This window comes from Phodopus roborovskii, unplaced genomic scaffold (assembly GCF_943737965.1).
Source record: "Phodopus roborovskii unplaced genomic scaffold, PHOROB, whole genome shotgun sequence".
NCBI lineage: Eukaryota > Metazoa > Chordata > Mammalia > Rodentia > Cricetidae > Phodopus > Phodopus roborovskii.
The window spans coordinates 52,350,577-52,422,665 of NW_026126418.1; the positions used below are offsets into that span (position 1 = coordinate 52,350,577).

General features: G+C 39.2%; 1 protein-coding gene across 1 annotated transcript; it reads left to right on the forward strand.

Annotated features, from left to right (window-relative positions):
• Positions 1-27,431: 27,431 nt before the first annotated feature.
• On the forward strand, positions 27,432-45,829 carry Rnd3 (Rho family GTPase 3). The gene is made up of 5 exons (XM_051184710.1): positions 27,432-27,874; positions 28,281-28,368; positions 39,297-39,406; positions 42,338-42,472; positions 43,707-45,829. Exons 1-5 carry the CDS (start codon positions 27,725-27,727, stop codon positions 43,956-43,958), a joined length of 735 nt encoding a protein of 244 aa, XP_051040667.1. The 5' UTR covers positions 27,432-27,724; the 3' UTR covers positions 43,959-45,829.
• The last annotated feature ends 26,260 nt before the right edge of the window (positions 45,830-72,089 follow it).

The window sequence follows — 72,089 nt, forward strand, 5'->3', positions numbered from 1 at the left end:
GCGCTCTGGTTCAGATCCAGTTAAATCTAACCAGACTCACACACCTGTGTCATTTTGACAAGATTAAGATGCAAAGAAAAGCAAAGATTTTCCAACTCAGCCAGGCCAGCATTATAGCTATGCCTGTCTGCCAAGTAGAGAAGATCAGGGAGTTTGACCTCAAGTCCATGAAATGACTCATCTCAGTTTTCTGTATTGAGTTTAGCCTTAAGTCATCCACATAAGCATCTCAATTCTGTGTTTATTTCAAAAAATCATGTAGATAACATCTCTCTCTCTCACTCTCACTCTCTCTCATACACAGACAACACACACACACATACACGAGTTGGTAATTTCATATTCAGTATTATAATAAGTCACTCTGGTCTTATTTTCAAGAGGAATACTATTACAGAAAGATGCTAACACAGCATAAAGAGAAAAACAAAATCAATTCTTAAGCCATATATCAAGTATGCACAATTGAAATTATGTGTTTTAAAAAATAATGATTTCTACCTAATCAAAAACTATGGCATTAGCAAATTATAAGCTATTGACCACATTCCCTCTGTCCATGCCTCTGAAGAGGAGAAGAGTCACCTGTTGTCAATATCCTAGGAATGCTTTTATCCAGAGACCTCTGTGTCTTTTCAAAAGCCATTTTCGGTAGCCACACTAGCTCCATGCAGGGTCCCAGCTTTTAAGTTCTGACTCTTCTTTCAAAACTGGCACATACCTGGGAGACTTTTTTAAATTATCATTTGTACATGAGCTCTACCTCATAACTTGAGCTTCTAAGTTTGCTTTTGTTTGTTGGATTCGTTGTCATGAGCTCACTAATCTCCATAATGTGTGCAACAGTTCAGGTGTTGTTGCTAAGTTAAGAATCTGAATGAAGATTTATGCAGAGCAAAACCAAGATATGTAAGACATTTGCTTTCTCTAGGCTCCATCAAGCTACACTGTCATTTCTTTTTAAATCCCAAGGAATTTTTTGCAACTAGGACCTTTTTTTCACAATTCTTCCAGCATAATTCACAAAGAAGTAAGGGCTAAAAAAGAGTTAGCAAATGTCAGGATCTGGGTGTGAAGGGTTCATATTTTCCTCTTTTTTTTTTTGAAGAATTAGACATAATTCTTTTTCCTATTTTGAAAACTTTAATTAATAATTTGTTTCTAATTGCAGAAGATGTCTTTAATGTCAGGATAAGCCTTTCCTAGGAAAGGATCAAGTTTAACAATTTGTAGTTACACTGTAATTTCTGAACCATCTTTTTTCCACCATGATAAAGTGTTCTACATTTGTTTTCAAGACATGAGAGAAATGAAGATCTGAAAAAAACCAAGGCAAACTACTCCCACATGCTAAGTGTGCTGTGATAGTTGTGAACTAAAATAAGTGGCAATTTATTTTTTCAGAACTATTTGATGAAATGGGAAGTGCCAGAACAAAAACATATACAATGGGTTTGAACATGGAATTTGGACACAGATGGGTTTTCTTCTAGCTAGTCCCACACTAGCCTCTTCCTGTTGAGAAACTAAACACAGAAGCTGTGGTTTCCACAGCCTTTCACCTCATTGAGATGGAAGCTAAAGGGACAAAGATAACAGTCCAATTAGAATTGAGATGGCGAGGGCACCTCTAAGACTTTGATCACTAGGTCACTGCCACAACCACAAATACAAGTCTAGAGTGTCCTCAGTCACAATAAATGTCAAATGCTTTGGACCCATCTGATGAAATGATTGATGGTGAAGTCACTACTTATAAAATGTACCCTATGTTTGGGTGGTTCTTGTAATATGTTAATGTATTAATTGTGGAACAATATGCTAGGATGTACAAAAGAATATTTTTTCATGCTGAAAACTAAGTCAATGAAAAAAGTAAGACAGAAATCAATGAATGAAAAAACAGGTATCTCATTAGCTGTAAATAAACTGGCTGAATCGATGAAGGTAAAAGAGAGAAGAATTTCATTTACAAAACCTGCTTAGAACTGTAACAATACTGAGAAGGAATGATTTGAGGGAAACACAGATAAGCTTTGAAACCTCCTGTGGCCTGTCCACAACCCATTTCACAGTTATTAAGAATTCACTTCATTTAAAAAAAATCCAAGAGTTTATAGTAATATATGCAATAGGAATCTGCTGAGCCAAAGCTAATTTTAGATATGTGTGTCTGCTGTGTGCTACGTGTATGCAGGTGACAATCAGGCCATAGAGTGCACCAGATCCCTGGAACTAGAGTTATAGGCTGTGATGAGCTACCAAATGTGAGTACCAACAACCATACTCCAGTCTTATACAAGAGTAGCAAGTGCTCTTAAAGGATGAGCCATCTCTCCAACTCCTTGTCATCTAATTGTATGATGCTACTACTGTTTACAGACTTGAAGTTCCTGTAACCATGGTAAGGAACATATTTGAGAGAGATTATCCTATTGTACTAACCCTATTGATAATAATAATGGATAAACATTAACATTAATTCTATAATATAATATTGATAAGAACCTTCAAAATATTGATAAAATCAACCCATTTCAACCTTGGTGTCAGGTAACCTGTGTCCTTCCTCACATTGTCTTACTTATGCAATAACTTAGTGTAAAGTATGCCTAAAAACATGCTTTCTAAATTCCAAGAAAGCCTGTACAGTCTGTAGAACAAATTGCTCAATCATATTGCCATTAACAGCCAGTCACAGCCCTAGAAGCCCAATTTTTTCATCTGTAAAATTGAAAGACCGGATTGATTGATCTTGGAAATCCTTTCCAGGCTCACAGTTCTGGTTCTAACAGCAAAAGAAACACAGAAACAGCTTCAGAGTGAGGTTGGGCAGGAAGCTGGTGTTTGTAATGTCACACAGAGAGATTAGCCTAACAATTTCATTAATGGGAGTCATATGGTGAAATCCCCCAGAGCTATCCAGAAACAAATCTCTGATTGCTTAGACCTGCAGGTAGAGCCAATTTTCTTGAGCTTTTTTTTTTTTTTTTTTTTTTTTTCCCTACTAGAAAATTCAAGGTATTCTGAGACTATGGATCATCTTTGCTGGAATGTAAAGTACAGACAAAATATTTGGAGGAGAAATCCATGTCTTCCTGGTGAATGACAAAGCCTGAGCTGAGTAGGTGGCTGGGTAAAGGTCATATTAGCAGAACCTACCTTTGCATTGGCACTGACAGGCATTTTAAGCCCCAAGGTTTCTCAGGAGCTGCAGAAGAGCTTGTCCATTGTACTTAGCACCCTAGAAATGAGAGGGGTGTCAGGAGACTATAAGCCTTCATGCTCATCTTTGTCTTTCAAGCTGGTTGACCATTGACTAATGCAAAATTCAAAGGCCAGTCAGTGTCGAGGATGAGTCAGAGGAGTTTGACAAGACGTGCTCAGCTACCTGTTTTCTTCCTTTTAGGGTTAAAAGTAGTTTTGGATGGAGTTTCTGGGTAAAATGTTGAAAGGAAATGTTGTTTTTCATAATCTCGTGAATGCATAAAATGTATAAATTGTCCCAGAGAAGCCAAGTATAATATTTTCTAGAAAGTTACTGGGTGAATCACATTTCTGTGAAGAGAAGAGTTTTAGTCTATATAAAGGAGAAATAAAAACATTGGGCAGAATGATTAAAGACAAAGGAAATTGACTTCTCCAGTTTCCAAGTCAGTTCTTAACTGTTCTTCCAAACAAATGATTAATAAGATGAATAGACTGGGAAGAACTTAAATATTGTATATGACATCTACTAAGTATGCTTCATTGAAACAGTATTAATGTCTAATAAGAATTCAACTCAAGTCAAATCCATGTATCTAAATAAGTTAAGAATCCAAATAGCAAAATTTGCTCCAGTTTTGTAAGATCTTTTCCCATAGAACATATATTCCCCCAGGATGCATTTTGTTATAATCTCTTTCTTTAGAGGTCTATCTGCCTGCTCCTTGTAGCAGGTCCCTTTGCAGTCAAAGACAGTTTTCCCCGCTGGATTGCTCTGATTGGGCAATGTGTATCCAATAAGATTTGCTTAGTAGTTTACTATTCCTCTAACTTATTCTTAATGAAGGTAAAGAAAGATAGGATAAAAGGTCTACATGCTCATATTTTGATATTTACAAATTTAAAAAAAACTCAAAGAAGCAGCAAAATGTGGGGAATTCGTTCATCAGATGTAATAAAAGATACATTCCTAAGAAGCAAAAGATGACATAATTAGGAAAAAGACTAATAGCCAAATGATAAAAGAATAATAATTGAAATATATGAATAAAAGTACAGACAGCTAGAAAGCATATGAAGAGATATTTGTCAGAAATGGCTAAATTTAAAACCAAAACCACAAATTGAAACAATCCTGGTTGCTTAGCTGACCTTCCAAGATGACTTTCGACTCTTTTTTTTTTTTTTTTGTTTTTTTTGTTTTAATTTATTTTCTTATCTTACATGTGGATCCCAGTTCCCTCTCCTGCCTTTCCTCCCTCCATCTTTCCTTCTCTGCCCTCTCACATGCACCCTGACCGCCCTCCCTTCCCATCCCCCCCACCCCAATTCCACATGTAGGGCAATGCCATCCAGGTGGGGTCATGTAGATTTGTCAAATTTGTATAGTAAATTTGTCAGGACTTCTCTCCTGTCTCTAGGTTAAGGCAGTATCCCTCCATGGGGGATGTGTCCACAAGGTTCTTTGTGCACCAGGAATATATCCTGGTTCCACTGTCTGAGGTCCCTTACAGAAAGCCAAGAAAAAATAATTAAACAGGTGAAGGAAATGGATCAAGACTTGATAACTGAAATAGAGAAAATAAAGACAACACAAGCAGAAGGAATGCTGGAAATAGAAAAACTGGGCAAATGATAGGGAACTACAGACGCAAGCATAACCAACAGAATTCAAGAGATGGAAGAGAGAATCTCAGGCGCAGAAGATAAACTAGAGGAAATAGATTCATCGACCAAAGAAAATCATAAATCCAACAAATCCTTAACACAAAACATCCAGGAAATGTGGGACACCATGAAAAGACTCTTTTTTTTTTTTTTTTTTTTTTTTTTTTTTTCTTGGCTCGAAGACATCGTTTACCAGAGCACTCACTTATTTCTCTCTCTTAGTTTCCTCAATTTGCCAAGAAATAGCCTCTCAAACTTCTTTAAAACAATTTTATTCCAAAACCCCATGTAATTTTGTGGTTACTGAATGTCCCTCAAAGATTCTAGTGCTAAAAGGAAGGAACTAATTTAATTAATTTTTGATGTTGCTAGGAGGGGGTGAGACTTTTAATACGGAGTTCTCAACCTATGGGTCGTCACCCTTCCATATTAGTCATCTATGACCATCAGAAAACACAGATATAGGCATTACCATTAATAATAGTAGCAACATTACAGTTATGAATTAGCAACGAATGTAATTTTATGGCTTGGGATCACCACAACATAAGGAACTGTGTTAAAGGGTCACAGCATTAGGAGGGTTGAGAACCACTGATGTAAAAAGTGTAGGCTAAGTGGAAGTCCTAAGAGAGCATCTTTCAAGGGAGTAATGGGCTCCTAGCCCCTTTCTGTCTTTGTGTGGGGAAGAGGTGGGGTGGGTATGGGGTGGATGTCTCCTTCCTTTCCACAGGCTGTAAGGAACAGAGCCAGCTGACCATGGACTAAAGCTTTCAAAACAGTGACCCAAAATAAACCCCAATGAAGATGTTTACCTCGGATATTTCTGGTGCTGTGGTGGAAAGCTGGATGTAACACAATGGCACTGATGGTCTGGCTTGGTTGTACATCATGTCCTGGTTTTGAAGGTGTTGGATTATGGGGGGTTTTTTTGGAGGGGGAGATTGTTTGCTTGCTTGCTTGCTTTTTTGTATTGTGCTTGTGTGTACTTGTGTGTGTTAGGTTTTCATTTCTTCTAGGATCCTGACTGATGTCTCCACGTCTTCTCTGTAAGTTTTACATGCTTTGCTTCTATTAAATATCCTCACATTTCCAACAGACAGCACTCAGACATGTGTTACTAAGCCCTCCATTTGAGGGCTCATGTTATCCCTGCAAAATCTTTGCTGGATTTTTTTTTGTTTGTTTGTTTGTTTGTTTCTTAAGATATTATCCTGCCTGGCCTTGATTCTTTCTTGCTAAATTTCATTACACAGATTTTGCACATGCTCAGTTGATTATTTTTTTTATTCTTCACAGATTTTCTTTACTGTACACATACTGTTTTGACACTATTTTCTAAACAATGTTATCGACTGTCTCTTAGACCTATTTTATTTTATTTTTTTTAACAATGTCTTTTCAATTTCAGTAGCTCTTGCTTCGTCTTTGTCCAGTTCCTCAAGTGTGACTACCATGAGTTTAAGATCCCTTAGGCTTTGAGAAGGCTTCTACAGATTTGTGGCCTTGTTCTCATCTGCTTCTCCAATCCCCTTGTTTTTCTTGGGGCTTATGTGTTTTATCTACTTCTTTCTCTGTCACACGTAAGTTTCCCACAACTGTTTTTTGATTTTATTTGTTTTATCATACTTATGAGAAAGGCAGTATAATGTCTGTGATAGTTCTAATACAGAGAAAGGAATTTCCTGCCAAAAATCTTTCTGCAGAGAACTGACAGGGAAGGGGTGGGGGACACTGTTTTGGTGCCCCAGGAGGCAAGGTCCAGTGACTTTCTATGTAGAATGATGACTCCCACTGCCTCTGAGCTGACTTCCCCTGAGTAGTGGCTTCAGTTTCTTTAGGAGTTCTACTCAGCTGCTGTGGTTGTGGTGGTCATGCTTGGGTATTGGGTAGAAGCGTGGTGCTGGGCATCTTGTTAGTGGAGATCAACTGAACTGTGCTCTGAACTTTTGCTGTCATCATCCCACATGTTTCCTTTCTTTCCATCATTGCATGGTATGTCTTCATTTTCATCTCATTCAGGAACAAATAAATGCTCCAACCATGGCTATAAATGAACTTATAGCAGTGTTTTTTAATGACCAACTTTATCATCTACCAACCCACCATCTGTCCGTGTATGTCTTCCAAATGAGTATGTAAGTCATCAGTATGTTGAAGCCCATCCCTTTTCCTAGTAGAATTCTGTCTTCTTCCTTCTCTACTATTTCTAGTGGTATTTCTTGTAAAATGGGATAGTGGGAATAGGAAAAGAAACTGGTATATAATCCAACCCCTGGAATCAAAAGTCACAAATAAGGTTCTAAAAACAATTTTTCATCACTAGGTTAGCAGCAACACATCTTTAGACTTATTTACTACTCACAAAGCACCATGCCATGCAGTACTTTAATAAATCTTAATCTCTTTAACTTGACTTCACGACATATAAAAAATTATGACTAATTTATTAATGTCAAAAAATCAAATGCATTAAAATAGACTTCAAAAAGACTATTATATTTATCTGGGAGTCTGCACTCATGTGCCTTGGCACACATGTTGTGACTAGTGGACAAGAATATTGGTCCTGTAAATTGTATTCCACTCATCAGGCCCACTCATGAGTCCATGTCGTTGGTCCACAATTACTTCCTCAAGGGTAAAACCCCAGTCACAACTCATAGCACTGTGATTTCATGATTAGTGTATACAACCAACAGCACAAGCAAGCTAAGAGGTCATTGTGTTAAAGATGTGCTTCAATCATAGATCATATCTAGGAGGTTTGATGGTATCATGTAAAGAGCTCTTGGCTGGAAGATGAGCGAGGCTTGAAACCTAGTGTTATTTCTCCTAATTAGCCATACCTCCTTCATCTGTAAAGTAAAAGTGTTGGCTTTGATGGATATGTTGCCAAATGCTATTGTTGGAGACCTAATGAATTTTATTGTAGAAGTGTGTTCTGAGCATCCTGCTTGGGTTTAAGTACACAAATCTCCACCCTTAATGGGATGGACTTCATCAACAATTTTCTCGGGGCATCAAATTAAATCTAATGACATTTAATGGTGAGGACTCTTGCCTAATTGGAAGAGTCATGCCCACTTAGTTGAGGTGCCTCTAGGTATCTGCGTGGTATGCCTCTAGAACATGAGGTAACCAGAGACAATGGATGTTTTGCACATCTCCAGATAATTTTTCTGGTGCTAGTTCAGCAAAGAAAACAGAACAAGTAAACTCTTCTTTAGGAAAATTATCTCTTCTAGGTAAAAGGATTCAATCTTCCTGGGAAAATTACTCTGTGCCTCTTTATTAAAGAACAATTAGTAAGTGGTGACCTTCCACAAAGGTCATTCTTTGATAAGCTGTTCCAATGTGTGGTACCCTCAACATAACAGATACAGTTCTTTGGTATATGCTTTAGAAAATCTACAATGTAAACCACATAAAGGAAAATGAAAAGTGCTGATTTTATAAAACCACACACACACACACACACACACACACACACACACACACACACATCTTGATTAGCCAGCTCAAAGCAAAACACAGGTTTGTTTTTTTCTTTTTTGTTTTTGCTTTTTAGCTCAATGGAAGATGATGAATTTAACACCTGTCTGTTCTCATCTTTCAATGTTCACTCTTAGATTGAATTTGCTAAACTATGAAAAATCTAGACTTTTCAGTATACTTTATTCAATCTCTCTCATTTGTTCTAGATGAAACATTCCCCTTGTTAGTTGCATTTAGTAAAATTTTACAATGCACAACTCTATTAAAAACTAAATGAAAATATTCATATTTCTCCCATATTTAAAAAATATTCTCACTATGAAATGATAATTGGATCATTTCTGGAGGAGATTTTGACTTTATCTGATATGTATTCACAGCTTATAAGACGGAAGCTGTCCTGGAAACAGCCTGTCTCCAGAGTTCATCTACCTCTCTACACATACAGTTTGTTCTTAAACTAACTAATCCTGAACTGCATTTCCCACACAATCACTGCAGCTGCTAACTGAAGACTCATAGCACTTGACTTATTTTTCTAGAAGGGATGGAGCATTATAGATAATTCATTTAACAAAGTTAAAGGTATGAGTTTAATTATTGCTTTTTGTAGTTAACATGACATTGGTTCTCAGTAACACCACTGGCAGCTCTTCCACCCAAAGCAGGAATGTTCCATGCCCTTAATTTAACCCCTTTTGAGCCAGGCACTCAACTACACCATTATTAATCCAAGCATTTACAGCACAGTGTCAATGTAGAGTTACATTTCTGAGTTCTCATTGAGGAGCTTGAGCTAGTTCAGGAGACTGGGGAGGTTAAACAAGCTAACACATGGCTGTCAGGTGTCTCCAAAGACACATTAGCTTGAACAAGCTGTTATTTAGGGGTGCAGTCATTTCCCTTTGGCTTTCTCTCAATCTCTGTGTCCAACCTTCACTGACTAGGATGCTGTCCCTGCCACTTTAGACAGTAAAATAATCACTAGTATATATGCTTCAAACTATCTGTGATTTTGATTTTCAAATTTTAGTGGCTGAGTTTGTCTTACATTTAGCATAAACTGCTTTGAGAGCCTCTAAAATGTTGTCTGTGGCTTGGAAAGCAGAGCCATAGTACCATTTTCTTATTTAACACTGTTTTCCCAGAAGTCATTTAGTAAATGGCATTTACTGATTAGTAAACTGCTATAAATACATTTCATAAAGTAGCTTACATAGGTCTTATCTGTATTCTAGCCTACCCAACAGCTGTTAAATATGCCAACAATACTTATTACATCACCTGCTTCTCTGAGTGAGGTCATCTTATGATCTTTCTAATGCCTAAGAGTCAATTTACTTAGAAATTCAGATTTGCTACTCAGTGTATAAGGTCAGATGTCTGTTCTTCAGCCATCATATCCTTCTTAGTTACACATTCCACTCTGGTAATACTTTGAACCAATTTGTGAGGAGAATTTTAAAGTTGATTCTAGACTCTAACGAATCTGCATAGGAGAATAATGAATCTAGGGGAGGGAAGTGAGAGTCAGTGATTAGGGTTACATACATGTCTGGCTGCTAATTAGTATGTGGTTTTCTGGATCTCTATGTAGTGATTTTCATAGCAGAGGCCCTAACCTGTGTCTCACTGACTCTATACTGTGATGTTAATGCTCTCATCCTATATAGTTCTTATAAAGTCTACAGTGATCTTATGAATTCCCCAAACTCTAATATAAGATAATTTACTACTTCATAAAACATTTATCAAAATTTAAAAAAATATTTATGCAAGTGTCATAGAGTTTCTATTGCTATGAAGAGACACTATGACCCAGGCAACTCTTATAAAGCAAACCATTTAATTGGGTCTGGTTTACAGTTTCACAGGTTTGTCCTATTATGATTACTGTGGGAAGTAAGGCAGTGTGCAGGCAGATGTGACACCAGAGAAGGAGCTGTGAGCTCTTCCTCTATATCTTCAGGCAACAGGAAAGAAGAGTAAGCTATTGAGTCTATGCTGAGCTTCTGAGACATCAAAGCCCACCACTGGTGACAGACACACTTCCTTCAACAAGATTGCACCTAGTCCAACGAGGCCACACCTCCTAATAGTGCCACTCCCTATGGGCTTATGGGGGCCATTTTTCAGTCAAACCACCACTCTAAGTACACTGCTTTAAAATTGCTAGCCAAGAGTAGCTGATCATGGTGGTAATACAAGCTTGAAATAGGAAGATCATGGTTTTTAACCAAGGCTAGTCTAGATAGAGTTTTCTAAGCTAGCTTGTGCTACAGTGAGATGCTCTCTCTCTCAAAGAAAAAATAAATAAAAATAAAAAAGAAGAGAAAAGAAAGAAAAAAGAAAAAACCTAGCAAAAATTACAAGTCACCTTTTTCAGAAAAATGGATTGAAGTGATTGAATCACTGCCACTGTATCTCCACATTTATTGTGTGCTATTTTAATGCTGAAATTATAATTCCCAATGTAATTACAAGGAAGGGTCCTTAGGAAATAATGGAAGGTAAATGAGGTGCCAAATGCAGGGCATCTTCTGCATGGTACAGGTACCTGCTCAGAACAGCCATATTCCTTTCTGCATGTGCATGAGGAAATGAGCATTAGCATGCTGTTATTGGGTGGCAACCTGGAAGCCAGCAGGAGGACTCCACCAGAAAGTAAAATGTCCCGGGAATAATCTTCAACTTCCAAGCCTTCACCCAACCACCACCACCCCGCCTCCAAATTCTCTTGTTTAAGCTATGGAGTCTGCAATATTTTGTTATGGCACTCTGAGCTTATAAAGGTACTTTATATATACAATAAAAGTACTAGAAAATAATAAAGTACTGTGCTGTTAAAATTCATGGCAGTTTTCAGAATAGCTCTAACGCGATGAAATGCTTTGCTATTAAGAAAGTGAGGCATAAAACAATTGCCCTGTATGGTGTAGTAGGGAAGGTCTGGTCCCAGTACATTTAGGATTATCATGAGTTCACATAAGAATGACTTTTGAGGTAATGTGTACCACATGTGTGGTTTTGAACTAAATGATGGCAAGCTCTGTAAATTTACATGCAAGAGAAATCTTAAGACTCCTTTTGTCCAGGATAGAGAAAGACGCATGCATTCCCTCCAGATGGGAGGGCATGGACTCAAAGGGCACAAAAGTCACCAAGAACTTTCCACACTGTGAAGTTGCTCTGCTTATCCACTGTGAATTAGAACTTGGGCAAGGAAAAACACTAGAGAATCAGATGGGACAATGACCTTCGTAGTTATGGCTCCAGCAGGTTAAACTGCCATGCACAAACTCAGAGAAGTGGCCTCCAGAGCTTTCCCACAATTCTCCTTCACAGGAAATACAGAGAAAGCAAAAATCTGAAACCAGGTCTGCCAACTTCACTGTTCAAGCTCTTACTCACTCCAGTATATACAGATTCCTTTATGTGGAAAGAGCAACTGAACCTAAAATGTATCCAAATGTATCCAAATGTATCCAATGAACCAAAAGTATCCAAAAATAGGGTACATATTACTCAATGGGAACCCAACTAAAATATTAACTACTGTTCAAAACACCAAAGTTACTCTACACAGCCAACTATTGTAGGGTAATTGGTTTTGTTCCTTGTAAATTAGGTGGGACCTGAACAAGTCAGATGGTCACCGTAACCCTTCAAAGGAAGTAAACAAGTTTATTTACTTTCCTTGGTTGGCTCCTATTTTGTTATCTCTTACAGAGGTGCATTCTTCAAAGCAGAATAATGATTTGCCGGTGTGCCCTTTGTCAGAAACATTTGTAAACACTCTTCCATAATGGAAAAAAATCAACCTTGAAATGAACTGAAATACATTGATTTTTCTTGACTGAAAGCACTGGTCTGAAAAGGAATTTCATTTCACTTTCAGCTATCAAAGTCTGTGTTGTTTTATTTATAGACTAGGATGTTCTGGGGAGGAGATAAATAACAGCATAAAGCAGCCTCTGAACTTCTAGGACCATTAAAATGCTTCTTTGAAATAACTTGGTACAGACTTTAATGTTACTTGAACATGCTTTTCATTTGTAAACAAATAAGCAACCCCCATAGGTAATCATATTTAATTATAGTTTTGCATATGTTGCAGTATTCAGATAAACCAACAATAGTTTTATGCCAAAAAATGTCACAAATTAACAGTTTAAAAATTTTCTAGCTTTTATCAAAGATTCCATTTGTTATTGGCAAGGAGTGGCATCCTCGTTCATGCATCCATGAACATATTTCAGCCAGACAAGATGAGAACATAAATAAATTGTCTGACATAATACAATAAGCTCATAGTTAATATAAGATAGAAACAGTAACATTACAACTGAGGCTTAGCACTAAGTCAGCATTCTGGGGGCATGGCTTTGGATGGTATCACGACAAGGAATATTCAGTTGGCCTCACATTATAGCTCCAGCTCCTGGAGTGATTTTTACAAGAGGAATAAGAAAAACAAAAGTTACAGAAATGTAAAAATATGTACCCTGGAATTCTTAAGATACTTTAATAAGTATGTAGCAGATTTTTTTAAAATCAGGACCATCAGCTCCCCAATAATGACATAGAAACTTATTATAAATTATGAAAACTTGGATGATAGCTTAAGCTTGTTTTTAACTAACTCTTATAACTTGAATTAATTTACTTTCTGCCTTGTGACTTTATGACCTCATCTCCATATTGCTAGCCTGCTTGCTCTGTCTCCTGGCATCTCCCTACCTCTTCTTCCCAACATCCTCTCTTCCTGGAAATCTTACCTAGCTATTGGCCATTCAGTTCTTTTTTAAACCAATCAGAGTGGCCCATTTTCACAGTATACAAAAAGATCATTCCACAACACCAGTACTTCATCCATTTCTAAATGCAACTTTTTACAGAAGAACCTATAAACACCTAATGTGTACACAGACTATAATTAATACTAATGTTCTATTCAGACACTTTTTCTGAATGGGTAGATTATAATACAATTGTTCCTGCCACCAAAAAGTGTGTGTGTGTGTGTGTGTGTGTGTGTGTGTGTGTGTATAAATAATTGGTGTTAGTTGCTCTTCTACTGTGAAGAGACATCATGACCAAGTGTTTTTAACTGGTGCTTGCTTCAGAGGCTTAGTCCCTTATTATCATGACAGAGAATGTGGTAACAAGCAGGCATGGTGCTGGAGAAGTAGCTGGGACCTATATTCTGATCCACAGACAGCAGGTGGAGGGACACAATGGGCCTGGTGTGGGCTTTTGAGACCTCAAAGCCCATCTCTAGTGACACACCTCTTGGAACAAGGACACACCTACTCATCTTTTCCAAACAGCATATCAACTTGAGACTAAGCTTATAAATATATGAGCCTCTGGGGGACATTCTTATTCAAACCACAATATAATTTATGCAAAATGATACAATGTTTCATATACAGTAATAAAAAACTTACTCTATGTCTCACAAAATCATCTTCTCTATTTTAAATATATGAAATGGTATATTTTTAGATTCAAATCTCTGGGGAGCTATTATCATTATGTAATACTTACTATGGAAGTATTTCTCTGTGTATTCTGCAGACTTCATGATAGATGATTTCCCTCTCAGCATTTTCTCCCAAAAAAATGAGTTGTATCACATTTCTAAATCATTCCTTATCTGCTCTAATTTCAATATGCCTAGTTCACACTGAGAACTGGAAGATGTGCCAGTGAGAGATCAATAGGACAGGCTTTAGACACAGCTTTGTTCACAAATGAACTCTGCGCCTTCGTCTGACTTTCTTCAGCCTTTCTCTTGTGTTAGAAACAGTCAAGTGTAGAGTTTGGATAAAATTGCCTCTAATTATATCGAGTTCTGATTCTCCTCTGAAATCATCTTGTTCTGTAACTCAGGGAATCTAGAACTGGGTGTTGTACCCTGTTAATAAATACAGAGGTTATGACTTCATCCTGAAATGCTTTATCACTGAATCTGAATCCGAGTCTTACCTCTGTGGACAAGGCTTTTTGTCCTGCTTATCCTTTGCGTCATCTCAGCTTTGAAGTATTTGTTTTCTAGCATACCAGTTGAAGATGTGCTTTATTTCATTTATTTATTCATTACTAATTCTTTTTTTTTCAGCATATCATTTTATATTAAGATCTGGGCTATCCAAACTGTCCAATTGTTCCAGGTAGCAAAACATTATTTACTCCTTTAATTGATATTTTTACAAATGAGAAGAGTTTCCCATTGACAGAACCAGTGCTGCCACTAGGGTTGGCGCTGGTCCAATTACTTCACTCTATTTAGTGATTTTTTTTTTTTTTTTGAGAGACGGAAAGTAGTCCCAGCTCAGTGATAACTTCCGGAAACATTTAGAAGGGAACATGTAACAAAAAAGAAAGGGCTGATAAAAAGTCATAGTTAATCAAATTGAATCAATTACTATATCCAATCTAAAAATTAAAATACCATTATATATATATATATATATATATATATATATATATATATATAAAGATCCATTATCACAACACATATAATAATGACACCAAGTCCAATTGTATGCTGTCCAAAACAGATATTTCAATATAAGGCTCATATAGTTTACAAGTAAATGTAAAGAATAAAATCATCCCAACCCTAACCACAGAGAACTAATAATCGACATTATTTATATGAGGAATCGAGAAGTATCAGACAACTTTGAGATGTGTCTTACTGAGTAGAAGAGCTCTTACTTAACACATGTGAAGCCTCAGATTCTCTTCCTAGCACCATATACACACAAAACCTTGTACAATAAAAATAGAAACATTTTATATAGCAAAGGATGAACTAATTTAAAATGACAGGTTTATATGTGGCACACCTAAAGTACATGAAACAAAAACTAACACAATGAAATAGATAAATTCATAATCATCAAGACACAGAATTTGATAGACAGGTACATTTAAAAAAATCAACTGGACTGCATTAGAGTTGAACAGCGCTGACAACAAATGACTTCATGGGTTTAATAAAATTCTATATACTACCTATTCAGATGTTCAAAAATGCATGAACTAATAACCAAAAAAGCAAAATACATTTGAAAATTTCCATAAATTTCAGAAGAATGAAGCAAAACATATCAACAAATTCCTCACATATTTGGAAACTGAGCATACTTTGCATGCGTATGTACACGTGGAACTGAGTTATTAGATTTTATTATTATTATTATTTTCATGTCTTTTACATCATGTATCTTGACCCCATTCATTTCCCCATCCCTTTCCATCTGCCCTCCACCCCTGTACCCACCCCAAAACTAAAACAATTTTTAAGGAAAATAAAAGGAAATAAAGGGGAGGAAGCTTTAGAAAGGAGGTATTAAAAATCTTGTCATGGAAGCTGGAGTGTGACATAGTGAATCATGTCATAAACTGTTTTGTCCATATGTATTTACTTGCAAGTATTCATTGTAAAGAGTACATTGGTCTGGTTCAAGGCCTATGGTTTCTATTATACTATTGACGTTAGGCCTTCACTGGGACTCCTCTTAGCTATGCTGCTGTTGTCCTGTGTTGTGGCGATCTGCACCTTTGGGTCCATGGATCAGGAGCTCACATCTTTAAATGATCCATCAGTCAAGGAAGAACTCACATCTGGTCTGAACAATAACAAATACAACACACTGACATATGTGGGATATGTTATATCACAGTGCTTGTGATCACTAATCTTCATTGTCAATTTGATTAGCTTTAGAATACCATAGACTCACACCTTTCAGTGTGTCTGTGAAGGCATTTCCATGAACGTTTAAGTGAGGTTGGACTACCCACTATGATGGCGACAACAACATCTCATAGTCTGGGACTTGGACCAAGTGGAAGTAAAATGCCATCAGGGCATTGGCATGTATCTCTGTTTCCTAACTTCAGATGCAAGGGGATAGTCGTTTCACACCCTGGCTGACATGCCTCCCTGTCATGGTGGACTATCTTGTCAAACCATGAGCCAGAATAAACCCTTCTCTAAGTGGCTTTTGTCAGGTATTTTCTCACAGCAGTGAGAAAAATAACTGATTGATTAAAGGGAACTTCATAACGTTGACTGTTCAGGTTAGAAAGCAGCAAGTCCTAAAGTGATCTCTTTGCCTGATTATGAAAATTTAGATCAATAAAGTAAAATGAAATTAAGTTTAAATAAAAGAAACAACAACAAAAATGAAAGCAGACATCAATAAAATAAACTTTTTAAATTAAATTTAATTTTTAGCTATATAGTGAGCCAATTCAAAACTTGTTTCTTTTAAATATGAATAAAACTGACAAACATCAAAAAAAAAAACTAATCGTAATAAAGTAAGAAGTCACAAAACATTCAAAATGAAAAAGAGCCAATTCCACAAACAGATATTAGAAGGGAAAGGAGAAAATACCACTAACAAACTAAAAGAAAATTGACAACATAAATGACAAAGACAAATACCTTAAAAACATTACTTGCAAATATGACAAAAGGATAAATGTAAAAACTCATGTATGATGATTATACAATTCAAACAGCAAACTTTTCACTTAGACATTTTCCAGTAAGAACTAAATGTCTATCTAAGTGTTTCGAGAGTGAATTTGACCATTTCTTCACATTTCTTCAAACTCTATTTATTTCTAGGAAATCAGTTGTTAAGTGGTGTGCCTCTCAGTGAGCTTATGAGGTCATATAACCCTGTTACCCCAAAATCTGGAAAAGGGTACCACATGAGGATGTATATATAGGTCAGCATCTTTCATTAGCAAAAAATCCTTAAGAAAATGTTGACAAGCACAATCAAGTCACATATAAGAGTGAGCCTGTGTTAAAAATGCTGTGCCAATATATTCCCATAATAAAGAGGAAAACTCATTATCATTTCAGTAAATATGGAACAAATTCTTAGCAAACCGAGAAGCAGGGAATTTCCTGGCTCTAACAAGAGGAATCTGAAGGACTCACCACATCCTGAGTGTTTTCCACTAAGACTACAACTAATCCGTTTATTTTTGCCAACTCTTTTCAACATTGTACTTCCATTAATATTCCAATAATGACTAAATTCAGGAAAGAATAATGGAAATTTTTCATATAAGTGAAGAAAGTTCTAGGGAGTCTCCACTGGATGAGGGGGGCACAAAACTTCCTAATAGATCAACTAGACATAGAGAGCAATTGTGTGACTTAGGCATGGTTTAGAGTCTCAGGATCAATATACAAATATTGATTTTCTTTTTGTGGACTGTTGCTGAGTAGTTGGAAATCACAATATAACAGAAAGACACAGAATATGTATTCCTATTTAACAAAATGTTTACAAGACTTCTGACATTGAAAATGGTAGAATACTGTCAAAAAAAAATGAAAGACTACCATAAATGGCGAATAATATTGAAAACCACTCAAGTCACAATTTGGGTAAAAGCATCAGCAATATTAATACCTCACATATAACTGGAAACTAGACTTTTTTTAAGTTCTCATTGATCAATAAGAAGATAGGCACCTGACAAAAGTGGGTAAAATTTTAGATGATTACCTTGTAAGGATATCAAAAATAATCACATGAAAATGTAACAAGTAGATTGGAGCATGAAAATCAAAACTATAAAGAAATTCCATTATTTGTCCCCTAGGATGGCTATAATATAAACTATGAAATGCCAGCCATATTGTAGAGGAATGGGATTGCTTATGCATTGCTGGTGGGCTGTAGAATACTGTAATCCTCCTGCAAATCATTTAATAATTTCTCTTCCAGTTAAGCATACACATCTTAATTCTGACAGTCCACTCTTATGTGTTTATTTCTCAAAACAAAGATGTGTTTGTAAAGAGTCATGCACAGTCACATAATAGAATGGTCCATAGCAACTTAATTCATAAACTCAAAATTGGAACTAATCCAAATATCTTTCAAAAGAAGCGCATAAATGAACGATGATATATTTAACCAGTAGATTATTGCTCACAACAAATGGAAACAAAGTGTAAATACTTGCCCCTCATACATGAATCTGATAGGATGCATATATAAACTCAAAGAATAAGTAAAGCTAGTTCATAGAGATGAAATCAGCACAGTGATTGCTCTGAGTAGAATAGAGATTGATAACATCTACTACAATATTTAGCCTCACTTTGAATTTTGAATACATAAACACATAATTATTTTTTAAAATATATTCATGTATATACTAAAGGTTCTGTGGTTTTTTTTCTGAAATTAGACCTCAATAAAATCAACACAACATGTGTGATGTGACATACTTGTGCAGAAATATTTGCTTGGCCAGGTTGCAGTCTTCACTGTCATTTGGATTTGAATGGCTTTTCCTCATTGCCTGTAATGAAATTTTTGTTGTTGCTGCTGTGACTGAATACTGACAAGGACAAACTTGAAGGAGGGGGAATACGGCTAAGAGGTAGACCATTTGCCTAGCTTGGATGTGGAAAGTCTTAAAAATTCTTGCCACATACCTACAAAGTGATGTAAGGAAGGGTTTCTTTTGGCTCATGATTTGAAGGGACAATCCATTATAGTGGGGAGGAAACAGCAGGAGCATAAAGCAGTTGCTCACAGTGCTCTGTTAGTCAGGAAGAAGACAGAAATAGATGCTGGAACTCAGCTCACTTTCCCTCTTAAATTCAGTCTGGGATCCCAGGCTATGAGTGGATCTGCTCATGTTCAGGATGGGTCTTTCCTCACTAATTAAACTTTTCTAGAAATATCTTCATAAACCTATGGCTGTGCACTTCCATAATGATTCTAAATCTGGGAGAGTTGACAAATATTATCAATTGCAATGATTTATAAAACATACCAGTTATATGAGATGGAAATTGTTCCTTTATTTGCCAATGATCTTAACCAGTTATGAAGTTAAATTTGTAAGTACAAATTTGTAAAGAATTGAGGGTTTAGGAAGGTCCATAATCCTGGGTTAGAAGCCTGGATTCATGGTTTCTCAGTGACAGGCAATTGAGGATATACAGTTTCTCATACTGATCTGCAAAATACTCTGGTAATAGGACATGGTACCAATAACCATACAAAATCTCAAAGTCTTACAGACTATCCCTCCAAATGCAAGATGAAGAACTTGACACCCAGAGGGGTTCAGTGTTTGCACAGGAACACAGAACTAGTTAACAACAATTTGAAACTGAAATGGCAATGTCTTTATTCCCTACACAGTGTCAAGATACTATATCTGGTTGCTATTCTCAGCTATTACTCATCATTTCCAAAACAGAAATTTCTCAGGGCATTCCCTTTAAACACTAACTTTAGTATTTCCAACCCCTTTCAGGCTTCTTTTGCTATATGTTCAAAGTTTTCAATGTGTATGCAACACCTCGTGTTCCCTGCTGTTTATGTGTTGAAATTTTGGTAACCTTATCCAATATCAGCCAAGCCTGATGGCACAGGATACTCCTGAGAGCAGGCATTTGATTCCATAGAGTTGCTGTGACAGTGCAGATAGATGCATTTTTGAGGCTCTGTGAAACTATACATGAGAACAAACTGTGCCAGCATAAAACTAGGTAAATATGTATTAAGATCGATGGCCACATACTTTTTGCTCCGAGTCAGAATGAAGATGAACGACATTGTGGATATATTAAGATCTCTTTTTTTGCTTTTAAAGGACAGGACAATCTCTACCCCCATACAACTTACCTTGTTAGTCATTAGACATTACATCATAATACTTACATATTCATTCAACCTATGGTCAGTCTGCCCTGCTTTGGTGATAGTGATGTGACCTACAGAGAATATTACATAAGAGGACTGAGTCATTTGTCCTTGACTCATATGGCAGGTTCCAAGGTGCTAGCTGTCATCTCTCACATTAACATAGAAATGGTATTTCGGCCAGCACTGGAGAAATGCTCCCTTGCAGAGAGAGTAACAGAAACCATGGAGGGGAAAGGCAGAGGAATGTCAAGATCAGATGCTTCTCAGAGGCACAATTCTTCATTTTATTTTTAGATACTTCAGTATTTGTTTCAGTGGGACAGGGGTCAAAGGATAAGTTTCAGGAGTAGGTCAGCTTTGTGGATTCCAGAGGTGGAGCTCAGATCTTCAGACTTGCAGCATGCATAAAATGCAAGATTCTAGCCAACCACATCCAGAATTCTCCCTCCTCTGCCCCTTCCCTCTTTCTGTCTTGTTTTAAGGCTGGAATTCTAGACCTCACACATGCTGAGCTCTACTAATATGTTATATTTCAAACTTTCTTTCTGCTTTGTATTTTGAGACAGGTTTCACTAAGTTGCCCAGGCTTGCCCTGAACTTTATAGCCCAGGTAGGCCTGGAACTTGCAATCCCTCCACCTCAGACTTATGCCAATAAACCTGGGTCTTTCTTTCTCTCTTCAAAACCTTTCTTTAGAAAACAGTATTTGGGGCCTAAAAGATGGCTCAGTAGATAAAGACACTTGATGATATGAGTTTGCTTGCAGGACCCACATGGTGGATGAAGCAAAGCAATGGAAGAAGAAAAGAAGGAGGAGGAACAGGAGGAGGAGGAGGAGGAGGAAGAAGAAGAGAGAAATAGTGTTTGCCAGGCCTCATCTGGGCCTACTTTACCTTAAATAGTCTCTTTAGCACTTTGGTGTATTTCATGTATGGCCTCTTCCTCCAAGTGGAAAGAATAGAAGTCTATGTCTCAACTTATAGCCAGAACACACACAAACATTAACTAGAAGAATCCTTTATTATTAGAAAACAGTGTATTTTGAATAGTGTAATGAAATTTAAAAAAAAAAAAATTATCATTATGCCTCTGTTTCTCTGTTGGAAAGAACCAGCACTGTCGTTTTCTACTGCCATTACCCAGAAATTCTTCTTGGTGACTGCAGTCCATCCTCCTCTCTCCAGCTGAGAACAAACTCTACTGGAATCATACCTCTTCATACATGCCCCTCTCCAATGGGTCTACAGCACTTGCCACACTCTGGACCAGGAAACATCAGTGAACCTTGGCTTATGTGCCATCAAGATTGCAGCTCTAATATAGCTCAACTTTTATAGAAATACTACAGGGGAGTAAAAGATTTACAGATTTTCTAGGTCTCTCATCAAGGTTATTCTGAGCAGAGAACAACTTTAGAGGACATCTGTATGTTTTCTTTGTTGGTTGATTGTTTCTGTTTATCAGAGAAGAGGATCATAGCTCCGAATACATATGAGAGCCACTGCAGCAAATTGTGTCTAATCATTATGAACAAGAAGTGAGCACATCAAGGCTAAGTACTCCAGACCCTTTTTTTTCCATTTGCTTGTGTAGAAGCCAGGAATTATTCTCGAGCTATCTTAGTCAACTGTCTTTTGTTTCCTCACTCTGAGCCAGAGCTGGTCAAATAATAGCTGTGGGAGGTTTCCATTTACCTAACAGTTTTTAATCTTAACAGTTATTCCTTTTGCATTAAACAAGCACAAACTTCAATTAAGTTTTTGCATACCAACTAGTTAAGTGGTTTGGCGTAAGGGACAAGAATTCCCGAGGGGGATTTTTTTCCCAGAAACGTATCTCTCCTTGCATCTTTGAAGTCTTGAATTAAAATATCAAATGCCACTTGACCACTCACAGAGCCATCAATAACTCACTCAGTGACTCAGTGTATCTCCTGAGATCGACAGCAAAGCCCAGGCTCACAGTAAAACCTTTGCTTTCCTCTGACTGTGCCTAAAACTTCCAAAGGGTACTACTTCTCTAGAACTTAGCACATGCTCTGTTCAAAGAAAGCAATCTAAAACTCGCTAAAAACATTTTCTCTGAAAGGTCATTCTCAAACATATATTTCATATTCTATTTACCAACTGCCACAAAGCATAATTGAATATTTGGCACCAGTTGACGATTTTGTAGTAATCTGTTGTTCATTTCTTTTCCTGGGAAATACTGAAGTATAGAAAATGCCATCACAATTGAAAACTGTGAAATTAGGGAGAGGCAGTGGGAAAGGATTATATGGGCCCTAAAGTCCATATACCCGAGTGTATATTATGTCGGCCTCTACAGAAGGCAAGAAGATCTTTCACAAATTTGTTACGAGCAGAGAAAAGGGTCATCAGTTGGCCAGTGTCTAATCATTCAGCATTCATAGGGCAGTGTTTTCTTCTGGCCACAGAGAGGCCTAAATCCATGTGGTAGCAGTAAATTGTATTAGTATTAATGAGGACAAGCAACCCAGGCTGGAGTATTCTTACCACACAGACTAGAAAATCATCCAGTGCCCATGGACAGGGCACATAGATGAACTCTTAAGAAAAAAAAAAATTTGAAGAAAAAGATCACTATTTATGAGAACGAATACTTCCCAAATAGCAGGTTTAACCTATTGAATGCCATGAACTTTCTTTAATTCTTTTTCCAGAAAGAAAAACAAAACAAAACCAAGCCAAAATGTTCCTATGTTATTAATGTGTAAACTGATCCAGCGAGAATTCTCTTCTGATTACTCCTGATTACAGCAATGAAATCAACACTGCTCAGTATAGAAAAGCTTGTGTTTCATCCCCCATGGAGGGATACTGCCTTAACCTAGAGACAGGAGAGAAGCCCTAGTCCCTACTTCACATGACCTGTCAGATCTACATGACCCCACCTAGATGGCATTCCCCTACATATGGAATTGGGGTGGGGGGATGGGAGGGGAGGGTGGTTAGGGTGCATGTGAGAGGGCAGAGAGGGTAAAAGTGAAGAAGGGAGGGAAGGAAGTAGGGAGGGAGGTAGGGAAGGAGGGAATGAGAGAGGGAGAGGGAACTGGGATAGACATGTAAAATAATAAATTAAATTTAAAAAAAAGCTTGTGTTTATATTGTTATATTATTCCCCACAACTTGAACGCTATTTATTATCCATCACCTTGTTAAATTCTCAGAGAGCATGCCTATGCATCATGTCCATATTTTCTGACATAATGTCTTTGAGGGCAGGCTGTTCCTTTTCTTGTTTTGATGTCCAGTTTTTCTCCACTCCTGGGTTATGCCTGCAGGTGACCCATGCTTTCTTCTCACTGTGTCCTATGTTTTTAAACACATCTGCTGACTTCTGAAGATGGACGTATTCTGTATAAACAGGTAGGATTATGCTTTATTGCACTGTGGGCATATCTGTGTGAGATATCTGTGAACATATTGAGCTTGGAATGTGGAGCCAGGGTGGTCTGCAGTGTGTTTCTAAAGTGGAATGTCTTCCAGTGTAGGGCCCGTGATTTTCTAAACAACCTTATTGTACAATGTAAAGGAATTGCATGGTGATGACTCCTTTCATGTAAGTAAGGAAAAGAACGCAGAGATGGTCCTAGGTCGAACAGTATGCATGTTGGGTTAGTCAGAACGAAAATGAAAATGCAAGTTCGTGATAGAAAGAACACAGAACAGTTGTTATCTTTGCTTTTCCTAGATGTGGACTGTCAGTCCTGTCTCCTGATGTAAAATCATCTGTTGTTGTCGAAAGGAGTGCATTTGCTGTGGAAAGAAGACACCCTCCCCGGTATTAAAGGTTAAAGGGTTAGCCACAAGAGAAAGGAATAAAGTTTCGGCCCAAACTGTTTGGAGCAACTGAATATACACAATTAACAAAACCATATAGAAATGTTTTCTGTTTGTTTTCTCTTGGTCTTCACAGTCTAGCAAGATAAGAAAGAGTTATCAGCAGGCAAATACTAGCAAGGAGAACCACACAGGGAAGGGCAGAGGTGATCCCCTAGATGGGGCTTTACAACTTCCAGATGATTCTGTATCTTAGGGGAAAGATTTCACTGCATTCTAGCACCTTTGCATACCCTGGGGCTTAGGTGTGTTTGTACTCAATATGCACAGTGAAGATGAGGTTTCCTCCAGGATACCTTGCCAGTGAATGGTGCAAATGCAGACCCACAGTCATCCATTTGCTTGTTTCTTCACTCGTGTATTCATGCTTCAAGTCCCCCTGTGACTTGTTTCATGTGGCCCCTCCCAGAATATTCAGATCTAATATCAGTTACTCAGCCCATGCCCTTCCTGGAATTTCCTACTCCCAAAGGTTTTCCTTCATTGCATCTCAGTCTGGCTCTCCTTCTGTTCCTCAAACCTGCCAAACTCACCCTCCTTATGACCTTTCTGTTGTGTGTTCCTGCTTGGAGCAGCCTTCCTTAAGACCTGCTCATGGCTGATTCCTCCTCCCCCATCTCTATACAGACATGCTGAGAAAAACCCACTAGACTGTATTGACTCACAGGACCCTGCTTTTCTCTCAGAGTTTAACATATCCATCTGACTTGTGTCTTCTCTCTCTTTTATTTTTAAATTAATTTATTTATTTTTCTTATTTTGCATATCAATCCTGGTTCCCTCTCCCTCCCTCTCTCCCACCCTTCCATGCCACCCAACACCCTGTCTTCTCCTTATGTTTTACTGAGCATTGCTTGAAGTGTATGTTCTGTGGGAGCAGAAAGAAATTTGCATATTTGCTGCCCCATTTGAAACTCCTAGAACAGTGCCTGGAAGATAGCAGGCACCTAACCCAATAAGTGCTAAACTAAATGTTTGGGTGTTAAAAATATGTTTCAAAGATAAAAAAGAAATAATTCATTCCTAGAAATTTTCAAATCTGTTGGCTTCAGGAAGTTGATTTTCTACTCAGTCATACATGCATTAAATTTCACCCAGAAGCTGGCAGGGTTCTGCAGATTCAGGTCACCCAATCTCCAAAAATAGCTATCCACTATGAGCCTAGATTATTCCCTGGGGAAGTGACTGTACTAATATTTGGTGGAGTGAATTCCTTCATACCTGTAGGTCTGCTGTATCATTGGTGGTATCTCATTTTGCTCTCAGATATAGCTTTGTTCATAAATTATATGATGACCATTTCATTAAGTCAATTCAAAATAACTAATAATGAATTCTAGTTAAATGGGCTTTATATGTAAACTACACCAGTTCAGGAATGTATGTAGTAGTTCAAGTTGTATTTCTGGAGAGGGAACACGCCGTGGTTAAAACCAGGAGAAAAGAAAGGATGTGCCCACTTCCTATCAGTAAGTTGACTAATGAACAGAGGATTCACCAAGATATGTGTCTTGGTTCTGGGAGAGCAACTGGAAGCTATAGAGAAATACTGAGTAGTGGCAGAGCTCTTAATGTACCATAGACTCTTCTCCAAACTTCATTTGCATTTCTGTTCAAATGCTACCGTGAATCCTGTTTTAAATAGGATGAAATTGAGGCTTACAGAGGTGAAATAATTGTTCCGATGTCACTTAGCCAAAACACATGAAGCCCAGGGCCTAAAAACGTCTCTTTCTGATAGTGTGCCCCCACTATTATGCCCATTGCTTCTCCACCAAATGAAAAACTTGATAGATGTCTCCTGCATTTAGTTAGGTTAGGGAAATGCTACTTTCAGCTTTATTGAGGTTTAACATAGGTTCAACTATATTAAGTTTACATAAGATTCTTTCCTCTCTGTAACAGCAAAGTGCATTGTAAGTCTTCAGAAGATATTGGGCAGTGCTTCATTCATGAGCTATGTGAAGAAAGGAACAAAGTTCTTTAGAGCAAATTTTGGCAAGTTCAGCCATATGAACTTTGGCAAGCTTCCCCTTATCAGGGTTAGCCTGTATGAAACAGACCCATCCATGACAAGAGTCAGGTCTATCTTTTACAGGGAGGATCCAAAATCTTGAGCTCTGAAAGAAATACACTAGCATTCTGGGACCCCTAAATTCATAATCCTAACAATTCACTGCTTACTCAGGCACCATACATTTTGTTTTAAACCTCAACTTTTATTATAAACCTGAAGGTTTCCATAAAGGGCTATGTGTGAAGTGTGTGTGTGTGTGTGTGTGTGTGTGTGTGTGTGTGTAAGTGTGTGTGCGTGTGCGTGCAGAATCCAGAAGTTGACACTAGGTATCTTCCTCAGTTGTTCCTTGCATTATTTTTAGTCATGGTCTCTCAATCTTGAGTTCTCCGATTTGCTTGGACTGTCTGGCCAGCAAGCCCCAGGGATCCCGAGTCTGCCTCCTCAGTTCTGGGATTACGGGAGTGCCTCCTTGCACACTTCCTTATATTGGGGCTGGAGCGTAAAACCCAAGTCATGCTTGCAGAAGAACAAGCATTTTACAGACTGAACTGTCTTCCCAGACACCTTCACTACAAATTTAATAATGGAAGTCTCCTGGCCACTGGGGTTACAGGCAAGGAAGGCACTGTCCTTGGAAAATAAGAGAACAAATGAGGTCTCTATTTTTGTCCCTTCTAACATTTTCTGGAAGAAAGAGTTGGAATGGTTGGGGTATGAATGTGGAGGAGGGGGGGTCCCTGAGTTTTCAACTATGGTCATGTGGGCTCTCTGGCTCCAATGCAGAGTGCCTTGCTTCTAGGGCCTGGAGGCTACAGCTGAAGGTACTGAAGGGCAATTAGACACCTGGTTCTATTAGTTTTCGTCATCCCTCATTTTACCTTCCCCTTTTTTTGGTTTGTCTACTTCTGTCTCCTCTGGAATGGCAGAAACTGACAACTTTGAATAGCCAGTCTCTCCAAAGATCCAGGAAAACCGGTTGTGGTGTTTGAGGTAATCCGGTTTAGCAAATATCCCACCATCTACATTATGTACCTAAAAGAACCTTTTTTAAAATGTTATTTTATATGTTTGGGTAGGTATAAACACTTAGTCTTTTCCCATTCAAGACTGACTTCTGTTTCATGATTAGGCTTTGAGTGCTAAATATTTTTTTATTATTATTTTCACAAATGATCACAGGGCTTCTTGGAGACGTGCCCCTTGGAAAACAATTTGCAAGGAATTCCAGCTCAAGTTCATGTGCACAGACATCCACTTCCCCTTCCCCCTCAGCCTGGTCCTGAACTGTTTGTCCACCAGCAAAACCCTCCTGGTGCCTTTTGGTTATGCCAGAGCCTGGGTCTGCGAGCCATCCTGCACACTACCCTAGAGGGCGCACTGCCTACACTTTCTGCCAACTAGGCAGCCGCACTGGCTCCCAGGCTCCATAAAAGGGGAGGAGGCGGATCAGTTTCCTTCTCTCATTGAGAAAGCAGAGGGGATTGGAAGGCTGGGCGTATAAAGCCGCGCAGAGAGCGTGGAACAAAGCAGACCGACTGGAATTGGACTTGGGAGGAGAGGCGCGGAGTCAGACGGAAAACTTGTTGGAGGGGAGTTAAGAGCCGCTGCCTCTCCTCCACAGCGCTACGTTTAAGGGATTCCAACCGGCTTTGCGATTTATTTTTTTATCTGCTTTTTATATAGAGAAGTAAATATATATATTTTTTCTTCTAAAGAGAAAAATTCCTGTTTCAAGAGAAAATAAGGCAACATCAATGAAGGAGAGAAGAGCCAGCCAGAAATTATCCAGTAAATCTATCATGGATCCTAATCAGAACGTGAAATGCAAGATAGTAGTAGTGGGCGACAGCCAGTGTGGGAAAACAGCGCTGCTTCACGTCTTCGCAAAGGACTGCTTCCCCGAAGTGAGTGTGACCCGCACGGCTTTGAGGGGAGCGGGCCGGTGGGGTCCCCAGTCTGGAAGAGAAGTCCGCTCGCTGTGATTTTCCTCTTCAAAGTCCTCCTCTGGCCGAGCCGGTCTCCACCGCCACACTGTTTGGAAGGGAAAGTGTCCTGGAAGCCTCTGGGCTGGGACGTGTCAGCACCCTGGGCTCTCAGCCCCGGAAACTTGCTGGTTCCAGTGTGGGAAGCCGGGTGGGGGAACCCGGGTGGGCTCTCGGGAGTGAGTTGCGTGTTTAGTGTGTAAGGGATGTGCTTTTTTTTTTTTTTTTTCATTTGGGGGCTTGGGTGTTTTTCATAGTTTAATGTATGTCGCGTTTTTAGTAACCTCTTTGCCACCTTTCCTTCCTCTTCTGTCCTTCGTTTGTCCAGAATTACGTCCCTACGGTGTTTGAGAATTACACAGCCAGTTTTGAAATCGACACACAAAGAATAGAGTTGAGCCTGTGGGACACTTCAGGTAAGACTCAACACACCGCATGGCTCTCTGAGCCGGTGTACCGCGGAGCTCGGGATCTGGAGCTCTGTATGCTAAGGTGGCCCCTAGAGGGACTTCCAGGGCTCGAGCCGCGGGGAAAATGTTATCCTTCTGTGCAGGGGAGGCGATGGATGTGTTTGTGGTTGTGGGGACTGGAGGACGCTATGTGTCCGGGGGTGACGCTGCTGGAGCAGCCTCCTGTGGCCGCGTGGCCTTGTGTTGTCTGTCCTTGAGGCCGTGTGGGAGCAGGCCGCCGGGGTGGTCGGGTGCTGGAGCATGCAGAGCAGCGTGGAGCCCTCCCGCTAGCGGAGGAAAGCCCTCCTGGGTGTCACCAGCCATCTGGTCGCGGGGCAGAGGGGCTGGAGGGCAGGCTGAGCTGGGAGTAAATCCCGAAGCACCCGGTTGCGTGCAGGTTCCTTGCTGGGGGAGAAGGGTGAACTGCCGCCGCCGGCGGCTCTGACGCCTACTGCCAGGAATGCACTGGTGGTTGGGGCGGGCTGCGGCCACCGCGGGGCCTCCGCCTCCGCGCCATCCGCGCAGAGCCGCTTCTGCGGCTACCCCGGGAGCACTCCGTGCCAGCTCTCCGAACATGCCACTCCCTACCCCCACTGCCTTGGTATCTTCGCCTGCAGGGCCGCAGGCAGCGCCGTTCGCCTTTGACCTTCCCGTCTACTTGAATTATTGGCGCCGTGGTGGGTTCTGTCTAAAGGTCTAGGGTTCAAGGCCGGGTTATTGCCTTCCCACGCGCCCACCCATCTACGTGGCACAGTAGTGGGGCAGACAGATCCCCGCGTGTGGGAAAGCTGGCGCCCCGACGAAGTGCGGGACAGAGACAGTAAGGACAGCACTGAGCAACCCCTGGTACCCAAGCTCTAGCAACCAAGCTCTAGCAAGCCAAGCCGGGCCAGAAGCGCCCCCGGAGAAGGCATGCTGTTTGTAAAGACCCTACCTTCTCCGGAGGAGCAGAAGCTACCGGGAAGGGAGGGGAAAGGCCGGTGCGCGAGGGGAACTGGGCTGCCAGACAGATTCTGGCGAAACTGGCAAGGAGGAGCGCACAAGAGCCAACACGCAGGGTTGCTGGCAGGCGGAGGGGCCCGAGGTGGAGCCGCGCTCGGCTGGGAGTGGCCTCGTGGAGCTTCAGCGAGCTTCCCACACCCTAGGCTGGAACCTCGGAGGGACCTGAGGGATTAGACAGCGGGAGGAAGGGGCCAGAGTCACCAGGTCTCCAGAGGCAGCCGCCGGCACAAAGGCTTGAGGGAAGTCTCGCACCGGCGCCTCTCACGGTCGGTGCCAGATGCTCAGACTGTTGCAGTGAGGATGGATCTAGTTTCCCCCTTGAGAGTCAGGCTCTTCCTTGAACTGCGCCAAGGGCGTTTTGTGTTTTTTGTTGTTGGGCTTATACACAGACTTGATACTACAGAGAAAGTGCTGGTAGAATTCTAGTAGTATATTACTAGTTTCTGTCATCACAATTATTACATAGCCTAGTATTTTATTAGGCTCCCGCTTTCAGGCATATCATGGTAATTGTTATGCCTAGTGAGCAGGACAGCTGGTGTGGTACCAGTAATTAGCACCAGTACTCCCCCTCTCCCACCCAGCCCTGTTTGGACTTCTACTCTATAAGTCGTGGAGTTGAGCAGGTCAGATACCATCTTTGGTACAAAGCTGTATTTAGATCTTAGCTCCGGGTTACCAGGGATTTCTGTGTGCAAATCTCTACCTCCCTGGGTTCTGTTTTCATCATCTGTAAAAAGAGGGCAGCCGCTGAGCTGGATAATGTGCAAGATCTCTCCCAGCTATCACTTCTTGGCTTTAGTGTCTGGACAGGCTGATCTTTTTGTTTCCCAGGACATTGGTTGGCTTCAGCTCCTAGTCTCAGTGGATCTGGAATCCTGTGCTGAGGTTCTCACAGCCTGCAAACCAGGCCAGATTCTGGGCTGAGCCAGGCTTCCTGGTGGATTTCGGAATGAGACTATTTGGATAAGGAGGGGGATGGGTGGGTTCCTAGGAATGCTGGGTTATACATCCCTGCCTTAAGCTTTGAGAGTCACAAGACCACCAACGGAGATTTTAGATTAGGTGCCCAAGGGCCAAACTTGCCACCTCCCTCCTTTTAAGAGAGAAAAGGCACAAGCCTTTCAAAGACTAGCAAATAAAACAAATGTGCATGAACAGCTTATAGTGGGAAGCTGAGGCAAGTGTCACTTCAGATGTTTTCAAGCCTTAGAATTACATAGTTCACAGTCTCTGTACATATAGTTGAATGCCTTGCATACAATAGTCACCCAATAAAGAATGAGCAAATTAATAGTGATATGCATAGTTGCCAAGGAGATAAGGCTCCCGGCATTAATTAGCACTGAATTACCTGTGCCTTAAGAATGGCAACTTCACAAATATTGCTTTTCATCAAATTAAAGTTAATCACCTGAAATTAAATCAGTAGTGAAATAATGACTTGTATTTTTATTTAGTGAAAGACAACCTTTTGCATATTTCTGTAAAACACAAAGGTTTGAAAGCTGATTGCAGCAGTATTGTACTGCAAAATTATTCAGTTGTGAAACCTTACTTAAAATTTAGATTTATACAAATGGAAAAGGAGACACTGGGAATTATTTGGAGTTCTATTATGTTGTTTGTGAAGTGAGATGTTAGTTAATTAAACACAGTTACAGAACATTGCTTAAATTCTAGGAATAGGTTGTTTCTAGCAAAAATGGCTTGCCACTCAGGGTTAGCACGCTTTTAGCAGGAAGTTCATACTTCCCAGTAATTTTACCATCTTTCCTGTTTATTTGCTTTTCCTGACAAGCTCCTAAAGATTTTTTTTTTAAACTATCATTTAACATTTTCTTCCTCATAAAGACGTTGTTTTGTTGAGGTGTGAAAATAATTTTATATACTTTAGGTCTCTTTATATATATTTAATTTTCTTCAACTGCTCCTAGCTTATCTCTGGAGACAAGATCCAACAAGTTTATAGAGCCCTGAATGTGATTTTTTATTCTCTTCCAAGACTATGCGAGAGAGATTTCTTTTGGGAAAATTGGGTGGAGAGAGAGTATAAACTATGCCCTTTGGTGGTATTGCTATTGTATTCAACTTTCCAGAAGAGGAACAAACATTTAGGAAACAGAGGCAACTCTTCTATGGGCTTTCTATATGTGGTCTGTTCTCCTGAAGCAGTCATATGTTAAGCAAAACTGCCAATTTGAATGTGGGGAAGAATACCATGTACAAGTAGAATATGAGGAAAGGAAACCATTCATTTCTTATTTGAGGTCCCAGGCAATTAATATTCCTTCATCTCTATTCCTCTTCTTTGTTTTTTTTTTTTTTTTTTTTTTTTTTTTGTATCTACTATGAGCAGGTCCTGTATTAGATCTAGGATGCAGAGATAGTTTAATGCCAACCTCTGATGCACTTAATTCTTGACTTCTAGTGGCCTCTTCCGACTGGTTGCAATGTCTTTCCCTATGAGGCTTCCCACAGTAGTTTGTAGAGCTCTATACAGTCTTTAGGTGAGTGATTCTCAACCTTCATAATGCTGCAACCCTTTAACATAGTTCCTCATGTTGTAATGACCCCAACCATAAAATTATTTTTGTTGCTACTTCATGACTATAGTTTTGCTGTTAGGAATCATAAAATAAATATCTGATATACAGACAGTCTTAGACCCTCTCAAAAGATTCCTTTGGCCCCTGAAGGTTGAGAACTACTGCTTTAAGTAGGGACCAGTGTCCCTGTCTTTCTGAAAGCATTTACCCATTACAGCAGTCACTGTGGCACAGTGCCAGTTGACTTTTATGGCTACTTAAAATGCTCCAAAGTTAACACAATCTTACTGTGTCATGAAAATCTTCTAAAATGAGGGATTCTCCAGGTAGTCTTGGGTCCATTTCTACCCCTTTACTGAGAAGTATTTTCTCTTCATTATAAAATGAGTATTATTAATAATTACAGAAACGTACTAGAGACTATTCAAAATTTCCCAAATGAATTGAGAGATAAAGAGAATAGTTTGCTACTTTAAAATGATAAGTGAAACCAAAATAGTTCTAATAGTTTGTACTTCAAAAATATGCTATACTTGCCAAACACAGAAGCAATTTGTAATATGAAGCCAAATGCCTACTAATAATAGAAAGTTAGTCATTTAAAGATCACCGTATCTTTTCCTAGGACTAGACTGCAGGGTAATTGCAGCATATGTGATTCAGGGAGCAATAGTCATTGATGCCAGCTTTTAACCAGGACAAGTTAATGCACATTTTATTTAAGGCATATTATTAGTTAAAGTATTCAATTCAACTGTTGATTACCAGTTAATAATGGTGTTATTGCCCTGTGAAAATCTATGAATCTTAATATTCTATGATCATTTTTCGGGTTCAGAATGCTAAAGTTAGTGTTTCTAATATTTGTTTCTAGTAGTGTTAAAAAACATCATATCTTCCATATTTTATATTTGAAGCAGCAGATAAGAAAGAACAATCATAGTTGCTGTACTTCCAGGGCAACTTCAGAATAAACATAAATCTAAATACAAAGGTATCTTTCAACTTTTACATCAACTCTGAAGGCCGGTCTTATAACAAGTGCCCTAACGAAATATTTTGTGGCAAAAATGGAAATGCTTTCTTTTGAAGATTCATCTATGTTAACCAAGGAAAGAAGTTTACAAGGAGATCACTTATTCCTTTTTGTGGTTTAAAATAGAAACGAACACAACTGGGCAAGACATGAAGCTGTGCTTGTAAACTGTTAAGGCATGCCATCTGGGAACACCTGAACACCACTGGTGCTGTGATAGGGGGCTGGGTGGGAGGGGCTTCTGTCATCAGGCTACTAATATTCTAGTTAGGATGACCAGGCAAACTAAAAAATGCTGTGAACAAAGGTGAAAACTTAAAATGCCCATGATTCCTTCAGGGTAAAGTCAGAAACCAAATGAGAACCTGAATAAGTGTTTGGTGCAGCTAGGAGGAAAAGCCTGTGGATTTGAACAGGGTGAGGAATCCTTCCCAGGGCATCTTTTACTAACACTTCCTAGTCAAACAGGGACATGGAAACATTGTTACAGGAAGAGGCAGCTCTGTGTGTGTGTGTGTGTGTGTGTGTGTGTGTGTGTGTGTGTGTGTGTTTGGGGGGGGTGTTTGAGATGGATTTACCTGCAGCAACAAGACTCAAGAGGTGTTGAATGCTTGTGCAAGTTCAAGCCCCCAGCTCAGGTCTTTCTGGCCACTAATGTTCCCATAATTACAGATCTCCTCTGAAAGTTGACTCAGATTTCCCAAAGTTCTTAAAGTCCCTTGCACTTTAAAACATGCTTACATTTAATGGTTATTAGGGAAAAAAAAAAAAAAACAGATTCTCAAAGTTGAGATTTCTGATCTAAGTTTCTTAGAGGTAGCCTAGGAATTCGGGATAGGCTGAAGAATTTAATAACTAATCAGAGAATAATGGTTTTGATCTGAACAAACTCCATGGAACCAGGTACTTCATAAAGTCATTATGATCCTTGGGACCTAGGGTTTCAAAATCACACCTAGCTGTTAAACTAAGTCTTCCTACTGAAATGTGGACTAGGGTTAGACAGTGTGAGAGCAGGCAAATCTTCATCTGACCCTAGACTTCCTTCTTTTTAATTTGTTTAGTGCTTTAGTGCTAGCTTTTATTCCCATTTGGTTTTTCCTAGGTTGCACATTTGAGTAAGGTGTCCAGATCAGTCATTCTAATGCTCCTGAAGTAACCAGCTGTTTCTTCATTAATATAGTTCTTTTGCACGGAAATAGGACACCATGGACCACCAGTGTCTCCACTCAGCTCGTGATGCATGGTGGGCTGTGCCAAATGAATCAGTTGGGCCTCTGTTTTTTTTTTTTTTTGATGTCCTTGAAATGTCTTCTGGTTTACAGTCTATTGGCAACATTCACAGAATCACTTCTGGCAAGAATTCATACTTTTCTGACAAGCTGCTCCAAAAGTTTGGCCAGGTGTTGTGCTTGCTGGTTTTGAAACCCAAGGCTAATGTTATAGTATGTGGAAAGGTGAATGCATTCGGGGACCTCCATGCTAAGATAATGGACTCTTATATAGCAATGGAAATGTGGATTTTTAAAACTTACCTCCATATCTTATTCAGTCAAGCTCTATGATTCATTGTGGGCCCATCGCCAGGAAAATGTGAGGAATCTTACTCACATTTTTCAAGTACCTCAAGATTGAGAATTACTACCCAGATGTTATTTAGAGCCCTCAAGTAGCGATGCTAGCTCTGCCCCTCTGAACTTATATCCAATTATGTATCTGCACAGCCCCCGGAAATAGAAACCACGTTACTACCCGTGTGTTTTCATAAGATCGCTTTATAATCTCCAAGAGTCCAATTCAGTAGAAGATACAAACAAAATATCATTGCTGGTGGTGTCAGGTTGATGTCTGTGATGCCAATAGTTGGGGAAAAGGTTCAGCGGAGGGTGACTCTGAAGAGAGTCCTGTCTAGGCTCCACTCACATTCCTGAGGCTGCTGCTCTTCCACAGCTTGCCCTCAGGCAATGGCCCCTCCCCCCACTACCTGTGTGCCCTTGGTGAACACAGAAAACACCAAAATTTACTAACTTACTATATATTTTTTTTCTTCCCCAAACACCCACTGTTCCCAACTTCCTGTTCTGGTAAGAATTTCTTACGGGAAAAGGGAAAAGCTTCCAACTTACTTCAGGTGTAAGGTGTTAACACTGTTAAAATACCCAGCGAAAACTGAAAATCCTCCGATTTTCAGTTTGCAGGCGCTTCTAAAGTTCCAGTGCTTGAACAGGTTTGGCCTCCCCTTTAGGCATGCCTGGTCTTCCATATACGTTCAGTGATGTACATATATGGTGTGCTGCACCATTGCGATGCGGTGACTTCAGCAGGCAGGCATGTGTTTGAAGAATGAGTTTCTAGGTGAGGCTGTGTGACTATTCTGGGGCTGGAAATTTCCCTCTCATCCCAAATTAATGATCTTGAAGACAAGGCTGTGCGGACCTGCAGTTTCGAAAGTCTTTTAGAACTCTGCTGATGTTTGCCAAACTTGAGCAACGAAGAGTCCCAAAAGCATGCTTGTTCTAATCTATGCCTGAGTAAAGTCTTTCAGGGGAGGGGGGTGGACAGGATGAGACACTTGTTTTGCATATAGTCCAGTTATATAATTACATGAATACAGGAAAGTCTGGTTGGTTACTTTAAAAGGAATTTAACAGGGCTGCCTTTCAAAAAGTGTTCCTCTGAAAAGGCCCACATCTATGAAGCCTATCCCACATGCTGCCCAGGAAGTTAAAATTGACAAGTAGAGCTTCATACCTGGTTTACTGGGTTTTAGCCATAGTCCACATTCTTAGGCACTAAGGTACTGACTTCGTGCACATCAGAATCTACTGTGCTTTGCCACACTGTAAAATATGTGCAGTTAGTGCCTGATTAGTTTAACTGGAATCTATAGCAATTAGTATTTCTGGAAACCTGCCTTCCCAGGTTGTCCTGGGATGCAGCGAGCTACAGGAGTCATGGACTGGCATTGTTCTCACTTTGCAGGCTCACTCTTCACTCCTTTTGGATTCTCTCCTGTCTTCTGGATTCCTCAGTTGGCAGGGCATTCCTAGGATTCTTCCCTCTGTGTTATCCCACACATTCCTGTGGAGATCAGTCCCTTGCTTGCCCTTTGTGCAATCACAGGGCCCCATAGGGAAAAGCACTGAAGAAAAGGGTCCTTCTTACCTAATGAACTGTTCGACCTTTCCTGTTAGTCCAGTTTTGTAATTCTATCATTCACCTTCTTACTTTGAAAAAGTGGAAACAATAGTTTGCTTTCCAGAAAAAAAAATTAATCTTAAGCTATCAAAAGAAACATAATAAATAAATTCTCATCTTCCATGGCAAGTTACTCTTCTCTTTGGTGGTCATATTACAATTATGACTAATGAATTTTAGGACCCGTTTTATTAGTGCCCTTGGGCACTTGTTGATCAAAAAGCTGCATTGTTTACTGCAGGGGGTTGGACTAGGCGCAGATCAAAGTGCTGCTCCTAATTAGATCTTGTTAAAGCACTTCAGTGTTACCTCTTCACCTCCAAGCTCAGTAGCTGGTTTCTCTTGAAGGGCTACACTACATATGTATTTTCATCCAAACTGTTAAACCAAATGAAAACAAAAGCCAGGCCTCCATGAGAATCCTGTTTAATTCGAAGAGAGCTATTTCTTTTTAAAGTCAGTCAAGAGAGTAAATTTCTCACTTATTTGCATATAGCCACCAAGCACAAAAGACGCCTTTCCTCTTCGCCCCCCCTCCCCCCAATAAGCAAGCAATCCGCAGCCTGTGACAGAGGGCTGAGCACAAAGCCAGATCCCTTTGTGGCCTTAAAATGGGTGGGGGAGGGGAAACAGCCCACAAAGGGCAGGGTGTTCTCTGTTCTCTGCCACATGGTGACTGGAATGTTGCAACACCATCTCTGGATTTTCCCAGCAGCCCCAAGTTTAATTAAATTAGTTTTGCCCCTTTGACTTTCCTCAGCCACCTTTGGAAAAGATGATCTCCATTGTCCTGTAGCATAGTCAGCTCTGCCATGCAGCACAGGCAGCATCCTGTTCTGAAGGAGCCTGGCACCTGCAGACACTAGTCCTGTCCTGTAGGTCTTAAGAGTGGAAATCCTATGAGCTGAGCTTTCTGACACCTGCTCAGCTGATACTGGCCTGCTCTGACTGTAGATCTGGTCAGGTCGTTTAAACTAGCTTTGAAGAACAGAAGAGAGGCTCTGCTGTCCTCATCTGAATTTCTTCTCTGTCCAGTCTTGGATTTTGTGACTGGCTCTTAGTAAAGAGATATTCTAGTGCTCACAGCCAGAGCTGTGCCAAAGTTAGACTTTGGACACACAAACAAGGAAGGTTGCAAAAGAGAGAGTCTCAACTGCAGAACTAATGCAAAGGATCAATATACTCACATAGAGTAAGGCCAGCCCTTTCTGATGCCTCTCAGGAAAAGCTTAACACTAAATCAATTATTCTCATCACCTCTAATTTCTTCAAGTGATAGAAAGGGTGGCCATTTTCGGGAATGACCTCATTTTTTTTTTTTTTTTTGTACATCTTAATATTTTAAATGATGTGATGTTTTCAACTAAGCTGTGAGGAAGTACCTTCCCTTGGCTGCTTTGTTATTGCACTTCTGCCTTCCAGGGGGCAGTGGGAAGCTGCTGCCCTGCCTCAGAGCTTCTTAGATGGCCTTCTCTGTTGGCATTTCCCTTCCCGATCCTGGGATCATCCCCCCCTCCCCTCCCTGTCCTTGCTCCCCTGTTCCTTGCTCTGCAGATTTGGTATCTTCGTCTCTAAAACAGATAGTGAAGCCGGCACAGTATGGCCAGGGAGTACCCAGGGTCCAGAAACACATGCTCTGACTACACTAACTTCTAGGGTGCAACAACAGGCTCCTGAAGGTCAATTATCTTTGTCCTTTTGCTTTGGGACATAGAGAGCTGATGTGGAGACAGTGTATTCATGTAGAGTGACTCCTGCCCATTCCATTGGCTGCATTCACTCCACAGCTCAGGTAGACCTCCCTCAAACTTGTGATCCTCCTGCTTTACCCCTCTGCCAGGACTGGCTACAAAGATTTTTTTGGAGCCCTCCCCCCCTTTTTTTTTTTAATTTTGACTACTGAAGTTTTGACTTAGGGAATACATGCTATGTTTTTGTTTTGTTTTTTTTTTTCCTGCCAGAAATGCAAAATTATGTCAAAACTAAATTAAAAGTCAAAGAAGCTTTGATGTATTTGCAGTTGCCTAGTAAGTGATTTCCATGTTGTCTGGGAAATGACTGTATGATGAAAATCATTTCTTAAAAGTAAAAATTGGCAAAGTTATCTTCAATTTTATAGTCAAGCTATTTCATGATTTATAATTATTGGTCTTGTGTGAATTACCAACATTTGGAATTTATAATGGTATCAAAAAAAAAAAAAAAAAGTCCTAAATGACCAGCAACTTCTGTGGTTCCATTGATTGGCTGATGATTTGAGCTTTTAGACAACCTTTGCTTTAACTCGGCCCAGGGCCCCTGTCATGTTTGCAGGTGGAACTGTGTAGAAAGGTAACATGATCCAACATGGCATTTATGATATTCTTGGTTGTAACAGGAAGCAAACTTACACAGGGCTTGGGGATAAGTGTAAGCAAGCTCAAAGGTCAATGACTTAGCCAGACATGTAACTGGAGACAGAGTGACACCCATGTGCTTTTTTGTGGCTCTTTGTGCATCCCTAATCTTGCCTTCTTTCTCCCTCCCCCCACTCACCCCCATTCAACTACTGCACTAATCTGGAGTTTGTATCTTTTTCCCAGGAAGCAGGACAATTTTCAGTGGCTACTGCCCCTCAGCCTTTGACCACAGGGATAGCACAGCCACAATGCAACTAGTTAATATGTACACATCTCTTCCTAAATTCCAGCTGCCACCTGGGTTTGCTTAGATCCCACTGATATAGGTTGTAACCAGTTCTAAAGACATGGGCTTCTCCCCCTTCAGTGGTGAGAATGAGTTTGTACTTGTTCCCACACCCTTCCCACTTCATCTAGGGTCTCTATGACTCTAATCCTTGAACTCTATCAATTTACACCTTAATAAGTTCCTGACCTTTCCAGGAACTGAGGTCCCATGCATAGGAATGACCTTTCTGATCTTCTAGTACAAGGGAATGAACCTATCTTTTGTGTACATGTTTGGATTTTTTTTTTTTTTTTAGAAGCTGTATGTGCTGGGGGTCAGGAGTGGGCATTATAACTAGGAAGGGATTTATCTCAAAAGAGTAGAATTAATGCCTCATATATGATAGAGGTTTTTGTCTGAGACCTGTGTGTTTTGTTTCTTAGGTTCTCCCTACTATGACAATGTCCGCCCTCTCTCTTACCCGGATTCTGATGCTGTGCTCATTTGCTTTGACATCAGCAGACCAGAGACTTTGGACAGTGTCTTAAAAAAGGTAAGAGCTGTAGACTGAGGGCGCTGTCCAGCACATCGGGTGATGTAGGACTAGAGAGAGGTGGTTGGCTGGGGCTACATTATGTGAACTTTTGCCTTAGGGCTTGTGATGAAAACACCAGAAAGCATACTTCCACACCAAAACAAGGTTAGCACACTTCAGTGCCATGAGTACTTTGGGTAGGTAATCTGCTTGAAACTTTGTTTCATGAAGCTCAGAACATAAAACTTTTTATGAGCTCCCATGTTTGTTTTTTGGGAGGAAACAGTGTGGACCTACAGTAAGGTCCTACCTGAGCCTTCTGTTCATTTGCTAGACAGAGTGTTCCTTACATGTTTACTGTTGATCACAATTCAGATATTGAACTGAATACAATAAGAGTTATTTTAACAAGGAAGTTGTATTTCAGTAATTTATAGAGGCAAAAATGAAATTATCGTAAGAGGAATATATGTAATAGGGCTGGTCCCTAGACATGTAACAATGTGAGTTATAATCAGATGTATATCAAGTACTAATAAACTATCAGTTGTGCTCAACATGTCCATTATCACAGAGACCTGGTTTCTGGAAGCAAAGGTAGGTCAGATTCTGTAAGTGGAGACAGAACTAGCAAAAGCTGTGAACAAAAGGAACCATGGCTAAGAGGGATGGTACCTGTTGCAGTTGGGTCTTGGGACCTAATAAGCCACTGTATATGTGTTAGGGGTCAATGCTTGGCCTTCAGTAGTAGAAGACTTGGCCCACAGGGTAGTTATGGAAACTTGTTGATGAGTTTGAAGGAGTTCAGTGAGGACAGGGACCCTTCTTGGCCTGCAACAACCTAAGCTTTGTTCTTTCATAGTTCTTGATGGTCATAAGTGTTAATAGATGGGGCAGCATATTCATCACTCACCCATATGGAGCGTTGTGGGGTTTGAAAGTGACACTCTAGCCGCACTACCCCCTTGTTCTGTGTAGGTAAGGTGTGGCTAAGAGCACAGAATGTCACTCAGTGGGTCCCTGTGAGGACAGGGGAAGCAGAAAGGGAGAGCCCCTAGGTAGATGACTGGGCTTGTTTCTTTTGCATTGTGTTCTTTTGGTTTTCACTTTTGGTGGTGTGCATTTCCTGCGCTTTTATTAGCTTATATTTTTATATGATACTCAGTTGCTTGGGTTGGTCATTATAAGTTTAGGGATTGAGGTATGGCCCTCTTTCAGTTTTTACTAAACCTTGAGAGCAATTTGGTGAGACTGCACTTTTAATAGATCAAAGAGTCCTTTTTTAGTTTTTAACTCCTTCCCATTTGGAGTAATGTATGAAACACAGGCTTCACTTTTGTTAAATTTTGTTAGGAATACACCTTTCCTGTCTTCAATATCTGTGAACAAGTACAGGGGAAAGCCAGAAACATCACACCACTGACAGCATAACAACATGCCTGCCTGTGCCTGGAGATAAAAGGCGCACTTACTTACTGGAGTTTGTACTTGATGTAGTATTGGGTTATACATAATTAATGACAGAAAGCTTTTCTCCTTTCCTATTTTTCTTTTGTCTGTTAAGACCAAACAAATAGTGACGTGACGTTGGACCTGTAGATATTAATACGTGTTTTGCATTTGCATGAGGCTTACGGCACATGGTAACTTCTTCAGCATTTTGTCTTAGGTTTCTTAATCTGTTTTCAACTCCTTTGGAGTATGTGCTAGAGGCTCTTAAATAATTGTTGGGGGGTAGAAAAAGGAAAGCCTCAATGGACGGGTCAGGCACTCTGTGTTACTGCCCCCATGTGCTGGGCTACTTTGTTCTAGATGCTCTTTTCTCAGCTACTCCTTGAGACCTAGAGGCCTCCTCTGGTGGCCTCTTAAATCACTCTTCCAGGGCAACAGCATGCCTCTAACCCCAGCACTCGGGAAGCAGATGCAGGCAGATCTCTGTGAGTTCAAGGCTAGCCTGGTCTATAAAGCAAATTCCACAACAACTAGGTCTATTACACAAAGAAACACTGTCTCGAAAGAAAATAAACAAACAAACCCAAGATTAAATCACTCTTCCAGAATGTCCCTCTTATCTAATATCACACTTACAAAATTTTATTGCCCCTTCTGCTCTGTGAACTCCTTGGAAAGACATGGTTACATCATCATAACAGAACTTCACAGAGCACAAGACATCTGTGGGTGGGAATGAAGGAGTTTCGGCCCCTCTATCCCCTCATCTTTGGGAGCACGATGAAGAACTCAAGTTAGAGGAAGTAAAACCATGAAAAGCCATTTACTTGCTTGGCAGGGAACAGCTGGAATCCATTATGAGACCCAAGTTCTCATAATTCTCATTATGACAGGAAATAGTTAAATTGTAGACTAGATAGCAGTGCTCAACAGTTAAAAATTAACTCAAAGTCCTATGGGTCAGTTGCTGTCCTGGAAGCTCAAAAGATAGTTGTCTGCTTAAGCCATGTTTTGTGCCCATTCCACCACTTGAATGGAAGTTCCTGGAAGTAGACCAGACACTTAGACAGAGCCCACAGCACCTGGTAGCATAACCAGCCTTTCATGATGGAGTCTGTGAATGCATCTATTTGCTGGTGTGGGCTAATCCTTATGCCCAGCCTTCCACCTGGAAATAAGAAACTCAGCATATCTGAGGATATAGTTATCCATTTGGATATGTCATTATTAAGGTGCTTTTGTCTTTTAAATTCCTTCATAATTAAGACATTGTTGAAGCTACCTTCTGTTGATACACAATACATTCATTGTGGGAGGAACCACTGATTCACACAGAATATAAAACAATGTAAAAGTTTGGAATCTACTTACTAATTAAATACAAGCTTGCTTCTTCCCTTGAAGTATCATTTCAATGTCTGCCAGTGAGGAAATTGTTTTCATTGTTAGCATGTTAATACTTTGTTAAATTTCCTTTCTTTTTTTCTTCCTCCTTAGTGGAAAGGTGAAATCCAGGAGTTCTGTCCCAATACCAAGATGCTCTTGGTTGGCTGTAAGTCTGATCTGCGGACAGATGTCAGTACATTAGTGGAGCTCTCAAATCACAGGCAGACACCCGTGTCATATGATCAGGTAGGTACTTGTGTTGTCAATGTAGAAAAGTCACGTTTCAAAAAAAAAAAAAAAAGTGAAAGGAATGGAGTATTGTTTGTGATAAATAAAATGTAGCAGGTTTTCAAGAGCTAAGGCAGCAGTCAACTGAAATATGACATTTTCTGTCATTCTGTAGTAAAAATCACCAGGAATTAGGGCATGTGAGCAGCTGATAGCCTTGGATGCTTCTGCTTCCCAGTGGTTTTAAAGTTGAGCATGTTAAAGAGAGAATGTGGTTCCCTTTAAGAGAGTTTGATGTCCTCAATTGCCCAATAAATTCCCAAATCAAGTTGACAATAAGAGACTACTCCATAATGCCATCTTTTGGAGCTTCATCATGGTAAATGTATTCCCCCAAAGAAAGGAAACTCTATTTAGAATAGTTTCTCCTAAAACCACCAGATTCTCAAAGGAGTTCATGTTAACTATATGTGATATGCATCATTTAAACTTTATGGCTGGGGACAGAACTCAGTGGTAGAGCACTTGCCCAGTGTGAGTAACTTGGGGTTCCATCCCCAGTATGTCAAGAACTTAAAGAAAAAAAAACTATTGCACTCATTTTCATGTGCATTTCTTATTAACAAACTCAAAATCATAGAAACTGATTTTACTTAAAATTGATATTAAATTATGTTTGTTGCCATATATTTTGTACACCCTGTTGACTGGGATGAGGGGTCGTTTATAGTCAGTAAAAGAGAGGAGTAAGTGCCTCATGAAGGGCTGGGATGGACTCTGAGGGGCAAAGCACCTTTGTCAAATCTGTGTGAAAGATGCAGTGTTCATGTTTTCAGGGGACTTACTCTGTATCAAGAGACTATACTTCACAGTGGCCCTGCGTGTGACCTCTAAAGCAAGTTAATTCTTGGTTACATGTGACAGTGAGGGTCAGATGCCATCTTTGCATCTCTCTTGTTTCTTTGAATCCTTCTGCCAGTTGTATGCTCAAGGTTCTACTGTATGGAAGCTGTGGGAAGCTATAGAAGTATGAACTGAATAATATAACCAAGGGCCTCAGGATTGGGTCTTGATTAGGAAGTAACAAAGTAGCTCATGAAGAAAAAAAAGTCAATTTTTTTTTTTCAACAACACTTTCGAAGTCCGTTTAGCATACTAGATCTTTTCCAGTACAAGACTGTTGGTGTTTCAACACTTTCCAACATCTCTCAAAGTCTCCCTACTGATGAGAATTCTTTCTTTTACCTCACAGGGGGCAAATATGGCCAAGCAGATTGGAGCAGCCACTTACATCGAATGCTCAGCTTTACAGTCAGAAAACAGCGTCAGAGACATTTTTCATGTGGCCACCTTGGCGTGTGTAAATAAGACAAATAAAAACGTTAAGCGGAACAAATCACAGAGGGCCACAAAGCGGATTTCACACATGCCTAGCAGACCAGAACTCTCAGCAGTCGCTACAGATTTACGGAAGGACAAAGCCAAGAGCTGCACTGTCATGTGAAGTCTCGCTGTCTTTAATGAGGACGCGGGGATCTAGATGTAAAGAATAAAAACAAAACAAAACAAAAAAAAAAAAAAAAAACAAGAGCAAAACGAAAAGGAGTCAAATGAAGTGCACAGCCAAAGTCACATGGACACAGGCTTAGGAGACCCCTGAAAGGATACCCAGATTATGGAATCCTGTCCTTAGGTTCGGCATGTAGACCGAGTGGCGAGAAATGAATACATTGAAGAGTTTTGAAGTTGACTTGAAAAATATGCCAAAAACAAAGGGAGCTACAAATGGGCTAGAGCTAGAGGAGGAGGAACGCCAGTACCTCCGAGAAGAAAAACCCGTGCTCTGAATGGTGCTTGCCTATTTTCAGTTTTGTTTTTGTGTTTTCGTTACAACCTATTCATGGATCTCTACTTTGATTTAATTTTCCAATGTTTTGATCTCATTTGCAAAAAGTATATATTAGTATACCGTCCTCGTCGGGGAACTCGCACTGTGACCTTAGCGTTTAGTTTTCTAGGGGATGTGATCTAATTTCCTTCTAGCTCATCATTAAAATGGAAATTGTATCGGGACCCGTGGGATTTGAGAGGAAAACTTCGCGAGGCTTTGAAATCTTGACTTCCTGAAGGTCGCTGCTGAGCAAGATGGTTTGAAAGCAAGGCTTCTGCGGCCTTGCAAGATGCGTAGACCAGGGAGGGCTGCAAAGATCGCATAGATCAAATAGAAGAGTGTTGCTTTATATTCTGTCTGATTTCGTTCATCCTTGTGATTGTCATTAACAAGTGGTAAATTGCTCAATGTAATATTTTGTGCGCTGTTTAGAAAAGATTGTGTGTGGTTTTGTTTTTCTTTTTGCCATCGTTGATTTAAAAAAAAAAAACAAAACAAAAAAAAAAAAACATGAAGTCGAATAAAAGGTGTCTTGGTTTGATGTGATAGAATAATTTCAAAGAGGAAGTGGATGTATACTGTTTTCACCAGGAGAGAAAATGGAGAAAGGAACTGTAGCAGAGAGCACAGGTTGTGAGCAAGGCTGTCTGGAAGAAAGTCATATTTCAAATACATAGAGCACTGTTGTCTGTTATACCCGAGACTGACAGCAGATAGTGAACTGTTGGCTCATGCCACTTCCTTCAAAAGAATGTTGTCCTGACAAAGGCCCCACTTGCCCAAGCTTTAGAAAACCCCAGATAGATAGAAACAAAAAAACTTATAATGTCAGCCCTGATATGAGCCTAGGGCATTTCTCAAGTGACTGCTAAACCTCTACCAGCTTCAGCAGGGCAAGGTTCAAAACTTGACCATGATAGAGTGATAGATAATCAGCATTTAAAATGGTTGGCAGGTTTCTCCTTGTGAGTCATTCCTTCCAGAGAAGATGTCAGATATGCCCCTGTTCTAGGTGGTACTTGCTGCAAACAAGCTTTCCCCCCCAAAATGACACTTCATTTTTGAAGTGTTGAAACTTTGTTTCCATTAAACTGTGGCAAAGAGGGGGAGATTAAGATAATTATAACACCCAGTTCTGTGTCTTACAAGCACTTTGTTTTGACTCTGCAAAAAAGTGCCATTTCAATCATTTCCCATGAAATTCAGACATTTTACAACATAGTGTGCTTTGACTGGTGTGGTGTTATGCTGTGGGCAGTATTACAAAATAGCTGGCGAGTGCTTTCTGTATTTAAATATTGTAAAAAGAAAATAAGTTATAACTGTTATAAAGCAAAACTTTTTGTTGCTTTTTTTTTTTTAATGTTGAAGTCACTTTGTATGTTTGTTTGGTCAGTGTTTCCACAGTATTTATTAAAACGTATGTGTTTTTTTTTTTTTTTTCCTTCTTCTTCTTCAAATAAAAAAGTAACCATGTCTGTCTACTTGAGATGTTTCCTACTTCTTAACTGCAGAATCTGAACTAAGATTTGCCGAATTAGAAAAGTTCAGAATTTGATTCTTGGCAATACTTTTTTGGAAACAGATGAATCTATGGATAGAAGATGTTGACATGATGTTTTAAAGAAAATCAAGAAAATGGGGAATTATATGAGTGATCTAGACACATACAAAACAAGACATGATAGTGAATAGAATTACTTAGTAGAAAGTAACAGAATTCCTTGGAAGTGTTTCTAGTGGAAATGAATGATGTAGACCTCGCTTACACAAGGAAACCTAATGTGACCCTAATTTCTACTGTGTTTCCTGGAGACCCAGGTACCCACTTTGCAAAGCAGTATGGTTAGCTCAGGATCCAACTATTGCAATGTAGTGGAGGCAAAACAAAATCAATCGTATTTATGGTAGAAGCATTGTTCAACCAGAACAAGATAATATAGACATCTTTTCTGATGTGAAAGTTATCAAGTACACATGGAATAAGTAGCCTGGAGGGAGAGTGTAGGTTCCATCAGCCCCATTGATTATCTTCAGCTAAAATGCCTGCACATTTTTACCCAAATGTCTAGAAATAGTTGGTGAGACTTCAAAACCATGATTCAACACAACTGAGATATTTTCTATAAAAACTGCATCCTGCAGCTTAAAAAATGGCTTTTGAAATCTTTGTGGTATAGTTACTGATTTAGGAAGAACTCCCAGAAGAGCAAAGCAGAAGGGAAGCCAGAGGATCCTATGTGAGCAATCTTAATATCATGGGCATTTGGGGAGACCTGGAGAAAAGATTTTGGAGCATTAGCATTTACAGAATATGTTTGTAACTCATTCCTGTTATCAAGTACTAAAGGACTGTCCCAACCATCGTGCTGAGTAGCTTCTATGCCTATACCTAAATCAGGCTTGTAAAAAAATTGTTTCTCAACAACCTCTGCTACAAAAAAAGTGGGAGGAGGTAAGGGAGAGGAAACTTCCTGCTGACCTTGTCTGCTTCTCTGGCTTGGCAGTAATCTAGTCAGTTCTCAGGCACTTTAATTTGTTGAAGTCAAAAGAGAAAAAGTCTGCTTACTCACTGGCTTCATTGGTCTACCTTTGCCCTGGCTTTTAGCCCTGCATATACAACTGTGAACAGTCCATTCAATTTATTAGTGGTCATAATTAAGAACTTTTTAAATACTAGAATGTGGTATTCAAACTCCGAGTAATTGTCTCTCTCGTTTCTATTCTTTTTCAGAAATGGTTGCTTATAAGATTCTAGTGTGATAGAGAGAGTGCCTTGGGTGTGAACTGAAAAATAGGCCTGGGAATTGGGTGTGTGACTCTTGAAACTCCACGTGCTTTGTTTTCTTTTGGGTAGGTTATTTTCACATTAGTATTAAACCATGCAGGTTTTATTGTGGTCATTTTTTTCAATAATTCACCAGATATTTCTTGAATCTCTTCTACTATGCTTAGCACCCAAGTGATTAGAGCACAACCTCTGAGAATCAGGGAGAATTCTTGGTGAAAGGTAGTCAAGGTGGACATCAAGATGGGTTGATCTGCACTGGCATGAACCAACTCATAGGTGCTGGCTTGCTGGTAAATAAATACTTCTGTGAGTAGCTAGTTTACCTGTTATAACACATTCACAGTGTTGTAACTCAGTATGCAGGAAGAATTCTTAGTGTACCCTATTGGCTACAGGTCCATTTAATGATGACACAAGAGCAACGGCCTATTGCCAGTCATCACTGCATTATTCGTACAAGGAACAAAATGTTAGTAGCTTGTTAGAGTCAATAGGAGAAAACTCCTCAATTAAGCCTGGACATACCCCAAAGAGCAATCAGTCATATTCTGGCTTTGTACCTGGAATTTTCTCCTATAGAATCTTAAATTCCTGAGTAAAAATAAAAATTGGCATAAATCCATAGAATCCTATTATAAATTTAAATTATTTCTAAGGCATTGGTACAATATAAATTAATTATAAACATCCTTTATTTGAAAGTAGAGGCTTCATTATTTAATGTTGAAATATATATTTTGCGACAGTCTAAAATATGGTGATTTTTAAGCAAGTATTCACTAATAGTGCTTTTAAGCCCTTCTCATCTATGCCTCATTCTGAGGACACAGAAACTAAATTTAATTATTCCGCCCCACCCCCCAAAAAAAGACCGAAAAATGAAAAAAAAAAAAAAAAAAAAAAACCCGAAAACCTTTCTAGGCCTCTCAAAGCCAATGTGTCTTTGGCATTTTACCTTGGGTTTTGTGTTGAGTGGCTTTTTAGAGCCTTATTTCCCTGATCACTGAGGTGCTAACAAGACATTTCTAATTTAAACATAAATGAAAAATAGGCTGTCCGCAGTAAGAATTTAGACTGGGTCCATATATAACCCAGTATTGTCATGACAGCAATGAGCTGAGGATGTGTGAGTAACACCTGTTTGAAATAGTTCATACATTTCAAGCATTCTCTAACACAAGTATATGTGATAATTGAAGCACCATCTAATTCCCTGTTCGGTGTAGTGATTGGTAATCTACAGGGCCATTTGTAAGATCCAATAATAGACCTCAGGCAAGCAGTGTAGAACACTGTAGTTCCAGTGTTCTCCCACACTACCATCTTGTCATGGACAGTAATCCATGACTGTGGTGTGGTGTGGTGTTAGGGCATGTAAAAGAACATCACAGCCATAGAGTTGTTGTGTGTGCCACAGGGTGTGATTGCATCTCCCCCCCAGCCTCCTTAGCTCTTCGTCCTCTGAAACATTCCTCTGATTCCCTCTGTTTCCTGACACCTGTCAGTCTTCCTGGCCTGCAGCCTTTCTACTTTCACCTCTATCTTTTTCCTCCTTCTTGATTGGTGGGAGCATTATGCACTGATGGAAGGAACCCCATCAACAGTTAATACTCATGACTTCCACACCCCAGAGATTCCGGAACTGTCCAAGAACCAAGGGGTTCCATAGCAATAAGTCTAGATATCCAACCCCATCTGGGTGCTGTGGGTTGAAATAAAAACCGCAAAAGTAGAAGATTTGACATATACTGCTGGGAATCTTTGCTCTGTGTCTAATTATTGGTGAGTATGATGAATAGTGATGGGACGATCAGATACACTAACCTACACTAACCACATATGTTGATTCCTTCTTCCTTATTTTGAAGAATCTAGTTATAGGAGGATGTTGTCTCATTCACTTTTACATTCCCAAAGGCATGTCCTCAATAAATTGCTATTTAAAAGGTTGAGAGTACCTGAGAGTGAGCCACTTCTCTACACAGGGTCTCACACAGTTCCAGAGAATAGGGAAGGAAATAGAATCCTGACCTGGAGTCATTTCAAACAATGTAGTGCCCCCACTGAATTGACAATCATCTTGGCAACTAAAGTAACTGCATGCCACTGTCAGGACTCTGTGATAAGGGCTTTCTCCTCTTAAGACACTGTTGTGTATTTTCTGACTCCTATATATTTCTTTCTTTGTTCCTTCCTTTCTAGTATGCAATTCATTCAGTCCCAATATCCATTCACTTATTGTCTAAGACTTAACTTATAATCATTGTTAATTCATAATTCATAATTAAGTATTCAAACATGGTCTTTCAGAACAAGGCCAAAAGTAATCAGCCTGTGTGACTTTTACTATGTTTAAAAATGATCTAAAATCAGAAAATGAGCTGGACTTTCTTGGTCAGCTGCTGATAACAATTTTCTCAGTTTGTGGACAGGTATGTTCTCTCCTTCCTAGAGAGGAGATGCTCTAGGGTAGTTTAGGATGCTCAACACTTAGAGAAGGGTTCAAATGAATGACGTCTTCACCTGCCAAACAAAGTGTCTTTCTATGGCAGACTCTTAGTCTGCCCCAAGAGCTGTTCAATGGTTTCCAGCAGAAGTTTACTATCTTCTCTAAAATTTTATATGAGGGTGGTGTAACATTCCTTTAATACTGGCTTAATGAGGAAGCAGCTGTTCAGGAATAAATCACCGCCATTCTTAAAGAGGCATTCCGATTTTCCAAGTCATTCTTCCAGCTAGAGAGGTCTTGGTGTGGATGGCAAAGGGAGACAGGAAATCCAAGAAAAAAAAATCTATTATCCCCCCCCCCCCCCCCGTCATGACTGCTTTTGTCCTTTCTCTGAAACTTTGGAGATGGAAAGAAATATCTTTTAGCCTACAACATTGAAAGACCTTTCTTAGGGTCTCCTGACAGTTCAAGACAACAGTTCAGGACAACAGACAGGACTCTAAATGATGAATTTCCAGACAATAGACATCTGCCACTATTTTTTTTTTCTCACTCTACTAAGTGCTTTCCAAAGTTAGACACTGTAATGGTAAGTCTTAATTGCTTACCTGTTGAGATGGCATGTCAATGTAAGAGACACACCTCTGTATATGTCTACTAGAGCATTGTCAGAGAAGATTAACTGGGGAGGAGATTAACTGGCAGGGAGATGCCTGCCTTTGAAGTCCAAAGCACTTTAGCCATTCCAAAATACAGTCTTGTGCCTGGCTGCCCTGCAATTCCTCCTGAAATGGGTGACAATCACTGTTTCAGGGAGTCCCCAGCCTCCAGCAGCAAGGTGGAACAGTTGAGGCTGCTAGCTCTGTGGGCCGAGAGGCTACTTTATTCTCTGGTCCTCCATCAAGGAGATAGCTATTTGGCTATCCAGCCACTAGCCTGCAAACAAGTGCTACCCCCCCCTTTTTATAATGAACATATCTATTGCTTCTGTTCCTCTAGATAGTCCTATCAAATACAGACACTGAGAAATTCTTTTGGGGTGATAACTTAAGCATAGTCTTTTTTTTTTCCAATTAAAATATACTAGTATTATCAACAAGGTTGTTTCTCATAAAACTGGGAATAAAAACACATCAATTTATTTTTATTGCTCTTTCATGGAGAATTGTGGATATAATGAGAAGGAATGAACTAAATTACCTCTGTTATCTATCTTAGAACAATGACAGAAGTTGACCTGAAATTGTGCCTTCCCATCACCCTTACAATCATGATGAAACACATGCAGGGGCTGTCAGGCCCAGAAATGCCCCTGCTCCCCCCCCCCATGCCAGCACAGACTCTCCTCATTCCACATTCTTCTTCCTACTCATAGTTTCTCCCTCCTCCTCACCATAATCTCTGTTCCAGCCACAGAAGTTTCTTGAAACTTTTTAAACTCGTAAGTCTCATGACTCATGACTTGCAAGCCCTTCAAAACTGAGCTTCCAAGTGGAGGAATTGGTATCTTAAAGTTATTGATCATTATTCTAAAATAATAGAAGTCCTTATATATATGCTACAATAGCCACAGTGTAGATTTCTTTGCCCCTCCAATAGATAGATAGATAGATAGATAGATAGATAGATAGATAGATAGATAGATAAAGTTTTAATGTATGTTCTCCATTCCTTTGCTTGGAAGAAACTTAATAGAGAGACAAAGCAGGGCCCTGCCTCATTGTCCCCTTGCCCCTGATATCCACACATGTTGTTTCTTCTGTTGTTAACTCTATTTGTTCTTCTCATGGTTGGCCATAAATATGTGGCAAGCTCATGTTAATATTTCAAGTTTAAACATTAATTTGACCAGCCCAGATATTTTCCCATACAGTTTGGTTAAATATTCCTGTCATTTGACTCTATGAGGCATCCCATATCATGAAGTGTATGCCAGTGTGTTGGATGTATACATAACTGTTTTATTCACCCTTATAACTAACTTTCTGCATGGTTCTTATAATGTATAAAGTCTTCAGAAGGCATATATTTACTAAGTGAATAGCAACACCAAGAATGCTGTTTTTATTCTCTTTCAATACCAACCCACTTAAATAGAAAGGGAGGCCACAGCATGGCTCTGGTCATTCAAACCTAAGAGATGAAAATTAGGTTAAAACACTGGATACTTAAACACAGGATTGAGGGAAGGGAGACATGGATAGTTACAAAACCAGAATATGGAATGAAATTAAGTATACTTAAAAAAAATAAAAACTAGGATGTTTTTAATATGACCGCAAGTGAATACATGAAAAAGCAAACTGTTATGTTTGAAACTCTATTAAGTCTTGGGGTGAAGTGGAGGTGAGAAGAGAAATCTCTGGAAGGACCTTCAATTTCATAAACTTTTCAGATGGGTTTACTAATGCCTAGTGTCACTCCAGAATCAGATCTCTCACTAGAGAGAGACTGGAAAGATTCAGAGTAGACCTCATCATGGGACAGCTGGGGGTCATGAAGCTATTCTAAATATGAAGAGTAGCTTCATTCTCAACTTTGTGTAATTTGTGTGAATTCATGGTAGGAAAATGAGGTAATGATACTTGCTATCAAACGTGGCTCATGGAACTTGGATTGATTGATTCAGTGTCATTATTATACTGTAAGAGAGTACAGTCAACATGTTTCCTTAGTGAATAAATAATAATGGCTCCCACAAAACACAGTTGAAATACAATTGACTTTAAAGCAAAGCTTGCTGATGTGAATTCCTGAGAATCAGAAAGGACACCGAGGGAAGTGGTAAAGTCTAAACTCCACCTGTCCAGAGTTGAGGCTGATGAAGCCTTTCAAAGTACAGTCCTGTCTAGCCCTCGGGTGACACCATGTCCCAGGCTGGGAACATCCCCCCATTGTTCTCATGGGAAAATAGCACATGGACCTTTCTTGTTTGTTTATTTTCTTCCCCCTTCACAAATGTATATAGCTTCTGTAGCTGCCAAAATACAATCTAGGAGACAACTGGAAACGTTTAGGAAGAGGAAGACTTCAAAGTGGATTATTGTTCCCATGCCCACCTACAATCCCAACCAACCCTGGAGACAAACATGCCTCAAACAAGTCTACCCGAAACCACAAGACCACATGCTTAGGTAACAGATAATTACACAGTAGTGAGTTTTCTTCTGGCTAGCTTGTCTGTCATTTCTAATCCTGTCTGCTTTTCTCTCCCTGTCTGATGGTCTTGTTCTTTTAGGTCAATGTAACTGCTTCTGTTACTATGTATAACCCTCTGTAATTACACTTTTTCCAATAACAGTCTCAGTCTCAGGTACTGCTGAGGCCAAATAAAATTCAGAGATTTCTTTTTACAAAGTTAAAAAAAAATGCAAAATGTTTTCACAATAAATATGATATAAATTCTTAAGAACCCTAATCTCTAAATCTGAATTCCTTTATGAAATTTTCCAAAATTTGTCATGTGTGCTGTGTTATGAGAGAGAGAGAGAGAGAGAGAGAGAGAGAGAGAGAGAGAGAGAGAAAGAGAATACCATGGAATTGTAAAATAAGTTAGGGCAGGTATTATACCCAGAACCTAAGCCAGCATCTGTGTATAACATTTAGTCAATTCATGTTTGTATAATAAGCAAAAAAAAAAAAAAAATCTTGTGCCTTCAAATATGAAAGCATTCTTCATACAAAGCATGTTTGGGCAATTTAGTGTGCACTGTATAAATAAGAACCATTGGATTACATCACAGCATAGAGTCATGTGGGGTGTTTGGCATCTTTTTCTGAGGAAACAGTTAAGAACCCCAAGGATTTCTGGTCCTATCTCCTTGTAGTGACAGAAGTAAAAGAATAAATTAGACAGGCAAAATACGATGCATCTTTTAAAAGTACAGGATTTAAATACTCACTGAAGTTTCTCAGTACAGCACAGTGTACCCTGATGGAGCTGCAGACAGGCTTGAGTTGGAAGGACTGTGTCATTCAGTTGTATTCTTGCTTGTGTCCTTACCATCTTTCCCATGCTCACTGGATGACAGCTTACTGAGTGATGAATGATTGAGTGATGTAGAAGGGATATCCTCAATTGATTTACCCACCTTTCCTGTCTAACTCCTTTTGCCTTATAAGTAACTCAGTTACGTAGAAACTGTTAACGTTCTTTCTTTAGGAATGGCTATACACGATCTTGGTGAAGAATCAAGCTGAATCTTCCATAAGACAAGGTTGATTGCTTACACACATATTAAGATAAAAGTCACTAAAAACAAAATTCTGGCCTTTAAAATATTTATTGCATTTTTAGGTGTGCAGAGTAAGTTCCTACGCATGCGTGGTGTGTGTGGTCTTGTCTATGTGTGGCAGACAGACAGAAACATGAGCTCTGAGTTGGAGTTACAGGCAGTTGTGAGTCACCTGATATGAGTGCCAGGAATTGAACTCTAGTCCTCTGCAAGAACAGTAAATGCTTTTAAACTTGGAGCCATATCTCCTCCGGTCCCCTGACTTTTTCTTTTGTGCTCAATGTCTATATCTATGCATAAAATTACACAGTGAAATTAGTCCAAAGGAAATATTTGCACAATATTTAAATGTTCTTTGAAATTGGGACTGTCTGCTGCTTTGGGTGGTTCTGAAAGAATTTCTTTGTTAAGAAAACACTGTCATTTCAAACTATCTCCCTGTGCTGAGCTCACTAAAATCTAGCATCTGCCTTAACAACTTTACCTTACTCCAGGTTTCTTATCTAAGTGCTGTTTGTAGTTGTTCAGACCAAGTCATGCATCTAAAGTTAAGAGACTGTGATTTCTGAAAATGGATGATTCTTGATTTAAGATTTAAAGGCACTTGGGGACAGAGAATCAGTTTGAGACTCTTACCACACAACTATACATGTAAGGACAGGGACATATGTGAACTTTTAGAATGTGCAAAGTCCAGGCACACAACTGCTCCGTGGTCATCTGCTGGGGACCTAAGTTATAGACTATATAAATCTCTTAGGAAAACAAGATGGAAGCAAAGTTCCCTGTGACACCAGTGTGACATGTATCATGCCGTCCTCTCGGTCTCCTCTCTGCCCCCCCTTACCCAAGATGTCAACTTGGCCTCTTTTTCCCATTTCACTGTTCTCATTCACCAGTAACAGCACACATATAGTTCATTTTTTATTGCCTTTATTCACCCAGTCAATTTTGGCACTTGGCAGTGAATCAGGTCTTGGATGACAGAACCATTTGCTCTTGGGACAGAGGTTCCATATGTTATCTCCTCACAATGATGTTATAAACTCCCTTTCTCACCACCAGCATCACCCAGACACAGTGGCCTAACTGCATCTGTAGCTCTTGCTGCATGCAAAGCTTCTCTCCATTGCCATCTTTCTTTTGAATGACTTCCCCTAGTTTTTCAGACAACAAGGATAAAATTGAAATTAGGATCATAAAAGAATCAGATTTATGCAATTTCAGTAATAAAACTAAACTGAATCTAATTTATGGAGTTTGGGTTCTAAAAACAAATATAAATTTTCTCATGAGGTCATCAAAATATTATTTTTTACTTATATATTGCCATATGCCAAGAAGGAGTAAAGATAATTCATGAGACAGGCACCAAACAAGATAATGAAATAAATACACAAAGAAAACAAATGGATTCAAAAGTCCCTCTGTCAGAGCAGTGGTTATTTTAAAATAGGCCATGATTTTGGCTTTGATTTTCCCCGCAAAGCTAAGAGGGAATCACCAAATACCTATGAACCACAAAGGCCATTTTTAAAGAATAAGAAAAATATATATCCAGCCTGGGTTCTACAGAGCAAGTTTGAAATAAATACTTCTCTTATTATGGGAAAGAAAAAAGAAAAAAGAGAAAAGAAACATTAATCCACACTTTCAACACAAGTTCTCACAAAACACTTCTCTCTAAAAAATATACTTTTGAAAAATGAACAGCACCAAATACATTATCATCATCTAGTGAATGTGCACTCATCACTTAGACAGTTTGCAGTGTGATGTTAGATATCTAGGTCTCCATGTTACATGATCTAAAATTCAGTATACATTCTCTAGTAGATAGGTGTATCTACAGAATTCACCGAAATAAGAGAGGGATTCATAGAATCCAGCAGTGATGGATGCACACTAGATTTGACAATTAAGAGCCATGTGGTCAATTCCTGGCTCATTTGCTTATATCATTGCTTAATATGATAATAGTTACATTACATGTTTGCTACAAGCATCTAGACTATATCTTTCTCCTAGTATGCTTGGCATCATGAAAAGCAAACTCTTCCTAAACTTTGCCTAATCAGATACTTTCATAGTACACCGTGCCATGCTTAGCATATCACATCATTAATCTCAAATTGACACATGTAGTTCTTTGACAAATAAGTCTTTCTAGTACCCAATCTGGTGCCTGGAATCTACACTCAGTAAAGTTTTAGTGAATAATTAGTGAATGAAAGAATGAGAAACAATTAAGAGGCACAGGATGTCACAGCTTTAGATCCAGGCCTGGCTTCTTAAATACTCCAGATCTTGGTTTAGAGAAATCACTTGGTTGTTTGCACAGGACAAAGTATTCTTATCATGAACTCCAGTTGAGTATCTAAGAATTTCGTAGATAAAAATTTCAAAATCCAGACCCCTTTTTATCTCACCTCACCTTTTGTGGAGCTAATAAAGATAATGGGCCACTTGTTCCTCTAGTGAGAAAAGCCATTGCAATTCTTGGCATTAGGCTCAGAGAATAAAATTAAAGAAGGATTTAATGTGCACCTTGAAGCATATTTAATGCTTAACATTTATTCTATGATCACAGTTATGGTAGAGACTCTGACCCATAAATTATTTAATACACTAGTGCACAAAGTGATTTGTTCACCAAGTAAGTGAGGAAATGGCACACGCATACACAGAGAGAGAGAGAGAGGGAGAGAGAGAGAGAGATACACACACACACACCTCACCCACTCCACTCCTATTGTAGCTAATAAATAGATCTGGAAAAATTCAGGATACAAAATCAATAGATAAAAGCAATCAAATTTCTGCCTGGACTACACAGGAAAACCTAGTCTTAAAACAGTGTCATGGCTGAGGATGTAGCTCAGCAGTAGATCACATGTTGAGTATGTACAGGATTTGATTCCTAACACTGGAAATAAGTGTCTATGTGTGTATGTGTAGTCTTCATGTGTTGTGGTGAGTGCTCTAAGTCCTCTGTAGAAAGCCCAGATCATTATTCACACCTGAAAAATCAAACTACTATATAAACAATTTCTTTCCATATAAATTTTAAATTTGTTTAATTGATATTCAATTGTCTGGTACATTGAAATTGTTGACTCAATATCACTATATTCTGGTAATACTACAAAATGGTGATTTGAAACAATTATGTTAATTGATATAGATGTAAAACACAAGTATTATTTGATTATACTTACAATAAGAAACTAGAATGGTAAAAATTCATAGACAAGAACTAGATGAGTTAACTGTCTTGGTGTCTAGATTCTGTTTGGGATGATGTGAATGTTCCAGAAGTAGGCGATGCTCATGACTGTGCAATGTTTGTGAACTATTGAATTGTACCTTCAAAAACTACTGAAATTGTAAGTATATACATATATATATAATATTCTGTCTTATTAATATAGTATATTAAATATAAATGTATATAGATTATATTATTGTAATTATAATCTAAAATAAAAAACAAAGATCAGATGGCTTTCAGAAGAGGCTCATTGCCACATTTTGTCTTCTATGGCAAATGAGAACAACACAAAAAAAGTGAGATCATAAACACAAATTATTTTGTGCTGAAACAACAGTTTTCAAGTGGTGTCATAAAAATTAGAACATTATATTTTATGAAATTTGCAAAGAAATATCTTTTAAAGAATGACCTAGAAATGTAGGATAATGGCTTTTCAAAATTATGTGTAACATTTAAGAAACTATATGTTAAAGTAACAAAAAAGAATATATATGGATCTTAGGACTCTTCCTCCTACATTCCATGCTCTAGACAGTTCTAGGTTTGCCCTTAAAATTTGCCACATCTTATTTAAAGATATCGCTTTAAAGGTAATTGTATTATGGTGATACTCATATTTGCTTTTCAATTAGGTAAGTAATAAATACTACTGGAATAAGTTCTTTAGCCTTAGATGTTAGAACACCCAAGGTTTCATATACTTATGTATATTTTACATTTTCTTTTCAAAAGTTCAGTTAACTAACCTGAAGATTATATCTCTATTCTTTGCATTTTTTCTTAAATCACCCACTGCTTCCTGTCAGAGATATTAGTGAGTTTTGGCTGGTTCCCAGGACCTTTGACAAGCTTTCATCTTCAGAAGCACAATTGTTTCCTGTATGGGTTAACGCTGAACCACAAAACTTGCTCTACACTGATCTGGAGTGGAAATGGAACATCGTTGACGCATGCCTATTGGCTGAAGACATGATTAGCCTTGCAGTTTCTCACACATGAAAGGTTCTGGTTTTCCCTTTACAGAGCACACATTGCCAGAAAGAATTCTGCACACACCATTAGTTTTATTTTCATCTCTGATGTTGCTTTCATTGACATGTGTGGTCCCCTCTGTTCTTCAATTTTAGAACATTTGTATTTTGCACTCGAGGGAAGACACACAGGGAGGAGACACCCACATTCCGGGTCTGCTGTCTTATCTGGTTCTTTGCAGAGACTTAAAGAAAAAAAAAAAAAAACAGCATCAAAAGCAACATTCTTTTTTGGAGATATCACTGAACTTCCATTTACAAGAGACAAGAAAACATTTATTCATTCACTGACTTAATAAAAGACTTCTCAATTTAGCATTTCGAGTTAAACTATAAAAATTACACAACACAATGGGTGTTAGGTAGCATATACATGGTTGCTTCCTGAATTGCTCCAATTTGTTTCTGTGACAAGTTAAGTCCTCTGTGGAGTATGGATCATGATTCACATTGTAAAATCATAATACAATAGGAATTATTTCTTTCCATAATTAATTTTAAATCTTTATAATTGATGTCTGCTCAATTATCTGGCTTCTTTCAATTGTTCATATGGATTCAGATACAACCATACAAGCATTTTTTAGCCTTAAAAAGTAATTATTGGGACCTAGAACATTCTCTTTGTTAGTAATTCTGGATACGGAGGTCAAATTCCACCTTGTAAATCTGTACGTAGAGGGAGGACATGAAATTTGGAAGTTGAGTTTTGAAAAATTAAATCTAAATATTAAACACCTTGGTAGACAAGTTACTTGTGAAACTAAATCATATTTTAATTTTACTCCAGACTACCTTCTTTTATGTGATGCCTGTAGAGTGAGAAGAGGGCTTCAGGTTCCCTGGAACTGGAGTTATGGACAGTTGCAAATCACCATGTCAGTGCTGAGAGTGCTTGGACTTGAACCTGGGTCCTCTGCAAGACCAACTAACTCTTTACCACTAAGGCATCTCTCCTGCCCCTGCTTTTGTCTTATGTCATTAAAAGTTCTTATTGGAACTTCAAAGGATAAAAGGCAGATTATAAACTCAAGACAAAAAAGAAGGTATGGATTAAAAATACATGTAATATCTTAGCTGTCTTTAAAGGCCATTTTTTCATCTGTATTTTTCTTTCAAATGCTTTACAAAAGCTTGTATAAATTCAAGGAGATAAAAGGGAAAACAGTGGTTTTACTTGATCTAGTCTTGCCTAAGGCAAGTATAGTCTGTGCCTTTATCATTTCTCCTAAACAGCCTGGAGCTAGCTTGAGCCATGTTAAACTCAAGGAAGCAGACCGGTGGGATCTGAAGCTTGGACCCCAATGTCTTGAGTTTGCCAAAGCACATGGTAATGTTGCTCTTCTACAGAAGCAGAGTACTATATCCACTGGGGACAGAATGGGAAATGTGCTTTTAGTGCCTGTCCCCAGTTTCAGACACAGAATGGCTAAAATCCTTGGAAGCTTTTGAGTGAGGGCAGATAAGATGGCTCAGTGGATAAAGGCACTAGATGCCAAGCCTGAAGAGTTTGACACCTGGAACACACAGAGTGGAAGGGGAAAACCAGAATGTTGTTCTCCAAGTCTCTGACCCCCATAACACATACGCACACCACAAAATAAGCATGTGCAGTATTTTAAAAGTAGCTTTCATTTAGGAAAAAATCTTTGGAGGTGAAATAAACATCTGTTATTTATTCATAATAAAATGTTTTCAATTATGTCTGAGTTTATGCTAATGAAATGACTTTAGGAGCATGAGTCTGGCCAGTGAAGGAATGGCTTTCAGTACAACTTCCTATCTTGTGGGAGGAGGTGGGTACTGAAGATTTATCTATCACCATTCATCAATGGTTAACTAGGTAGGACCTGTGTAAGGAAGCCCTGTGAAATCTTCCTGTAGATCAGCTTGGAGTTAGTGAAAAGGATGGCATGCTGGAGCACCAGAGAGGTCAGAGAGCTTAATGGACTCCTTGTCTAAATGCCTCTTGTCCATTTGGTTATGGCTGCGTTGTATCTTTTATAATGAATTAATAATAACAAACTACACTTTTTCTGAGTTGTAAGCCATTTTAGCAAATTAGTCAATTCCAGACAGGATGTATAGACAGACAGACAGACAGACATATAAAGATATGTAGAGATATAGATATCCAGTTGGTCAAAATGGTCACCACTTGAGACCTGCAATTGGTGTATGGAGTAGGAGCATTTTTTTTTTTTTTTTTTTTTGGTGGTGCAGCATCCTCCATTTGTGGAGCTTATACTTACCGTGGGCAGTTAGTGTCAGAACTGAGTTAAATTGTAGGTTATTAGTTGATAACCAGAGAGAACTGGACAAATTCTTGATGTGGAAATGTACACATACGGGGTTTAAATAAGTTTTGTGTGTGTGTGTGTGTGTGTGTGTGTGTTTTGTTTAAACGTTCTACTTTTTTTTTTTTTTTTAATCAGAATGAGATATCTGCTGAGTTATAAAGTGTGATGTTAGGTTTCATATACCATAGTTTTTGCTTCAAATAAGTCAGCAAATTACTCAAAATTGCCTTTAGTGAAAACAAATTTTTTTCTTCAGAATGTTTGGAAAGTACCACTCACATGCACGAGTTATTAGTAGGGTCAACTTATTCCAAGGTCTGAAGAGCCCTCCCAAACTTCTCAACACCCTTCTCTGTGGATGACAAAGTAGACCCTGAACACATAAACAATAACAAAATCTGTAATTCCAGAAGCACTCACCACTAAGGTCTTGGCTGATTGAGTTTAACTCTGTATAATTCAGGCTGCCTGTGGCTCATAGTCTTAGCAGTATCAATGACAGTTCTGTAATATTTACTCTTTACCAGGCACAGCTTTCACAGATTGATTTGCATTCATCATTTGATCTGTACAACAAACAAACAAAATCAAGAAAATACATTCTATTATTTTTTCTACTCTTTCATTAAGGACAATGGAAGTACAGAGAAGTTAATTTGACTCATACACTTTCAGTGGAGATATTGCTATTTTGACCAAGATACCTATGTGAATGGTACCTGGCTTAAGTTAACATAATTTCTGACTTTTAAACTCTCAAATGGTGCAAAAGCATGCCTTCTAACCATTTGTTCTCACTTGCAATATAGCCATTGGTGAGTTACATGAATATTCAACTCATAAAACGCTCTTTGTGTTAGATGATTTTTGTCTAAGGGTAAACTAAAATAAGTGGATGAGCTTATTCAGGCTGTGTTGGGCCCAAATGGTAGGTTGAATGCATTTTTAAAATTAGAATATTTTTTCAATTTTCTCTGGATTTCTTGGAATAGAGTTTTATTACCAGTGGAATAACACCTGAACTCTTAGCCATTACAGCAAAATTTCTTGGTATATCACAGTTTGTGTCTTGAAAGGGGGATTCACTGGAGAAAGTGGACAAATGTTTCACACCTAACAATACTCAGGGCTTGAAATAGTGCAGCCAGAGCTGTGCAGCCAGTGCTGCTCATCACTGGGTGCTTCCCATGCTGGATCAAGTCTCCATCAGCATGTTTCCTTATATTGGCAACCAGAAAAAGCTGTGGAGTAAGTGAGAGAGAAGAGTGGAGAGGGTGGGCAGGCTACAGCGGAACTGCTCTACCTTTACCTGGGTCCAGGAGAAACAAAATTTGCTAATAATGAAGGAGCTATTTAGGAGTTGGATACAGAAGAATTGCAGGCAGGCCAGATCACAGTGTGTTCCAGGCCCCCTTCGACTATAGAGTGGGACCACATCTTTCAAAATTATTACCAGGAAATGAATAAATATTCTGGCAGGATATTAAGTAACAGGTTTGAATGAAAGCATGTACAGAGCAAGATGGGGATGTTTGAGGGAGACCAAAAAGGGTCAGTGAAGGATTTAAAATCAGCAATATTAGGTATGAGTTATTCCAACACACACATATACACCACTGTCAGAAGGTGAAAGGAGTTTAGGAAGCAACAGTTTTGAAACATAGAAAAACATGTAGAAACTTATGCTATACATGGAAATTTCAGACACTGTATGCACAGCCCAAGTGTTAGAAGAAAACTTTTCCTGTTCTCTGATCTCACACAGGAGTTTCTCATTGGCTAGACATAAATTAAAGGCAGAAGGCTAAGTTACAAGGTTGTACTGAAATATCCACCCCACCCACAACTGTTGTACTGACCACACCCATTGGGGCGTGGATGGGCGTGGTATGGATGTGACTGGTGGAGTCTAGGTCTGGATCCCGACCCAGAAGCTCTTTCTTAATTCCAGGTTGGAGACTAGAGAAGATCTGAGCATATCCGTGGAGCGGGAACTTGTTGCCGCAGTAGTCTGTTTCTTGTGTAAGTGAATTCTGCCCCAATAAACCTCAATCAGCCTGTATTATGTCCCAAAATCTTACTACCCACTTTACAAGTTTACAAAGATAAGTCTTTCAAGGCATAGACTAGGAAACAAACTAAATATATAATGTAGAAGAGTGAGGGTAGAAAACCAGCATATAGGTAAATTTATGCCAAAAGATATCATAGAAGAAAACTTTCCTTAAGAATGTACACATTGGCATTTTCTCCAATTTTGTTTTTTTTTTTTTATTTTATTTTACAGTTCAACCACAGTTCTCCCTCCCACCCCTCCTCCTACCCCCCTTACTCTCCCCTAGCCCACCCCCAATCTACACCTCCTCACAGGCAAGGGCTCCCATGAGGAAATAATATAGTCTGGTATAATAGATTGGAGCAGGGCCTGGCAATCACAAGAAAAGGAGAAAGATGTATTGATTGCTCATTATCAAAAACCATTGTTTCTATTTGAGGATATGTTTTAATGCAATAAAAGCAATATATTTAAAATAATAATAATCACTGACTGATGTGCCTTCATGTCCATTATTATAATCTTTTAAGTTAGGTTTCAGATTTTCAAAATGCACATTTATGTAGCTAATGTGTACTTGAACCCAACTCAACAGTTGTAGCTTGCATTATTCTGCCTTCTTCCTTGACCTTGAAAACTTATGTCCGTTTTGCATTTGAAAAATGCTGATATGGGCAATTATAAGAGATTGAGAAATGACTGGGAGTCACACACACAGAGAGACACACACTTCAATTCCTTCTTTTAAGCCCAGAAGAGCTCAAATTTCCTTATTATCAACAAGGATAAGGGGCAGAACTTGAGACCAACAAATCTGAGCTATAGGGAGGTAGATGCCTGTGTGTCTGGGACTGAGACTTGGTCAACTTTCTCTGAGATTCACTCCAGAAATAACCACGTTAAATCAGAGACAGTAGAGACATTGGCACATTGCTCACTGAAATTACATGGGTAGTAATACTTCTCACGCTATAAATAGCAAAAAAAGAAAATGCTGGCCTATAGTCAGGCTTTATGTTTCCATTAGACATTAGAAAGTGAAAGAACAGAGAAGTTTCTTCTTTTGTATTAAGTTAATGTTTCTCCTATCCTATGTTTTATAAACATCAAGAAAGATTAATCCTGAGTTAATTCTCTAGTTTTAGATTGCTTTTAGCATATATTACAATCAACATATCAACCTATAAATAAAATCTACAAACCAAGTGAATATTACATGTGTATGACACTCAAAACTGGGGGCAAAATAGGTCTCACAGAGATATGAGACAGGCATGTTTGTGGAGATGTTTTTACTTCTAAAAGAAACCATAATGAGATGACCAGCCTCTCTTGGCTATGTAATTTTATACTGATACCATAATTAAAGTCAGACCAGAAAAAAAAAGTCTGGAATTTAAAGCCTATATTAAAGAAAAATAAACAAAACCTCAAATAGGCTGTACCAGTGGCTAAAGAGTAAGTCGATATCATTGTGTTAGAAAAATGAACCCTAGCTTACCTGCTAAGGGGATGGTTTCTTTTGGATGGTTCTGAGAGTGTTTGCCTCTGGAAGGTCAGTATTCCTTTCTGAGGTGACTTTTCTGCCTGTCACTCAAAAACAAATAAACATAGTTTGAGGGCTATCGATTTTGATTAGGGCATACTGTATTTTTATTTTGTTGGAAGGAATAGAGGCCATTTGGGAAGGTTGCAATTGAAAAGTTCTGGGTGTCATTAACCAAAGGGACAGAATACAGTGCCTACCCAGAGTTCTTTTCATCATCTTTGAGGCATCAGCCTCACTGGTGGGACCTTAATTATGAAAATCTTTTTCATTTTTCCCTATCATGTGGCGGGGTACAATGGCTGATGGAGGGAAAGCTCAAGGCTTCAGCTCTAATTTCAATTCAAGACTATAATTAATGTTCCCAGGGTCAGGCTCTTGCCTGGTAGATGCCCGGTGGGTTTCCAATGGCCGAGTGAGAGAGCCAAGTGGGAGGGAATCATGTCTACTAGCCAGCTGGGCTTCCCTGGTGTCTTCTCACTGGCTCAGGCAACCATCCTCACCTCAGGCCCTGCTGTTATCTGCTACCAAGCAGATCCAGAGGAAACTGATGGAAATGGTGCCAATTCAGTGCCCCGAGGGTGCCCCCTCTTTGCCAACACAAGCTTTAAAGAAGCAGGTCTCATTGGCTCTTGAAGCCATTGATTTTTCTCCTTCCTCGGGCTAGCCCTGAATTAAACTCCTTCAGAGTCTGAGGGAACATTCAGTTATAAAACTGTCGGATTCATTGCTATCTTGCCAGTCCTGACCTGAAACCTGCTGGAAAATTCATGGTGCCTTGTGAATAACAAATCTGACCTCATCACTCAGCACTTTCTGGTCTGGGTCTTGTTGGAAAAGACTAGGGAAAATCAGAAGATGCTTTTTCTTCATTGCTCATTTCTTCTCTGGGTACCTGTGTTTTACATGTAAATGGTATTTGTGCTTTTGATGTCTACTAAGCATATATACATTACAGTTAGTTATTTCTCTCTTCAGGGACTTATTTGTTCATTTATGCACACAATTTCATCATTTATGCAATTTACTCATTCATTCATATATTCAATATTTATTATTTTATTATCAACTTATTTACTGTTTGCCTGGAACTGGGTTTAATGATGAGATCTCTGGAATAAAACAGGCCCAGTCCCTATACTTATGATGTCTACAGAACAGTAAAGCAAACATTAAGTGAGGAAATGTGAAAACACCAAGTGTGCATTGTACTGTGATGCCAGTTAGAAGTGAAGGGCATCCTAAAACATCATTCCAATTTAGACTGCAGAAACTAGGGAGAAAGGGACCTTTGAGCTGGCACAGCTGTGGTCTGCAGCACATGTTGTGTAGCATCTCCTATATGGAGGTAGTAGACAGATGTGACCCAAGCTGACAGACAAGAGTGACTTTTGGAAGTGACTAATATTGTAGCTCTTTTACTTCATCAGAATCAGATCTTTAAACTATTTGTTATTTGAAAGGATGGTACAGATATTTTTATTTTTAAAAAAATCAATCATGTTTGTTTAATTGTTAAAAACAAAATTATAGTCTAGACAAGAGAGACAAACAAGAGAAAAATTAATTGTATCCCATTTCCCCACAAACTCTTTTCTTACCAGTTCCTTGTTAACAATGAGTATTATCTATCTTTATCTTTTCCCATGTACACACATGTGTATAAATATATATGTATGTAATTCATATTAGTTCAAATGAATATTTATAGTTTACACAGAAATACATAAAGGAAATGTGTATTATCAGCTAATTAATTTGTTTTGCTTTATGTAGATAGTTTTCCATATTAGCAAGCATAAACTTTATTTTGTATGTGTGCATGTGTGTGGCTATGCACATCCGTGTGTGTGTGTGTGTGTGTGTGTGTGTGTGTGTGTGTGTGTGTGTGTGTGTGTGATGGGAGATGTCATTCTGTAAATATGTTTCTCTTATTGGTTAATAAATAAAGCACTGTTGGCCAATAGGAAAGCAAGATAGGCGGGACTAGGAGACTAGATGGAGAGAGAAAAAAGTAGGGAGGAGATTCAAAATGTAGGACCAAGAGAACAGAGGTCCCGATCCTCTCTCTTGTAAGATGAGACCATGTGGAAATACTTAGACTAATAGAAATGGGTTAATATTTAAGACAGAGCTAGCTGATGAGAAACTAGTAAACTGGCCAACAGAATTATGTCTAATACAGTGTCTCTGTGTGTTATTTGGGGCTGGCGTGGCTGTGGGACCAGACTAGCAAGAAAAACATACTCCTAACATGTATGTGTGTACACATATGCTACAATGCCTTTCTGTAGGTGAGGACAATCTTGGGTGCTCCTTGATTTTCATCTTTTTCAGGTGGGGTCTCTGTTCATTCTCTGTATACCAGGCTCAGTAGACTGCAAGCTTCTGGGAATTCTCCTGTCTCCACTTCTGGGACTACAGAAATGTGCTACTCTGCCTGACTTAATGAAGCTTCCTGGGATCCGAACTTAAATCGTCTTACTTATGATCAGTGCTTTGACTGAACCATCTTCCCAACCTTAAACTTCATCCTTCATACTTGAATAATAACATGCAAAAGAAAACATTAAAGTTTAATCCCACTTTGGTAATTCCACACTATTCTTTCTTCCTTTTGGAGTCTTAATTCTCTTTCCATTTAGCTCCCCCCTTCAGTAATGGCAATTATTAAACTCGGGCTTTGAGGATTTGTTTTCACTTTTATATTGAATAACAGTCTAAGTTGCTCATATTGAACTTCTGGCCTTCTTGCTTTTGCCTTCTGAATACCTTCTATTAAAGGTCACATCACCAAGTTTTTCTTTTCTTTTTTTATTGAGTTGTATTGAGTTTTTTCTTTTTCTTTTTTTAATCATTCAGAAATTATCTCTGTACATTGTGTGAGATAAGATCACAGTTTTTTTTTTTAACCCTGAATGTATTAGGCTTAATAAAAATCCTGTTTATAGAACTCATTTCTTTCCTTACCATCACACACCAACTCCATAGATATGGATGCCTTTTGCAATCTGTTTTCTACTTCAGTGGTCCATCTATCCATTATTATGGTCACAAGATCCTGTTTTATTAAAATTGCATAGTACTTTGACAGATTATAGGCAAATGAACCCATGAGTGGAGCGTTCAGAGAGCAGTCTCTGGAGATAGGCCAAATGTAATCCAGAATCCTGAACAGTGGTAATTTTCTTACCCTACATGATACTTATGTGTGATCCCTTCCTTTAGTCCTGCTTATATGTAAAGCTTGAGTAAGGTCTTTCAGAATCAGAAGTGTACTGAACCATGTAACCCCAAACAAAAATGTAGAATTCTTTTTGGATTGAACCCAGGGCCTCATACCTGTTAGGCAAATGCTCTAGCTCACTAAGTTTCACAAGCTGCACTTCTAATCACTGTAGCCAGGCGTGACACTCAAACTTGCGCGACCAGAGTACCGAGCTTGGCGGGGGTTGGGGGGTGGGGGGGGTGGGGGAGGGTTGGGGGGGATCGGTATTGAAACACTTAACAGACCACCATGAGTAGTGAAGAAGAAGCTGCTGACATTTATTACAGAGAGTAATTGGCTTATATACCCAAGCCAGGGGATGGGCTTTAAACAAGCAAAAATGCAACATGCTTTAGAAAGCATGACACCTGCTCACTTCTGCTGTGAAGTGGCTGTATTGCCTAGGCCTCAAATTCTAAAATGCAAATGTCAAGTTGCATTGTTTAGTTCCTGCACAGATTGTGGGCTGGTCTTGAAGAAAGAAAAGAGGAGCAGGTATAAAACATGGACCTGTGGCCTCTGTGAGAAGAGTACTGCTTCAGCAAAGCTGCCAGGCTTGGGTGAAAGAGTACAGAAAGGACAGGGACTGCTGTCCTTGATCAGCTGGAGAAATCACAGCTGGCTTTGGGCTAGCTGAGTCTATCAGTCAATGACCTCCCTGAGCAAATATACTGAGTGGCTTAGATGAAAACATTTGCAAATACTAACATTGTATTTCTGCAAATGCATTTGCAGATAAAACTGATGACATACTGGAGGTCTAGAGTCTGTCTCATTTGACTGACTGGGTGTAATCTGTATGGTCAGGGGGGGTAGGTATTGATGGTCCCAGTCAAGCAGAACCAAATCCAGTTTCTTTTGGTAGTAATTTGAATGGAGAAACCCACAAAGAGAACTTTTTAAAGAATCAAAATCTCAAAGGGGTATTACAAATTCCACCATAAAGCAGTTAATAAGTAAATTTATGATTTACCCTAGAAATAATAGATGCCTGTTACGATGCACTTCTCTGTCTGTTGCACACCAAATCTACCTAACTGGTACCTAGAGCGTGGTAAGTTACATGACTAGATGGGAAGGAGAGTTTTACAGAAGCCTTGAAGACATTTAAAAATGAAACAGTGACATGGGCAATGGTGGTGCACGCCTTTAATCCCCGCACACGGAAGGCAGAGGCAGGCAGATCTCTGTGAGTTTGAGGCCAGCCTGGTCTACAGATCAAGTTCCAAGACAGATCCCAAAGCAATATAGAGAAACCCTATCTTGAAAAACTGAAAAACTGGGAAAAAAAAGAAAGAAAGAAACAAAAGAAACAGTGAGTCACATAAGAGCCTCCTCTCCTTCTTTCTCCCTTTTCCTATCCCCCTCCACCACCACACACACACATTGCTGACTGCTATGTTACTATTAAGAAGAACAAGTAGGCAAGGGCCTGCTTGCCATCCCTTTCCCATTTTCTTCACCCTAACCCAATCCTCAAAGGGCTTTCCAGTCAAGTTTCCTCCAGCAGTTCCCTCCACTGCCCCTGCTGTCATCCTTCTTGTCTAGACCTCCTCAATGATTACAATGGTGCGCTAACTAGTTTTCTTCTATCAGTCTTTCCCCTGCAAATTCATCAACTACTCCATAAACAGATTTATCTTCTTGCACTGCAATTAGCAACCTGTCTTCAAAACTTTTAATGACTCTTATGTTGTACAAAGAGCACATTCTTTATCATGGCCTACAGTGACCTGCTTCCTAACTGCCACTCGGGTTTATGTCAAAGATTACAGCACTACAGACCTGTTAGTGAGGCAAATCACTCTACCCTCCATTCTCCACACACTTTCGGATACTGACTCTTGTCTATTCATTCCCATGTACCGGATTTCAGCAGATCTTTTTCCTTGGTCACTTCCTTATTTTTTATTTTTATTTTATGTGTATGGGAGTTTTGCCATGTGTATGGTCACACACCATGTATGTGCCTGGTATACTCAGAGGCCAGAAGAAAGCATCAGATTCCCTGGGACTAATGTTAAACAAAGCTGTGAGCTCCCATGTAGGTGCTGCAAACTGAACCCACTTCCTACAGATGAGCCATCTGTCTATTCAGCCCTTCTCATTCACTTCTTGTCTAAGTCCTGTTCTTGGAGGTCCAGTTTAGAACCTACCTCTTTCTTGTTTTCCTAAGTTTCCATAGTATCACTGGCTACTCAGGCCTCTTAGCCACTAAAAACAGCAAGTTGTATTGGATATGGTGGTGCACAACCTTGGTCTCAGAATGCAGGAGGTAGAGGCAGGCAGAGCACTGTGATTTCAAAGCTAGCCTGGTTTGCATCATGATTTTCAGGCAAGCCAGGGCTACAAAATGAAACCCTGTCAAAACAAAACAACCACAACTACAACAAAAAACCCACAACTATAAAAAAAAAAAAAAAAAAAAAAAAACACCACCACAAGTTAAGTTGAATTACTAGATAATTCTAAGTTTTGAGTTTTGTTGTTTTTGTTTTGTTTGTTTGAACATTGAGACAGGGAGGGAACAGGGAGGCTAGACTTTGAACTTCTAAGTGGTAACTCTGGCAGTTGAGATATGATAATAGGGGACCATAGAGATGACTCAGTGGTGAAGAACACATGTTGCTTTTCCTGAGGACCCAAGTTCAATTCCCAGCACCATACCAGGCAGCTCACAACCAGGTGTAACTCCAGTTCCCAGGTGGGGGGGGGTTGGTGGTGTCCAACACTAGCCTGTGTGAGCACTTCTTCCCACCCACCTCTTCCTCCAACATACATACACATAACTAATAATAATAATAGTAGTGGTGATAATAACAATTCATTCTAAAAAGAAATATGATAGTCATTTGTCCATATGAAATACTTCTAGCACTTTGCCTTCCAGGCCTATGAGAGGATAGTATGTCACTGCTCTCTTTGATTTAGATCTGACTATATCGAAAAGATCAGTATCAGCTCAAGCCTTCCATGACCAAGTTCTCAGCCCAAAGGAGATTTATTTGCCCCAGAGCAACAAAGGGCAGGGAATAAGAGACAAAGACCTGAGATAGAGAATGAGTGAGAAAGGGAAGTGGTATTTGTCCTAGGGTGGAGACAAAGGACTGACTCTAGATAGATAGAAGACAGACATGGCCCTAGGAAAATGGCAGCTTATAAAGGAAAACACGAAAACCTCATGTTAGGATGAGGTGTTTAATTTTGACTGGGCACGTTAATTAAGGTAGCCAAAGAGGGCTTTTGATTGCTGGACTTCAATACGCCTTGCTAGTCAGCCTCAAGTGGCCAAATAAGGAACTAAACTTTGGTGGGTAGCTTTAGGAACTTAATCTAACAGTTTTTAGCAAGGCAGAGGAAAGGGAGGGGAAGGGCAAGGCCTACCAGAGCTATGTCTGCCATGCTCAGGCAGGCTAGAGTCCCTTCACATATGACGTGCTTTAAGTAGCACATACCTCTTCCAGTGAGTCAGTATGGATTCTGCAACTATGCACTACAATTTGTCTTCTTCTAGCTGTTATAGAGAAGAGCCCCTGAGTTTGTTTCTCTATACAGATCCACACCCCGTAGAACCATGACTGAAGTTCAGGATAAACAGAGCACATAACTTCTAGCATAAACAGAGCATATGACCAAGAAATTAATCTTCACGTTTTAGCCACTAAGATTTAGGATTTCTTTGTTATTCCTGCATAGCTAAATAGACTCTCAATTCTGAAAAATCATCTCCAAAATGCATGTTTCATTCCTCATATTAAATTAAGTACATGCTATCCATTATTTGGAATAAAGGAAAAAAGAAAACCCTAAGCCAGAAAGCATTAATTACTTAAATACTAGTGGGTTGAGTAAGCAATTTTGCAAGGGCTTATAGGAGAAGATCAAGCATGGAAGACTGCAGATGGAGCTTTTAATAGTCATTCAGAAATAGACAGATGTGGCATGTTCTGGGGAACCAGAGATTTCTTTCCTTATTTTCACAGCAAGTGGAGCTCCTGTGACTCCTGAAGTGAGGGGTCTTTGCAATATATAAAGTATTGTCTCCTAAAGAGAAGCAGCCAGCTAACCAACAGACACCTTAGGGATGTACATCATTAGCAGGGTTCTCCAGCCACAGAAGGAACTAGGATTTCCAGAAAGAATTTGAGAATATCATAATCATGAGAGGTTGAAGCAATGATATGGGGCCATAAAATAAAGTTAACTTTATTACCAGATGAACCATGTTCATTGTATACAATAATGATTTGTACAGGGTATTCCTCCTTCTAAGTTAATTTACAACTGAGGCTTTCACTTCATAGTATTTAATAAATATCCTGCTTATTCACTCTGCGAAGAAAGAATGGTGTTTTCAGGAGCTGGAGACATGGCTTAGTGTTGAGGAATGCTTTTTGTCCTTCCAGAGGACCTGAACTCAGTTCTCAGCACCCAAATGAAGTCATTCAGGATATACTATAGTTCTACTTCTAGGGCAGTCCATATCCTCTTCTGGTCTCTAACAGAGTTATAAACATATGACCTACATGCATATAGATATAGTTGGTTTTATTCCCAAAATATTTAGAAAGAATGTTGTTTTCAGCACACAATGAGAATTTGAAAGATTATTGTCATTAATATTAAAGTTGTGGGAGGCTGTTATTTTGAGGAAAAATGATTAAAATTTAATGGATGTCTATTTGATCAAGTTTTGAATCTAAGGACAACAGATACAATTTGTTCACAGGTTTCAAAATATGCTTGGAGTTACAGTATTATGTAATGTAATAATACTATATAACATAATATTAT

Coding starts and splice junctions, on each gene's coding strand:
- Rnd3 (XM_051184710.1), top strand. CDS start 27,725: ATGAAGGAGAGAAGAGCCAGCCAGAAATTATCCAGTAAATCTATCATG. Junction 27,875..28,280: donor CAAAGGACTGCTTCCCCGAA/GTGAGTGTGACC, acceptor TCGTTTGTCCAG/AATTACGTCCCTACGGTGTT. Junction 39,407..42,337: donor TGGACAGTGTCTTAAAAAAG/GTAAGAGCTGTA, acceptor CTTCCTCCTTAG/TGGAAAGGTGAAATCCAGGA.